Source organism: Bidens hawaiensis, unplaced genomic scaffold (assembly GCF_021521415.1).
Source record: "Bidens hawaiensis isolate Kalapana, Puna unplaced genomic scaffold, B.hawaiensis_p1.1 tig00025375_1, whole genome shotgun sequence".
NCBI classification, from domain to species: Eukaryota; Viridiplantae; Streptophyta; class Magnoliopsida; order Asterales; family Asteraceae; genus Bidens; species Bidens hawaiensis.
In genome coordinates, this window is record NW_027494049.1 from 65,144 (window position 1) to 131,305 (window position 66,162).

At 37.2% G+C, this 66,162-nt stretch overlaps 6 protein-coding genes across 6 annotated transcripts; 2 read left to right on the plus strand and 4 right to left on the minus strand.

The window, feature by feature from the left end:
* Window positions 1-4,042: 4,042 nt before the first annotated feature.
* LOC143571412 (receptor-like protein EIX2) lies at window positions 4,043-6,988 on the plus strand. The gene is made up of 3 exons (XM_077056841.1): window positions 4,043-4,052; window positions 4,172-4,394; window positions 4,801-6,988. Exons 1-3 carry the CDS (start codon window positions 4,043-4,045, stop codon window positions 6,986-6,988), a joined length of 2,421 nt encoding a protein of 806 aa, XP_076912956.1.
* A 267-nt stretch (window positions 6,989-7,255) lies between these two features.
* On the minus strand, window positions 7,256-12,438 carry LOC143571403 (protein LPA3-like). The gene is made up of 12 exons (XM_077056834.1): window positions 12,125-12,438; window positions 11,265-11,295; window positions 11,093-11,185; window positions 10,577-10,639; window positions 10,056-10,167; window positions 9,826-9,911; window positions 9,235-9,293; window positions 9,032-9,134; window positions 8,890-8,950; window positions 8,565-8,647; window positions 7,903-7,983; window positions 7,256-7,505 (listed from the first exon to the last, which is right to left on the minus strand). The coding sequence occupies exons 1-12, from the start codon at window positions 12,436-12,438 to the stop codon at window positions 7,446-7,448; spliced, it is 1,146 nt and encodes a 381-aa protein (XP_076912949.1). The 3' UTR covers window positions 7,256-7,445.
* A 627-nt stretch (window positions 12,439-13,065) lies between these two features.
* LOC143571420 (receptor-like protein EIX2) lies at window positions 13,066-17,294 on the minus strand. Its single transcript, XM_077056851.1, has 3 exons — window positions 17,141-17,294; window positions 14,616-15,892; window positions 13,066-14,502 (listed from the first exon to the last, which is right to left on the minus strand). The coding sequence occupies exons 1-3, from the start codon at window positions 17,292-17,294 to the stop codon at window positions 13,066-13,068; spliced, it is 2,868 nt and encodes a 955-aa protein (XP_076912966.1).
* A 75-nt stretch (window positions 17,295-17,369) lies between these two features.
* On the minus strand, window positions 17,370-23,230 carry LOC143571421 (receptor-like protein EIX1). The gene is made up of 3 exons (XM_077056852.1): window positions 23,220-23,230; window positions 19,167-22,091; window positions 17,370-17,496 (listed from the first exon to the last, which is right to left on the minus strand). The coding sequence occupies exons 1-3, from the start codon at window positions 23,228-23,230 to the stop codon at window positions 17,370-17,372; spliced, it is 3,063 nt and encodes a 1,020-aa protein (XP_076912967.1).
* A 25,570-nt stretch (window positions 23,231-48,800) lies between these two features.
* LOC143571415 (uncharacterized) lies at window positions 48,801-56,474 on the plus strand. Its single transcript, XM_077056844.1, has 8 exons — window positions 48,801-48,950; window positions 50,589-51,633; window positions 52,023-52,232; window positions 53,106-53,165; window positions 53,795-53,857; window positions 53,947-54,009; window positions 54,575-54,895; window positions 55,947-56,474. Exons 2-8 carry the CDS (start codon window positions 50,598-50,600, stop codon window positions 56,165-56,167), a joined length of 1,974 nt encoding a protein of 657 aa, XP_076912959.1. The 5' UTR covers window positions 48,801-48,950; window positions 50,589-50,597; the 3' UTR covers window positions 56,168-56,474.
* A 131-nt stretch (window positions 56,475-56,605) lies between these two features.
* LOC143571422 (F-box protein At5g49610-like) lies at window positions 56,606-57,715 on the minus strand. The gene has a single exon (XM_077056853.1). It carries the CDS (start codon window positions 57,713-57,715, stop codon window positions 56,606-56,608), a length of 1,110 nt encoding a protein of 369 aa, XP_076912968.1.
* Between the last annotated feature and the right edge of the window lie 8,447 nt (window positions 57,716-66,162).

The following is a 66,162-nucleotide window of genomic DNA, read 5'->3' on the forward strand; positions in this document are numbered from 1 at the left end:
TAAAGGGCGTCGAAGAGGCTGCGGCTAAAGAAGTGTTGCTTGCCAACCTTAACAAGAGTGAAGCCGAACGCGCCCGTAACGAAGCTCAAGCTGCCCTCCAAGAAGCTCTGGTTGCCAAGGAATGGCTTCTTCGAGAAGCGTTGTCTCAGGTAAGCTTTCATGTCTTTACGCTCTTCTTTGTAAATAGAAAGGGTGTTGACACTTGTATATTTTCTTTTGTAGGTTGTGCATCGGGTCTTCTCAGACACATCTTACGACGATGCTATGAGCGCAGCCCTCAACGCTTCTCACGAGGATGGGGAACGGGCCGGCTTCCTGCTTGGTCTAGGGTTCGTTGAGAAAGGCGTCCCGCCTTCCAACTTCCCTTTGTATAATGTGGATACTGAAGCTATTTACGACCAAGCAGTGAACCAGTATGCTGCCTTCCCGCATCCGGTGGTGGAGAAGGTGAATGAAGTTGCTGCTGCTGATGATGGGCTAGCTATCCTTAAGGCTTTCCTTGAACTGCCACGCTCTACTGACGGCGCTGGTCCAAGTGGAAGTGGCCCTGAAGCCTGATCCTGAAGATCCCTTCCCGCTGCTAGGATAGATTTAGTTTGTATAGATTTACTTTCTTGTAGGCGGGTAGTTACCTGGCCATTCTTGTAACGAATATTTATGAAATATAAATCTGTGCGGCTAAGACCGCTTCTTTCATTGGATTCCTTGCTTTATAAACGTTATATGACTTGCATACTTTGGTTTAAATTAGCAATTTTCCAAGTGTTTAGAATAAGTTAACCTTTGAACGTGGTAGATAGGTGTGAAGTTTTGCTTCCTCTTCCGTGATTGTGCGGGTAGGACCGTCACTTGCACGTAGTAGGATGGCTAAACTTTACCATCTGACCTGCGTGTAGGTTTTCCTCATCTTTTGAGGATAAGTTAACCTTTGAACGTGGTAGATAATAGGTATGAAGTTTTGCTTCCTCTTTCGTGATTGTGCGGGTAGGACCGTCACTTGCACTTAGTAGGATGGCTAAACTTTACCCATATCTGACCTGCGTGTAGGTTTTCCTCATCACGACAAAGTCCACATCTTCTGTGCGGGAGTGTTTCCCATCTGTAAGAGTGACGGGGAAAGATAGGATACCCAGGGGGGTGTTTGTGCTGCCATCAAACCCTTCCATCGAGGCGCAGATCATTTCCAGGCGTTCCTTGTCTTCGTCATCTAGCTTGTCGAAGAACTGCCTGTAAATCACCGTTGACGAGGCGCCGTTGTCAGCAAGAGTGCGAGAAGTGATGTAGTGCCCCAGCTGGCTTTTGATGACGATAGGGCCTTCTTTGCTGGGTCCTCCTGGCACTCGCGGGAAGCGCACCTCAGCTTCCTTCCACGCACATGGTTCTGGCGGTCGCCTTTTTCTTCCTCTGATGTTACCATGAACCATGTTGATGCTGATGTCAACGGGCTTTCGTCCGTTGCCTCGGTACCGGTTGTCGTTCCGTCCTCCCTTCTTGATTGATGCCACCAGGTGTGCCAGTCTTCCATTTTGACGAATGCTTCAACAATATCCTTCAAGGATGTACACTCTTCCGTACCATGACCTTTTGTCCCGTGGAAGTCACAGGATTTGCTTTGATCCGCATTAGGTCGGTGCCGTATCACTGGAGCTTTTGGCCACGGTAGCTTTTCGGTGGCAAATATCTCCGTGACGCTTTTGGTTAGTGGCGTCCACCGGTGTTTTTGGCTTGAAGGGTGTCTGTGATTTCTTCCGCCAACAAGAGGGTGAGAGCTGGATGAGGTGTCAAAGTTTACCCTTGACTGCCAGATACCTAGCTTCCTCTTTTTGTTCTGCCGGGCGATCCTAACATTGTTCTCTCTTGTCCTCTGCGTGTAGAGGTGTGTACTCTGGGGAAGATCCCTTCCCAGTTGCTTTTCCGTCTCGGCAAAGCGCTTTGCCGCCGTCATGATGGCATCCCATGTTGATGGCATGCCATCCTTACCCGTCAATGTGCGGATAAGCTCTGGGTATTCGGCGCCTTGGATGAAAGCGGCGCGAACCAGATCTTCACTTATGTTGCCGAGACTTAGCTTTTTGGAGTTGAAGCGGGTGATGAAGTCTAGTAAAGATTCATCCTCCTCTCTAACGCAGTTGAGGATCGTCCACTGTTCTTCAGTGTATTTCCTCTGTTGGCTGAAGTGCTGGCTGAACTTGTTCTGAAAGTCCGCCCAGTCATATATGTGGTGGACCGGTAAACGATCGAACCATGCCCTGGCCGCTCCGACCAGAGTCATCTGGAACATGTAACACCACGTGGGTTCCGTCCAGTTACTGACGGTAGCCCCCGCAATGAACCTGTTCAAATGGTCGTCTGGGTCGGATAGACCATCATAAGTGCCAATGTTGGACATTTGTTTGGCACTTCTCGGGGCGATTGCTTCCGCAATGTCCCTTGCGAATTTTGACTTTCCTGCATTTGTAGCAGTTGGTCTAAAGGTTTTGGAGAAGTCACGCGGGTTTCTCTCCGCATTTGTTGGTTTAAAAGCTTCCCCAAAATTCCTTTTTGGTTGGAAGTCCGTTTCCTTACGCTTCCCTTTCGCCTTATGGCGAGGGTTTGCGTCGGTATCGGATTCTTCCCTCTCGTCGTCTGAGTACTCGCACTCACTGTTCATATTGAGGTGTTGGCGAGTACTGCCGAATTCGTCAGCCTGTTGAACTGAACGCAAGCGTTCATCCAATTCAGCTTGGAACTCTCTTTGACGTGCTTCGGCCCACGCCTTCACTTGATCTAGTGTTTGGCGAGGGACCCTCGTTCGTTTTTCCAACTGGGCATCAATGAACCCCAGTGGAATATTTACTGCACTTGCCCCGGCTTGGGTAGTCGGGGTAGTGTTCGTAAGATTTGTATAACCGCCGGTGTTCCCCCCAGTTGCTGGGGTTGTGGTTACCGGGGTTTCTTGGTCGGTTACTGGCCTTGGGACCGGAGTAACGTTAACCATTTCTTCAGAAATTTTGAAAAAACTAAATTAGTTCTAGCTTTTATGCACGGATGGCGCCAATGAAGAAACACTAAGTGAACCCACGAGCAGATTATAGATAATCTGGGGGTTAAGTAATGTTTCCCACGGATGAGGTCCAGCAGAGGAGGTTGTTCTTCAGGGGACCTGCAAAACAGACACCGTAAGCTCGTCACTGAGAAGGGGGGGGTTCCTCCTTGTGACCACCCTCCGGCGTGAGAATCAGACTAGATTGCTCTGAATATAAGTGTATATTAAGAGATTGCTAGATAAGATTGAGATATCAGATGATCTCCTTACCATTCCAAGGTGTTGGGGTATTTATAGCCGAAGGTAGGTTTCCAAGCAGGTACAGCCGGCTGAATAGTATTCCTGTTCTACCAACAGTGGACTACGCACAGGCCATGCTGGTTGGTGGATAGGTTACGGCCAACAGTAATAAGGTCGGCTGTATACTGTTCCTTTACTGCCGGCTACGCACTGTTCCACCAACTGTAGGCTGCGCACGTCCCATCGTAAGGGTTGGTGAGTAGGCAGCGGCTAATAGTGACAAACAGTACTAGAGGGTGTTCCTCATCGTATTGTTGTCGGTGAGCTGTCACCCTGTGATTAGTTCATGGGCTGCTCTGGTCAAACTGTCTGTTCCTCCCATACCTTAGTAGGTATAGTACGAAAGACCTTCCAGAAGCATACGGACTGGCTCACTTAGGCGGGAGTATTCCCGCCTTGCTCATTCCTTCATGTGACTACTGAAGTAACGAATGCCTTGTGCGTGTAGCCTTGCTGTTAGTGCGGGTAGCCTTCCCTGATGGCTTGTATCCGCAGCTGCGGGAACAGGCGGGGTACTTCACCATTGGGAGGCTTTCCCTGCGGGTACAGCTGGCGTACTGCGCGTAAGGTTCTTTGAGCATGGTGGGTCCTGCTGGAGCAGTTGGTCATTGCGCAGACGTCCCTGTTCAAGGTGAGTCTTGCGGGTCCAACTGGGCTCTGCTGGGACCTACCTCTTCAGCTTATCTAATCAAAACTCTCATCGTATATTGTGCATCGATGTTGAGAGGCAAGCACTTCTCCGGTTCAAGCTTGGCCTCATTGACGAATCAGATCAACTTGCTTCATGGGTAGTTGAGAACAGAGATTGTTGTACATGGGTTGGGATTTCTTGTGATAATTCTACAGGCCATGTTCATCGGGTTCATCTTCCTGGAGTTGATGGCCATTGTTACTCTCTAAACTATTACAACACCGAAAAGGCATACGAAGAAGCTTCAAAGCAAAGGTTGAAAGGGGACATAAATCCATCCTTGTTGGACCTGAAGCAACTCGAGCATTTAGACTTGAGTTGCAATGATTTTGGAGGTATCCGAGTTCCTAAATTTATTGGTTCTCTTGAAAACTTAAGGTATCTTAACCTTTCAAAGTCCAATTTTGGTGGAATTATACCTCCACAAATAGGAAATCTTTCCTATTTGCACGTCCTGTGTCTCGGAAGTTTTCATCATAGCATGATGAATATACAGTGGTTGTCAGGTCTCGGTATGTTACACCACCTCGATATGAGTGGTGTAGACCTTAGCAAAGCAACGGATTGGCTTCAGGTGATCCTCTTTGGTCCCACTACATCTGTCTAGTTGTGAACTCTCAAATATACATCCATATGTTCCTGGTCTTAATATCACGTCCCTTTCTTTTCTTGATCTTTCGTATAACAATTTCAATAGCTCCGTGCCCAAGTGGATATTCAGTATAACCAGTCTAGTTTTATTGGATTTAACTTGGTGTCAATTTCATGGTCGTGTTTCAAACAGTTTTCATAGCTTCCGTAATTTGACTTCTCTTGAGTTGCTCCATGTAGCCAAGAAATACTTTATGAATTCTTCGTTAATGTTAAAAGAGTTGTCTGGTAGTAAAGTCGTCTCATTGGATATTAGTTCTTGTGGCGTTTCAAGTTTGCTTCTCGATTCCCTTCGCAACTTAACCTCTCTAATTAGCTTTCAGTTATCAGGAAATCAACTAACCAAGAGAATACCTAAATCATTGGGTGATGTTTGTAATTTGAGAAACATTGATTTATCACATAACAATTTTGGTAATATTAGTCTAACTTACCTCCTTGAAAATTTTTTCGAGTGCAAATCACCTGCATTAGAATCATTATTCATGTCCAATACCCATATAGCTGGTACAATTCCTAAGTCCATAGGACACTTATCGTTTCTCAGGACATTAGATCTTAGTGTGAACCGAATTTCTGGTTCCATTCCATTCTCGATTAAACGATTATCTTCATTGGAGGTTTTAGATCTTTCACAAAACCAGCTAAATGACAGTCTTCCCAACATGATTGGACAACTATCATTACTTAAGACGCTAAATCTTTCAAATAATCGATTGGATGGTAGCCTTCCAAATAGCCTCGGTCAACTTTCAAATTTGATTACTGTAGATTTTTCTTATAACTTTTTGACGGGTGTGGTGACAGAATCTCACTTTGTCAAGCTTGTGAGCTTGAAACGTTTACTCGGAACATGCAACAACTTATTCTTAAGACCGCAAGTTTCAAACTGGATTCCCCCTTTCCAAGTGCAAAACTTGATTTTACAATCTTGGGTCTTAGGGCCTGCGTTTCCATTGTGGTTGCAATCGCAAATGGATATAAGGTATTTGGACATAAGCAACACAAGTATCTCATCATCCATGCCCGGGTCATTTTTGAGTTCATTCCCTAACCTAAAATGTTTGAATATCTCAAGTAATCGTATCCAAGGAACATTAAACTTGTTAGGTATCCCTTCAACCCTTGTTGTACTCGACTTAAGCAGTAATGCATTTTTGGGATCATTAGATCATTTCTTGTGTTCCAATGGTGTCTTGAAAATTGAGTTTCTTAACTTGGGAAATAACCATTTGTCGGGTACTATTCCAGAGTGTTGGGAAAAATGGCCGGGTTTGGTAGTCTTAAACATGGAGAATAATAATTTTTCTGGTAATATTCCAAGAACAATAGGTTCTATACCTTCCTTGCAATCATTGAACATGTGTGGGAACAAGATCTCTGGAATATTACAAGCTTCTCTAATGAACTTGACAGGATTAAAGATCCTTCAACTTGGCAAAAATGAAATCAATGGAAGCATTCCGGAATGGATTGGAACAAAACTCACTCTTTTGCGATTACTCAATCTTAGATCGAACAGTTTTGACAACAATATTCCTCATGAGCTATGTTATCTAATAGATGTTCAAATCTTGGATCTTGCTCATAATAATTTGTCCGGAAATATTCCAAGATGCTTCGATAACTTTAGTGCCTTAACCGGCAGAGGAACACTCTCAAGGTTTTATTTTTCATTCCCTTTAGGTCAAGGATCATCTATTGCTGGTGATACATTGGTGATGAAGGGTCGAGAGGACACATATAGCACCATTCTTGGACTAGTAAGGTTGTTGGATCTTTCAAGTAACAATCTCATTGGACACATTCCAAGTGAAATAACGTCCCTCGTAGAGTTAAGATCATTGAATTTGTCAAGAAACCAATTAACAGGAAGGATCCCAAATAAGATTGGTGACATGAAAGAGCTTATATCTTTTGACTTATCACTAAACAAGCTTTCCGGGGAACTTCCCTCGAGCTTGTCAAGGTTAAGTTTCTTGAGTAGCTTCAATGTGTCTTACAACAATTTGGCAGGAAGAATTCCAACAAGTACTCAGCTTCAAAGCTTCAGTGAGTCTAGCTTCTTTGGCAACAAACTTTGTGGGGCTCCGCTAACCGAAACTAACAGTTGTAAACCAGTTGAAACAGAAGCTCATACAACAGGAGAGCAAAAGGTAGACGGCGGAGAAGATTGGGGGTTAATAATAAGCTTAGTGGTTGGATTTGTTAGTGGATTTTGGGTGATTTTATGTCCATTAATTGTGAGAAGATCATGGAGGATTGTTTATTTTGGTTTCATGAGTAAGTTGTGGTATAAGGCTTATGATGTTATGCATTAGTATTAGTATTGTTGCCACATGTTTTCTTGATGAACTTGTAATAGGTTCCTTGCTTTACTTAAAAATCTGAAAACTTTGTAACATATAAACTAGAGTATAATGTTGTTTTGTTTTGTATTAGTGGCTTTCTCAACTTTCTTGCAATTTTTTTTCAATCAAACCAAAACTCAGTAATAATAAAATAAATCTGAAATTAACCGATTTCACATAAATAGATTAACGTTTGCTCCAAAGCTTGCCCATAATTCAAGATATTTAAAAGGACAAAAATTGTAATTTACTCCAAAAATAAGTGTAAGGTGATACATATATTTTTCATTATGACCAATAGGAGACCTAGCAACAAAAATGGAAGTATAAAAACTTTAGAAAATAATAATAATAATTCAAAAGGAAAAATGGGTACTGATTGATATACATGTAAACACAATATGATTTTAGGCCCTGCTTTTATCGCTTAGTTACGCCATGCTGAAGACAACTCCAAATCAACGTCTTCCTCCCACCATGTTGCGGTCTGCAGAAAACACAGATATATACCAAAAAACACTAAAAGAATTAATAATAATTATTGGTAAAAACAAAGTCTTCAAGGAGTCAAATTCATAAAATAAAAAAATAACAACTAAAATTAAAAGAATTAATAATAATTATTGGTAAAAACAAAGTCTTCAAGGAGTCAAATTCGTAAAATAAAAAATTAACGACTAAAATTAAAAGGCTGAATGGGCCAAATTGGTCAAAAGCCGCTCAAAGTGTATACAATATGCATAAATCTTTTTAAATCATTTTATTGAAAGATAGATTACTGCATAAACTGTTTCACCATCAATTATTTATAGTGATGACGATAATGATAATAATGATGGGCAGAAGAGTAATTTAGCCTGGAACTACTATAAATGAGAAATTACCTTATAGCCCCTGCGAAGGAACTCAAGTTGGCTTCCTTGTTCCTCGTTTAATCCAAGAACCCTTAGCAGTTCTTCCTTGGTCTGCTCATACCAAAGAAAATTTATATGAATGTGTTGACTTGGGTTACCTTTTATCCTCAGCGGATCAAATGAGTAAAAACTAAATATAAAATTAGCTTTAAAGGAAGGGGGTCAAACATTCTATAAAACTTCCTAAATTATCTAATACAAAACATTGCTGAAATAAGATAAGTAAAAGTTTAAAGATTGCTTATTTCAAACTATTTATTCTTGATAAATTTAATTACAAGTTTACCCTTATAGGATAAAGAAAATTGTTTTAGCAATCTTAGAACAAATTACACCTTTCGTACTTTGCATATATAGCAAATTTCATTTTCCGTCTTTAACTAAGGAAATAACAGACCTAATAAACATAAAGGATGACTTGTGTTATTTTCTTAGTTTAAGAACGAAAAGTGAAAATTTTTATTTATTTAAGGGCAAAAGTGTACTTTGTTCATAATCTTATTATCTGCTTGTTTATATTAAAATTGAACAAAAAGTGTTTAGGGTCAACCTAACCCACACAAATTGTACCCATTTTGATTGGCTACCCGACCCGCCCGTTTTACCACCTCAGAGTGACAATGCATACTTACTTCATTAAGTGTAAAGCGGGTTTCACTTTCAGCAACACACGCATATGAATTATCTGTTTGCTTAAGCATCACCTGCCATGGTCCTGATAAACAAAAAAACACATATTTATGATGTGGCATATTATTTTTCATTTTATTGTAATTGATTTTAGAAGTAATTATTTTAAAAAGTAATTTCATAAAACATATATTTTTGTGCATATATGGTATCGAATTTTCGATATTCTTTTTTATTTCTCATCAAACGAATGGCATCTTATTCTGGAAATCCTAGCTATTCTTAGCATGTGTGTCATCAAAGTAATCTCTAAATTAATATTCTTACCAGGGTATTGGCGGAAGAGGGCCCCGGTGTAATTCAAAATATATGGTGCTACTGCCACTGTCTTTTGATTTTTAAAGTAAAATGTTCATCAAATTAATGTCAAACATTATAAAACTAAAGATAGTGATTTAAATATATATACCTTGGAATACTCTCTTATTCGAATATAAAAAACCGGCGTAAATTGAGAAAGAAATCGGTAGTGTAAATCTTTGGGTGGAAAACCGAGAAGACCAAGGTCAGCTCTACAAAGTCCAATAGTTCCATTTGTCAGAATTAATTAATAGATAAAGTTAATGACAGAAAATATCAAATTTATCTGAAATTAAATCCCTAACAATATACCGCAACGTCTCGAGTTCCAGATTAAATAGGAGGGCAGGTGTTGATGCACCAAAGTTTTCCTGCACATCAGCATGACCGTTACACAACTTGAACCCGTTTTGGCCCGTTAGTTAACCCTAACACGTTTTGACCCGCTAACTAGAACCCGTTTTGACCCATTACTCAACCAGAACCCGTTTTGACCCGTTACTCAAACCAAACCCGTTTTGACCGGTTACTCAACCTGAACCTGTTTTGACTTGTTAATCAAATTCAACCCGTTTTGACCTGTCACTCAACCTAAACCCGTTTTGACACGTTACTCAACCTGAACTCGATTTACCCATTACTCAACCTGAGAACCTGTTCTGACCCGTTACTCAGCCTGAACCCGTTTTGACCCGTTACTCAACTTGAACCTGTTTTGGCCAGTTACTCAACTTGAACCCGTTTTAACCCGTTACTCAACCTGAACCCGTTTTGACCCATTACCCAAACCTGAACCCGTTTAGGCCTGTTACTCGAACCGAACTTGTTTTTACCCGTGGCTCAACTTGAACCTGTTTTGACCCGTTACTCAACTTATCCATATAAGAGAAAATACACCCTTACCAGATATTTCTCGATGGTAGCAAGTTCACGTGTGCTGCAACAAATGAATACATAAAGTGTTGGCGGTTTGTCAGACTGCCACCTACCTGTGTCATAAACAGGCCACTTATGAAAATAACAATTTAGTCAAAAAATGTTACTATATAATACAATCACAAGCATATATATGAAGTGTATTCCTCTTTCACGCAAAAATGGTTATTTGTTTTTTCATAGCACTTAGTACTAACCTGAGTTTTCATCATCAAAATCAAAATCAAGTGTGTTCCGTACAGATTTAAAAAAAGAAGCAACGGGTCCAGCTGGAATATCATCCAATGAACCAATAGTGATTCCATCAACCTGAAAAAAGGTTATATTGGTACACTGATATCAATTATCTCAGATTACGGTTTACATTACTGTTGTTTCCGCAAAGATTTGTGTATCTAAACACCTTCATATTATTCAATGTCACAACCCACGAAACTTACAAGGAAAGTCCATTATAAAAGAAATTTCAAATTTTGGCACGTTTGAACAAAATTTCAAACCTCAAAACAGTAATTTTGCAGTCCGGTAACAATAACGATTGGAATTTAAAATAAATTCATGTACCAGACATGATTTCATGAAATAAAAAATGAACAATAACAAAAGAGTATTTGGGAAGCAAAAACAACATACATTGTTTCAAGTGCACTAATTGCATACTTTAAAATATTAAATAAATCCTTTAGGAAATTAGTTTTAAATTGATTATTTCAGTTACCAGATCAATGGCTGATTTAAATAGCTCCGAGGCTCTACGTCTTTCGGGCCCGTCAGGAAACACCTACATTAAACAATAAGTTTGAATTGCATACATATTATATCATCAACGGTTGATAATGTGGAGACAATTTTGACCTTTTATATATAAGCGGGTTGAATCGGGTCATGTTTCTTGAAATAACATGCTTTTCGCAATCATATTTAACATACTAATTATATATAAATTAAGATTCACAAATTTTTGACAATATTAATTACTTTTTCACAAGTACATGCATTTTTAGACTACTGTGAGGATTTTTTTTTTCATATTTTTCAACATGTGCAGAGACTTTTATATGCCAAAATTATGTTGAGGGACTTTTTCATGAAAAATGAGATATTATTTTCATTTTTTATGATAACAACCCTAACAAATTTATTCGTTTGGAGCGTTACCTAACGCATCCATATTGCCACGTGTAGTAGATATATGAAACGAAGAAAACTAACTGAAAAATAAAAAATGTCTTACAATGCGAGCTCGTGTTTCCTTAACTTCTTGTAGCTTCCTTACAACAGCCAATGCAAGTTGAACATTGGCATCGGTAAACTCATCTGAAGATCCCTTCACAATTTCATTTAGGGTTTAGAAAGAGCTTCTGGAAGCTTCATTTTACTGAACCAGCAAGAAAGCATGAAGATACCTTATATGAAGAAATGCTTGTAGGCAATGGCCTGTTAATGTCACAATTTAGAAATGTAAGCAACTTTTTTTTATCATACTTACTAGTTATGAGAACATTTAAAATCCAAATTTACCTCTTTACCTATTTCATATACTATTATCAATTGTTTAAACTTACAGTTCCACAATATACACGAGGGGTTTGCATGAAACCGAAATAATCGAATCGAAACAAATACCGACGGTTTAGTTATATGTTTTTTTAGAAACCGAACTGAATTTATAGATTTTTATTTTTTGTTTTAAGAAATTTATAAGAATTTAATAAATATGTCACTTAAATATTTTTTATCCCAAATGTATTACAAGCAATTAGTTATGAATTAGCAAAATGATTTAGGCCCAAATTCTTTATTTTGGGCCAAATTTTTTAAACTCAAATGACAAAACCGAACCCAAACAGATTTCAAAAACTGAAGTTTTGTTTTAGCCCAAAATCGACCAAAGCAAACCGTGCACAACCCGAATTTACACATAATTATTTGTCTCAACATTTGCAGGGCACTAATGGATAGGGGTGAGCTTGGTTCAGTTCGGTAATAGCCTTTCACCGAAACTCGCATGTTCGGCTATTTGAAATCATCACAGAAACTTATAATTCGGTTAATGTCGGTTCGGTTAGTTAATTAATGCATTTTGCTTCAATAATAAATTCGATTGAGTGAAAAGGTTTGGGTTATTGAAACCGAACAATATGGTTGGGTTATGTTGGTTAGTTGAGTTAATAGGGTTCGGTTATATTTTGGGGAAAACACGCACAATTAAACTAATATGTTTCCTTTAAATAATGGGTTAAGATGAGAGAGAAATGCGAATTACGGGAAATCGATTTCGAGACGCGTTTTGCCGTCATCGAGAGCGGAGGCGAGGGAATTGGCGGCATCGGTAACAAGCACTTGGTATGATTTAGGTTTGTAAACTGATACTCCAAGCTTTCTAGCGGTTGCCGGTGAAGATGAAGAAGAAGCTGCTTCGTTGCTATTACTGCTGCATTTGATTGAATTGGAGAAGAGTATGCGAACTGGGAATAGAGAGAAAGTATGAGACAGAGTCAGATGATGATGATGATGATGCTTCTTCTGGTTATGGGAGTGTAGGTAAGATGATGATGAGAGACAGAGTGATGAAGCCATGGATAACGATTCTGGTCCAACACTTGGAAGAGGAGGTGATTGACAGTTGAGATTTTATTATAAACATTTAGATCTAAGTAATTACACTACAATTTTTACTCCTGGGACATTCTATTTTCACTTTTATCTTTTATTAAAAATTAATAACTCGTTTTTAGTTCTTTACGATAACGGTCATTCAAAAACTCGGTTAAATGAAATCATGTGATGGATAGAATGGTAATTTTCACCCATTAATTAAAATACCTCTTTGTTTAAAAACAAAACAAAATAAAAAAAAATTATTTTCGCACCTTAACTAAAATGCCTATTAATTTCTTTTCGGAAAAAAAAACTAAAATACCTATTAATTTTAAAAACAAATTAAATATGAATGCCGAAACTAATATTTTTCATTTTTAATAAAAATAACTAAAATATATGTAACTAGAGTCCCAAAATCTTAAGGTATTGTGTTTGTGCTAGAATAAGTTTATAAAAAAAATTCAAAGTAAAGCCCAAAATCTTCTAGCAACACACCATTAGTATATACAGTCTCAAACACAAACGTGTAATTTTATTTCTATAAAGGTTTTCCACTTTAAACATAAACCTAATTACAACATCTCAACTTTATTTTTCATCAAATCACCTGGGAACAAACTTGGTCCATTTAGTCAACATACGAAAATATGCAATCCCCCACGATGTATTCGCCGTCAATGGACCCACAATGATCCAAAACCCAGTAAAAAATCCAAGAACTATGCTAATGATCAACCCCCAATCTCGTCCATTGTCTTCTTTTTTATCTCCTTTTGTAGTAGTTGTTACCTCGACTCGTACACAACCATTGGTCTCAGTTAGCGGAGCACCACAAAGTTTGTTGCCAAAGAAGCTAGACTCATTGAAGCTCTGAAGCTGAGTACTTGTTGGAATTCTCCCGGTCAAATTGTTGTAGGATACATTGAAGCTACTTAAGAAATGTAACCTTCTCAAGCTAACGGGAAGTTCCCCAAAAAGCTTGTTCGTTGATAAATCAAAAGATTCAAGTGCTTCCATATCTCCAATCTTCTCCGGTATACTTCCCGTCAATTGATTTCTTGATAGATTTAAAAATTTTAACTGCACAAGGGATGTGAGCTCATGTGGAATGTGTCCTACAAGATTGTTACTTGAGAGGTCCAACAACATCACGAGTGGAAGATTATTGATATATGCGTCCTCTCGTCCTTTCATCACCAAAGAATCCTCGGCAATAGATAATCCGTATTCCAGTTCAAAAACAAACTGAAAGATTGAGTTGGTATTTTTGCCGGAAAGGATACTAAAGTTGTTGAAGCATCTTGGAATATTTCCGGATAGTTTGTTATGTGCAAGATCCAAGATTTGAACATTCATAAGATAACACAGTTCTTGGGGAATAATTCTGTCAAAATTGTTGCCTCTAAGGTTGAGTAATATCAAAAGAGTGAGTTTTGTTCCAATCCATGTTGGAATGCTTCCAGCAAGGTCATTTCTACCAAGTTGAAGGATTTTTAATGCGGTTAAGTTCATTAAAGAAGAAGGCAATCTTCCAGAGATCTTGTTCCCACGCATGTTTAGTAATTTTAGAGAAGGTATTGAACCCAATGTTATTGGAATCTTGCCATACAAATTATTATTTTCCAAATTTAACAGTATCAAACTCGACCACTTCTCCCAGCATTCTGGAATGTCACCTGACAAATGATTATTGCCTAAGTTAAGAACTTTTGTGCCCTTCATTCCATTGGAACACAAAAAATGGTGTAATGGTCCTTCAAACTCATTAGAGCTTAAGTCAACTTGCTCAATTGTTGCAGGGACAACCAAAAAACTCAGTGTTCCTTGGATTTGATTGTTCGATATATCTAAATAATATAGATTGGGGAATGATCTCATGAATAACTCTGGCATGGGTGATGAAATTCTTGTGTTGCTTATGTCTAGATGAATTAAATCTTTCTGTGATTGCACCCATAATGGAAACCGAGGCCCTAAAGCCAGGATGTCAAAATCAAGTATTCGAGCTGGAAAAGAGGGATCCATTTTACAACAAGCAGCCTAAAAGTTAAGTTGTTGCCGTAGCCGATTAGATGTTTCAAGCTCACTAGCTTGGAAAAGTGAGTTTCTGTTACAACACCTGTTAGAATATTATCATAAAAACTTAAATAAACCAACTTTGAAAGTTGTCCGAGGCTTTTAGGAAGGCTTCCTTCTATTCGATTATCTGAAAGATCTAACATCCTCAACGATGATAGTTGCCCAATCGATTCAGGAAGACTATTGTTTAGATCATTATTTGAAAGATACAATTCTTCTAACGATGATAATCTCGCAATTGAGTAAGGAATGGGACCAGAAATTCGATTCGACTGAAGATCCAACTTCCTCAGAAAAGATAAACGTTCTATGGAATGAGGAATTATACCTACTATATGGTTCCAAGACAAGGATAATGACTCCAAGCCAGGTGATTTGCAATCGAAAAAACTTTCAAGAAGATCTGTTAAACTAATATTACCCAACTTATTCTCAGACAAATCAATCTCTCTCAAATTACAGAGGTTACCCAGTGATTTAGGTATTCTCTTTGTGAGATGGTTGATTGATAGATCAATGCTATGAAGAGAGGTTAAGTTATGAAGGGAATCGAGAAGTGAACTTGAAATACCACATTCCCTAATATTTAAGGACAATAGATTATTACTAGACAACTCTTCTAATACAGCTGGAGATTTCATGAAACCATTCTTCGCAACATGAAGCGTCTCGAGAGAAGTCAAGTTACGGAAGCTATGCGTACTCCTAGGAAGAGGGTCATGAAAATTACACCCACTTAAATCTAGTGAAATTAAACTAGTTATAGTGAATACCCAATGTGGTAAGGAACTTGAAAAATTGTTATAAGAAAGATCGAGCATGGAAAGGGATGTGAGATTAAGATTGGGAACGTAAGCCTCTGTATTTGAGAGTTCACACATCGACAAATGTAGTCGGATCAAAGAAGGATGTGTGTTGATCACTTGAAGCCAATTTGTTGCTTTGCTAAGATCTACCCCACTCATGTCTAGGTAATTCAACATACCTAGACTTGACAACCACCCAATATTCATCATTCTCGTTGATTCAAATCCTACATGAAAACTTCCAAGACATAGGACCTGCAAATCAGAAAGATTCCCAAGTTGTGGAGGGATAGTTCCACCAAAATTGGAGCATGAAAGGTTAAGATACCTCAGGTTTTCTAGAGAACCAATAAATCTAGGAATTGGGTTTCCTCCAAAGTTATTACAGCTCAAGTCCAGATGCTTGAGGTGCTTCAAGTCCAATAAAGATGAACTTATATCCCCTTTCAACCTCTGCTTCGAGGCTTCTTCGTATTCCTTTTTAGTGACGTGAAAATTTTGATAGCTGCAATGACCCCCAGGAAGATGAATCGTGTGAACATGACCTGTAGAATTATCACAACCAATCCCAGCCCATCCGCAACATTCTCTATCCTCAGCCGTCCAGGAAGCAAGTCGATTTGTTTCATCAGTGAGGCCTTGCTTGAACATGAGTAGTGCTTGTCTCTCATCGTACATACATAATACATTATCAGAGTTTTGATTAGACAAACACAAATTAAAAAAGGCCAAAACAACAAGTAAGCACGAGTGCCAATTACACCGGAAAATAGCAAACGGATAACGAGTATTCATATTGGTTGAGATTATAAGCATAGCAGGAGTCTTGATTTTAGTTCAGTTGATGACATGGGAGGTTGATTTAAAGTTTAAACTCAAATAATTATCTTTCATTGGTAGCTTTCAATATCACAATTATCTGACAGATTCAAAGCAGGCATAGGTTATTTTATATATATGTTTGAATAGGTTAGCTTTGAACTGGTCTTTAACTATATATGCTGTCTTCTTCAATGATACTCAAGTTTAGACAAGTTAGAAAAAACAATATATGTGGACATTTTGGAAAGTTCCTATGTAAGGAAAATATTTTCATTTTAGAAATACAATATTTATAATCAGATTTACTAAACTAATTTTAAATCCCCTATGTTTACTATTCTATCTGTTGCAAAATAACTACGCAGTTGTGTATGTGAGTCATGCATCTTGTAAGCTCCTCGAGATCAGCTCGCTAAAAACATGATTTGAGTCGGGCTTAAATGAGCCCAGGATAAAGCTTCACTTAATCAAACTACAGCATGCTTGCAAGAATCCGACATCTCAATTAAGTATCTAATCATATCAATCATCAACTAGTAAAAAGTACAAAACTTGTGAAAATAACCAATTGAAGTCAAACAATTGGTATTATGCTATTGTAACGCATCAAACTTTTGGCATTTGTTTTTTTCATTTTTAGTGATTGTTACTCGCTTTTTGACGATTATTTTTGAAATTTAAGGCGACTATTTTGTCATTTTTTGACAATCATTACGGCTATGGGATATACAAACTGGAACACATGATCATATATCAGAACACTACTAAAACATGAAACACAGGATCATATATCGGAACACTCAAACACGGACAATGTTTGAAACTTAATTGTTTAGTGCCACACGAAGTAAATAGAAAAAGACATGCACCAAAGCCTAACACATAAACATCATAATTCTTTTCTTATGGAGTGGAAGACATGATAAAATAAAGAGCACCATATTCATGCATGCAACAAGACACCGACTTACGTTCTTGAGATTCTTTAACATATGAGGTTAAATCACCACGCCCAAATACCTGGCCACCAAGTGTCCCGCCAATTGTCATGCCAGTGAAGTTGTTCAAAAACGGTGAACTGTTAACATTTGGTTGCTCGAAGAAGAAATCATGCACTCCGCCCATAAGAAGCAAAAATAAGATCACCTCCAAACACCTCCCACCTATCACCGTTGGTCATGCTACCTTGGTTAAAAGACCTCATATGGTTAGAGACATTCGCGACAAAGATAAAGCACTGACAGAATCCCGGTAGTAAAAACTAAAGGTATCGCATGTTTTGATGCCCGTGTCCATATCATCAACAAAAAGACACTCGGCTCTAAATCTACATGCAAATAATTGCTGTTAAAGGTGACATTTAATTCTACTTATAAGTTATAAGCAATAATATCTATAGTCAGTTTAAAGAAAAAGATGATATTATAAAACAAAAAAAAGAAAACAGCTGTTATCTTACTTTTTAACTCTGTGGAATGTAGGAGAAGTCACCCATTCGAGGTTTTCCTGTCCAATATGGTATTTTCTTGTCTTTGTTACCCCAATGTACATAGAACTAGTGTGGAACCTCTCCCCTAGCTGTCATTGATTATAAACACTAAAATTTTACCATTGGGATCGAGAGAGAAAGTAGGAGACAGAGTAAGATGATGCTTCTGGCCGGTTATGGTTATGAGATAGAGAATGAAGAAGAAGCCATGAATGGAGAGAGTAGAAGTTGAGGTCTGTGTGAGAGATAACGCTGTTGTTCCAATAGTTGAGAGGTGATTGACAGTTGAAATTTGATTATTATTGTCAAACTTCAATTTTTTATTTTTTATATTTTTAATAATAAACGGCTTGCCTATAAATATATAGTGTTTTCTTTTAGAACAACTTTCTTTATGACTTTTAGGTCATCACACCCATTCAATTAAAAAGTCCTATTGTTTCATTTTGGGCAGACTATGATGTCGAGTTTGCAAATAAAAAGTTACAATAACCTTTTTTTTTTATCTGAGTAAACTGTTATCTCTGTTCATAAAATTTGGTCACTTTTGTTATTTTCGTCTTAAAAATTTGTTTGCGATTTCTGTCCTCATTGTTTATAAAAGTTGTCGTTTATGTCCAACACATGCACTAACCCCGTTAGTTTTGTGGTGGTGGTGGTGGTGAGTATGTTGTTACGACCGAAGGCCATGACCCAAGCCCATCGGCAACCGAGCAGCCCGAGCGTAAGCGGTCCACAAGAGTAATTAACAAACCATATCGTTATATTAAAGAATAAAGATATATATGGAAGCTTCGAGAATTATCATCTATTTTAAATTACTTTATAATTTCTAGTTTGAATTTGAGTTTGAGTATGGTTGTTCTTAGTTTATACGTATTGTTTATTTCCTTTGTATATGGTTTGAACTTTCATCAGTAATCAAGAATTATTATTTGGTTTGCTCTTCTTCTTCTATCGTTCATTGGAGATTTTCGGTGTCTTGAATAATCCGTATCATATGCCACGTAAACCTCATTTTTGCCACATAAGCACATTTTTTACACATATGCATGACATGTCATCATCGCAATAACAGAGTTAAGAATTCACTAGTTACGGATTGTTGGGACCTGATATGTTAAAAGATGAGACCGTATTAGCCAAGTTGTTAGTCGGGATTGTTTGTTTGGCAATTGTCCATAGTTGAATTACTTAAATCCATTTTCTAATAAAAGTGAAACTAGTAGTTTAAGTTGGTTTAGGAAATGGTGAAACAAGGTACGTGTTTCAAAAATTCATATGATTCACAACCAAGATAAAGCCCAAAATCTACTCTATAGTCGTTATATTTAAGAATCTAATAGCTCAAGAAAGATAACAGTATATATTGAATACATGATTGAAGTTCCAAAGTAAAAACATTAGGGCTATTATTAAAACAATAAAACAGGATCACAACTTTAATAGTTTATTACTTAGAAAACAAGTGACAACAATGCTTGTGTATAACATCACAAACCATATACCTCAATTTATCCCAGAGACGAAAGTATGCAATCCTCCAAGATCTGATGGCAATCATTGGACCCACAATGATCCAAAATCCCGTAACAAATCCAACTACTATGCTAATAATCAACACCCAATCTTTTTCATTGTCTTCTTTATGTTCTTGTGTTGTATTAGTTAGTCCTTCAACTGATACACACCCATTAGCTAGTGGAGCTCCGCAAAGTTTGTTGCCAAAAAAGCTGGACTCATTAAAGCTCTGAATCTGAGTACTTGTTGGAATTCTTCCTATCAAGTTGTTGTATGACACATTAAAGCTACTCAAGGAAATCAGCCTTGCCAAGCTCATGGGTAGTTCACCGGAAAGTTTGTTTAGTGATAAATCAAGAGATTCAAGTGCTTTCATGTCTCCAATATTTTGTGGGATATATCCAGTCAATTGATTTCTTGATAGATTCAAAAACTGTAACTTTTGCAGGGTCGTAAGCTCACTGGGGATGTCACCATAAAATTTGTTGCTCGATAGGTCCAACAATCTTACCAGTCCAAGAATGATGCTATATGTGTCCTCTCGTCCCTTCGTCACCAATGAATCATCAACAATAAATGATCCATAGCCAAAAGAGAAAGAAAATTGAAGCAATGAGTTAGTTTCTATGCCAGATAGGACATTAAAGTTACTGAAGCATCTTGGAATGTTTCCCGATAGGTTATTATGAGCAAGATCCAATATGTGAACATGTGAAAGGTAACAAAGCTCGTGTGGAACATTTCCATCAAAATTGTTGGATCTAAGGTTAAGAATTCTCAAAAAAGTGAGTTTTGTTCCAATCCATGCCGGAATGCTTCCACGAAGTTCGTTTCCACCAAGTTGAAGGATCTCTAAGTATGTTAAGTTCATTAAGGAGGGAGGTAATATACCTGAGATCTTGTTCCTGTGCATGTTGAGTAAATTTAAGGAAGAAGGTACAGATCCCAATGTTCTTGGAATCTCACCGGACAAATCATTGTTCTCCAAGTTTAAGACTACCAAACTCAGCCACTTCTCCCAACACTCTGGAATGGCACCCGACAAATGATTATTTCCCAGATTAAGAACCATCATGCCCGTCACACCATTGGAACACAACAAATGATGAAGTAATCCCCAAAATTCATTAGAGCTTAAGTTGATTACCTCAAGTGTTGTTGGGATATCCAACAATGTTAATGATCCTTGGATTTGATTTAATGACATGTCTAAATAATAAAGACTGGGAAACGATCTCACAAATGACTCGGGCATGGGTGAAAAAATGCTTGTGTTGCTTATGTCCAAAAACATTAAATCCTTCTGTCGCTGCAACCACAATGGAAATTGAGGCCCTAAAACCCAAGAGCTTATGTACAATCTTTGCAGTTTGAAAGGGGGTATCCAATTTGCATCTAGTAGTTTCAAGGTTAAGCTGTTGTGTGATCCATCTAAATAATTCAAGCTCGCTAGTTTGGCAAAGTGAGATTCGGTCACAACACCCGTGAGGAAATTGTATGAAAAATCTAGATCAATCAACTTTGAAAGTTGACCGATGCTATTTGGAAGGCTTCCCTCCAACTGGTTATGTGAAAGATCTAGTGTCTTCAACAATGATAGCCGTCCAATCCAGTAAGGAAAGCTGCCATTTAATTGATTATTTGAAAGAAACAACCCTTCCAACAATGATAGTTGTCCAATAGAGTTTGTTATGGGACCGGAAATTTGATTTAGACTAAGATCCAATGACCTTAGACTATATAACTTTCTAATGGAATGAGGAATGATACCAACAATATAGTTCTCATACAAAGATAATGACTCCAAGGCATGTGATTCACACTCGAAAAAGATTTCAAGAAGGTATGCTAAACTAATATTACGAAAACTATTAAGTGAAAAATCAATCTCTCTCACATTACAAAGGTTACACAATGATTCGGGTATTCCCCTCGTGAGTTGATTTCGATCAAGATCAAGGCTAAGAAGAGATGTTAAGTTGTGAAGGGAATCAAGAACTGAACTTGACACACCACAATGACTAATATCTAACAAGGCAAGATTACTACTAGACAAATCTTTTAATATTGACGAAGAGTTCATGAACTCATTCCCACTAACACGAAGCAACTCAAGAGACGTCAAATTATGAAAGCTATAAATATTGCTAGGGATAATTCCATGAAAATGACACCCCCCTAAATCCAGTGAAACTAGACCAGGTATGCTGAACATCCACCCTGGCACAGAACTAGTGAAATTATTAAAAGAAAGATCAAGTAAGGAAAGAGATGTGAGATTGACGCTAGGAACATAGGGATATATATTTGAAAGTTCACAAGCAGAAAAATATAGCTCGACCAAAGAAGGAAGGGTGTTCATTACATGATGCCAATCAGTGGCTTTGCTAAGGTCCATGCCACTCATATCTAGGTGATGCAACACGCGAAGATTTGATAACCATTGCATATTTATCATGCTTGTTGATTCAGAGGCATATCGAAAATTTCCAAGACAGAGGACGTGCAACTTAGAAAGATTCCCCATTTGTGAAGGGATAATTCCACTAAATTTGGAATTCAAAAGGTTAAGATACCTCATGTTTTCCAGAGAACCAATGAAATTAGGAACTTGGATCCCTCCAAAATCATTGCAGCTCAAGTCCAGATGCCTGAGTTGCTTAAGGTCCAACAAAGATGGACTTATATCCCCTGTCAACGTCTGCTCTGAATCTTTTTCGTATTCTTCAAAAGTGTTGTAATCACCAGCACATAGACCGTAAGGTCCACGAAGATGAATCTGATGAACATGACCAGTAGAATTATCACACTCAATCCCGGCCCACGTGCAACACTCCCTGTCCTCTTCAACCCATGATGAGAGTCGATTTGACGAATCAATGAGGCCATGCTTGAAGCGGAGAAGTGCTTGTCTCTCAACGTCCACGCATAATACATCAAGAGATTTTGATCAGACAAGCACAGATGAAACAACGCCAAAACAACAAGTAACCACAATGGACAAGAAGAAAAATAAGAAACGGAAAAACATGTACTCATATTGATTGATTATCGACGAGTAACAACAGTCTATCGAGTTAAGTTTAGAAATTGTGATGAAGTTCTATTTAAACTACAAAAATTATGTTCCGGCAGTAACTTTATATTTCCTCAACAAATGGATTTAATTATGATACAAATAGGTCATCTTTGACGGATTCAAATCAAGCATTTGTTATTTTCATTTTCAATAGGTCAGTTTTTAGTTTTCTTCAGTTTGTTTCTGTGCAGGTTTATCTATTTAAAGAATACAGGTCTTCTTCTTCAATAAATAGAGTGTAAAAATAAATATCAAGTCAATACCAAGTCAAGTAAACGAACGTAACAATAAAACTAGAACATTTTGATAGTTTATTTCATGTGTTCCAAAATAGTTATGCACTCACAATACATATAAGTTATCAAGCATATAATATTTTAGTGATTTAGTTAGCTAAAGTAACGTCTGGAAAGATTTAATTCCATATATATAATTTTCTTTCACCTGTTTTGGGATGACATATATGTTAAAACGATAAGGCATCATCGACTTTCATGGGTGGATAGGGTTGATCTCGTGGGGAGGCTTTGGAGGAGATCAAGATAACTAAAAGTATTTTAATTATGTTATGGTTTATCCATTATCTATGTTTATCTTTTAAGTTTGTTTTTCAAATTAGTAGTAGTATTTGAATTGAATTGAGAGTCTTGTAAGGGTCTATATAAACCCAGTCAGAATGTTTGTTTTCGGTGTGTTCTATTTTCGGTTTTAGTTATCAAAAAGAGTCGCTATTGAATTTGAGCAGAGATCGGTTGTTGTGTTTGGTTTTCAGTATTTGGTTTCACTTGTTCCACGTTTAACAAGTGGTATCAGAGCCAATCACCGAAGACGTTTGTTCGCATCTGTTTCTTTGATCGAGGTCCAGCCCGTGGGATTAGTTCCACGATTGATTGCTTGTTTAAGTGATTGATTTGGCTGTAGGTTAAAAGAATCATTCGGTGAAAAGAAGAACGAGACAAACCTGAGAATCATGTCGGAATTCCAAGTTGTAGGAGGTGTGAAGAAATTGAACAATTCGAACTATAACACGTGGAAGACGTGTATGCAGTCTTACCTTCAAGGGCAAGATTTGTGGGATATTGTCAATGGAGAAAGCACCGTGGAACCAAGGAATGATGTGAACGGGGCCATTGGAAAGTGGCGAGTAAAATCTGGTAAAGCCATGTTTTATCTGAAAACAACTATTGAAGAAGAACTTTTAGAACACATCCAAGGTTTCGAGACGCCAAAACCTGCATGGGATGCGCTAGCTGCCTTGTTTTCCAAGAAAAATGACTCAAGGCTTCAACTGTTGGAGAATGAGTTGTTGGCGATCAGTCAAAAAGATCTGACGGTACCCCAGTACTTTCACAAAGTAAAAACATTGTGTCGTGAGATTGGCGAGTTGGATCAACAAGCGAGAATTGGGGATGCTAGAATGAAGCGGATTATTATCCACGGGTTGAAACCCGAGTTCAGAAGTTTTGTTGCAGCCGTGCAAGGATGGGCGAATCAGCCCTCTCTTGTTGAGTTTGAAAATTTGTTGGCAGACCAAGAAGCTTTGACGAAGCAAATGGCATGTGCAACGGTTGGGTCATCGAAAGATGTTGACCAAGCCCTATACGCCGGGAAGGGAAGAAACGGGTTTCGAGCAGGAAAGTTCCAAATACGGAAGCATGAAGGGAAACAGAAACCGTGGGTTAAGAAAGATAAAGAGAAAGAAGAAAGAACCGGAGATAAGAATAAAAATGTGGAAAATAAGAAGTTTTCTTTCCGGTGTTACAAATGTGGACACCTAAGGGTCACATAGCGAAGAGATGCCCGTAAAATAACAAGGAAGAAGGGAATAATGCTGCTGTTGAACAAGATGACGAGTGGGATGCAAAGGCGTACTTCACTAAAATTTCCGATGCTCATGCATATTCGGCAACGGTTCAGCATAAGTCTAACAACCTTGATGATTGGATAGTTGATTCTGGGTGTTCAAATCATATAACGGGAGAGAAAAATATGTTGTCTAATCCCATAGTATATGGTGGTAGCAAGGTTGTCGTTATTGCTGATAATTCTAGGCACTTGATCGCACATATCGGGAATGTAAAGTTTCTAGCCGGGTCAAGCAAAAACGAGATAATCCTAAAGGATGTGTATCACGTACCCGGGTTGAAGAAAAACTTGTTGTCGGTAACTCAACTCACCGATGCGGGTCATTACGTGTTGTTTGGGCCTCATGATGTTAGAGTGTTTGTTCACTTTGAAACATCAAGTAAACCGGTTCTGCAGGGAAAGAGGAAGGAGACGATGTATGTATTGTCAGCAGAATCAACGTATGTTGAAAAGACTCGCAGCAACGAAAACGTTGATTTATGGCATCGACGCCTTGGGCATGTTGGTTTCGATAAGCTTGGAATTATGATGAAAAAGGAGACTGAAAGAGATCTATTGGTTCGTGATGTGCACCCGGATCAAGTATGTGCTGGTTGTTAATTTGGCAAAGCGAAACAGCAGCCGTTTGAATCATCGGATTCCAAGACCAGTGCTTCGCTCGATCTCATTCATACGGATGTCTTCGGAGCAGTAAAGCAACCATCACTAAGCGGTAAACGTTTTATGATCACATTCATTGATGACTACTCACGTTTTGTGTGGGTATATTTTATGCACCAAAAGTCAGAAGCCTTCGAGAAGTTCAAAGATTTTAAGCTTGAGGTCGAACGTTTAACGGGGAGAGATATAAAGGTTCTAATATCTGACAATGGTGGCGAGTACATGTCACATGAGTTTTCAATTTTTTTTAAAAACAAACAAAATCGGGAGGCAACTTACGTGTTCAAATACGCCTCAACAGAACGGTATATCGGAGAGAAAGAACCGACATTTAGCTGAAGTTTCAGGAAGTATGTTGCACGATAAGAATGTACCAGGAAGTTATTGGGCTGAGTCAATGATGACGGCAACTTACGTAGTTAATCGGCTGCCGCAACAAGGGCTCGAGTATACATCTCCGTATGAAAGATTGTTTGGGAAGAAACCAAGTGTTAGGCACCTGAAGGTTTTTGGGTGCATGTGTTATGTGTTTATTCCTAGCCACCTTCGTCACAAGTTAGAAAAGAAAGCTGTTCGGTGTATTTTTGTGGGGTATGATGCCCAACGAAAAGGATGGCGTTGTTGTGACCCGGTAACAAGAAAATTCTATGTCTCTAGTAACGTAGTGTTTGATGAGATGTCGGCTTGGTGGACATCCAGTAAAGAAGCCCTACCTGATACCGATTTTTTGAAAGAAGAGTTGAATCATGTAAAGCTAAAGTTCAATAATGATTCTGATGGAGAAAACGAGTCATGTTCGATTCCAGAAACGAATGAGGAATCTGGCCAAGTCCAGTCAAAACCGGTACCGGCAAGAAGATCGAATCGAGAAAAGAGACCTAATCCACGATATGCTAATGTTGTCTGGGTTGAAGAACGAATCACTGAACCAGATTCGTTTACTGAAGCGAGTAAAAAGGAAGAATGGGTTGAAGCTATGAGAGTCGAGATGGAAGCTCTTAAAGCTAACCAAACCTGGGATTTAGTTCCGTTACCGGAGGGTGCTAAACCAATTTCATGTAAATGGGTTTATAAAGTGAAACGTAAACCGGATGGCACGGTGGATCGGTATAAGGCCCGGCTGGTAGCCCGGGGTTTTTCTCAGCAGCTCGGTTTGGATTATGAAGAAACGTTCAGCCCGGTTGCTAAGTTAACAACCGTGCGAACTGTGATAGCTCTAGCCGTAAGTAAAGGATGGAATATGTGGCAAATGGACATCAACAACGCGTTCTAGTATGGGAGTTTGGATCACACTATACACATGGTACAACCGTCTGGATTTGTGAGCTCTAGCAATCCGAATTATGTGTGTAGATTAAAGAAAGCGTTATATGGTTTAAAGCAGTCGCCACGCGCATGGTTTGGGAAAATGGCGGAATTTCTTGAACATAATGGGTTTTCCATTACAACCTCAGATTCAAGTTTGTTTGTCAAAACGATGGGAACTAAAGTAGTTGTGGTGTTGGTTTATGTTGATGATTTATTTATCACAGGAGACGTTCAAGATGAGATTGACCAACTAAAGGAGAACTTAAACACTAGGTTTAAGTTGAAGGATCTGGGTCGGCTACAACATTTTGTTGGACTAGAACTCGAGTATAAAGAAGCTTCAGTAATCCTACATCAAAGGAGGTATGTGATAAATTTGTTACAAAAGTTTGGATTAAATTGTTGTAAACCGGCGGCAACTCCGTTCGATGTGAATGCTAAGTTGTATCCAGAAGACGGAACCGAGCTAGAAGATCCTACCGAGTATCGGCAGATGGTGGGAAGTTTAATTTATCTTACTCTAACAAGGCCTGATATCGCGTTTGCGGTTGGTGTTCTAAGCCGTTTCATGCAAACTCCAAGAAGGCCTCACATGTATGCCATGCAACGAGTCTTGAAGTATGTTAAGTCGACATATAGATGTGGCGTCGAGTTTAAGAGGGAGTCATGTGTTAAGATTAGAGGCTTTTGTGATGCCGATTATGCCGGCGACCCAGGAAGTAGGAGGTCCACTTCGGGATATGTGTTTTTGCTCGGTTCAAGTGTTATATCGTGGTGTAGTAAGAGACAGCCGACTGTGTCTCTTTCAACTACAGAAGCTGAGTATCGTGCTTCAGCGGTAGCAGCTCAAGAGTTGGTTTGGCTTGTTCGGTTGTTAAAGGAATTGGGACAGAATGTTGAGCGTGGTGTGGACTTATTTTGTGATAATAAGTCAGCAATTCAGTTAGCTGAGAATCTAGTGTTTCACGCTCGTACTAAGCATGTGGAGATACACTATCATTTTGTTCGTGAAAAAGTGTTGAAGGGAGAGATTTACTTGCAGTATGTAGAGACAAGTAAACAAGTAGCTGATATGTTCACGAAAGGATTACCGAGTACTAAGTTAAAAGAGTTCTGTGCCAATATGGGAATGAGTATGGTCGATGTTGAGAGGGAGTGTTAAAACGATAAGGCATCATCGACTTTCATGGGTGGATAGGTTTGATCTCGTGGGGAGGCTTTGGAGGAGATCAAGATAACTAAAAGTATTTTAATTATGTTATGGTTTATCCATTATCTATGTTTATCTTTTAAGTTTGTTTTTCAAATTAGTAGTAGTATTTGAATTGAATTGGGAGTCTTGTAAGGGTCTATATAAACCCGGTCAGAATGTTTGTTTTCGGTGTGTTCTATTTTCGGTTTTAGTAATCAAAAAGAGTCGCTCTTGAGTTTGAGCAGAGATCGGTTGTTGTGTTTGGTTTTCAGTATTTGGTTTCACTTGTTCCACGTTTAACAATATACTTAAGACTAGATCTACTTTTGATTATCTCTATATGAGAAGCATATTATTTCACATAAGTAATATCAGTAACGTTATTTGGAATGAACTCGCTTAACTAGCATCTAAGTATGTATTTTGGGTCTACTCGTTTAAATCGCTATATCCTTTCTAAAGTTGTATTATGTCTTGTTTTATTTTGTTTTTGATATCATATCTAGGGGTGTACACGGACCGGACAGTCATAGACAAGACATTTCTCGTGTTCGTCCGTTAAGCTTTTAACGGAAAAACGGACGGTTCACGAACACTCTACCAAACGAAAAATTCATGTTCGTGTCCGTCCATTAAGAAATTGAGTTTGTCCGTGTCCATTCGTGTCCATCTGTTAATATTGTAAGCGGACATTAACGGACACTAATGGACAAACAGACACTAATATACTCTAATGGACAAACAAACTCATGAACATTAATAGACAAATAAACATATGAAGATTAATGGACAATGAACACTAATACTTCCATTAATGACGAACGAACATACACAAACATATCCGTACGAACGTTATCGGACGGGCGTAATCGAACGGGCGTTACCGGACGTTCAAGGACACTATTGAACGGATCTTGCACTTGTTCGTGTTCGTCCATTAAGCTTATCGAACGAAATTTTTTTGTCTATGTCCAGCTCATTTATCAAACGGACAAATATAAACAAATTTCTTACCAAACAAACGACTAGACGTCCGGTTCGCTTACAGCCCTAATCATATCCGCATATCTTTCATGTATAATACAATAAATATATAAAATTATGTAAATAAGTGTTGACTTTTGATACCCATTAAGACCACTCACACCCCTTTCATCATTTGTTTATATAATTTAACTACAAATACAATTTTCTTTAAATTTTGCCTATACCTAATAGCATCTCATCCTCGATACTACTTTTATTTAAATCTTACAAACATTTATTTACTATAGTTTCTTTACCTTTATACACACCCACACAATTATAGAGAATGATGAATAACTACCCTCTGTATATAGAATTAATATTACTCTTTTTAGAGCATGAAGAACGAGATGTTGAAGCTAAACAATTGAAAAACTATACTTTCCTTCATAATTTCAAAATTATATATATAGATAAAATAGCAAAGTTTGGTGTCATAAAATTTTTTAAAGCTATTATTTTGCCATTTTATATGATTGCTTTCATTCATCACTCAATCTATCTATTTAGTTCAATGGTTTTGTTTAACTTTTTTAAGTTTTTTGATCATGTTTGCTCAAGTTCAAGTCTCTAAAGTAGCAAATTAATTTTTTTAGTTATCGTCAACGTGTGTTGTAAATTGTAATAGGTTTTATTTTTTTTTTTTTCATGTACGTTTTATTTCTTTTTTTGGTTTAAATGTATATATGATAATCTAACAAAATTATTTTTTAGGTTTGGTTCTCGTATATGTAATGAACCTAATATATACCAATGAAATTTGCGTCGACTCCCCGCCGTAACGCCTTAGTTTTTGTTTTAAATATGTTATCTTGACGGAACTATTTTTTGGGTTTAGTTCCGAACCGTAACAAATATATCCGATACTGATCAAATTCACATCGACTCGCCGCTGCAACGACTATGTTTTACTGACCGACTAAACGTTGTTTTAAATATGTTTTTTGTTGTATTATATGTCATAAGAGTCACTATTATTCTGAGTGTTTACTAATTTGTGTTTAATACATGTATCGATACGAGCCTTCTAATAACAATCGAATTCATTCCCGCCGTCACAACGTGACGAGTTGCCACCTAATTAAAGATTAATATATAGTGTGATACGTGAATACTTATAAAGATAAAAATAAAAGATAATCCAAATCAACTAATGAGTACAAATTGCCACCTATAATTGCTACACATAGTTGCTTAGGGTGAGTTTTTTAAATAATAATATTATTATTATTAAAAGAAAAAAACAAACAACTTTAACAAGAATAACATTTGCGTATGCAAAGAAAAAAAAATAATTTCATTAGTCTTTTTTTTAAATCAAATCAGATCAATCAATCATGACTCAAACAATGGGTTGATTTGGGTGTACACCAGGGCAATTTGAGTCTATTTATATCAGGGGTGTGTGGTGCGGTTTAATACGGTTTTTGGTTAAAACCAAATCGAAAATCAAAATTTCGGGTTTAGAGTTTTTGAAATCGTTTGGTTTCGGTTTTTTCAGTTTCAGTTTTTCGGTTTTTTTTTGTTTGGTTTTGGTTCGGTTTCGGGTTTTTCGGTTTTTGCCATTGAGCTTGAAAATTTTAGGGTGAAAAAAAAGTTGACAAAAAATAATTAATTTAGGTATAAATAATTTTGTTAATTGTAAAATAATAGACTATTATACATTTGATAAAAGGTTTTTGAGTTACATATTTATTAAATTCTTATAAATTACTAAATATAAAATATATAAAAACAAAATTTTAGGAATTCGGTTAGGTCTTTTCGCTTTTTTTTACATGCAAAACCAAAACCGAACAGTTAGTGCAGTTTTTACAAAAACACTATGGCACTTTAGCTGGAGTAATTTCATGCAATCTTGTATTTGCTCTAAAACAGCATTTTCGTTATATTCTCTCGATATTCCATTGTTATATTATATTCGATCACCAACTCTTTGATGTTCTAAATATCACCAACTCTTTGTGGATGAAATTTGGATGGTATGTATATGTTACTTGATGTTCTAAATATCAGTGGATTAAATAATTGTGTCAATTGTAGAGATAAATTTTTATATGGATAAGTTAGTATGATGCTATGTGTACTAGATGTGTACAAACCGGTTTAAAACTCAAAACCGTTTTGGGTTGAAACCCGTTTGATTGGTCATTAAAAGTCAACCTGGTTTATAATCGGTTTCGGTTTGGGTTGAAACCAGTTTATTGACATGTTATGATGGTTTCGGTTCGGGTTTTGATCGGATTCGGTTCGGTTAACCGGTTTGAAACTAGTTTTGGTGGAAAAAATTACAAACCGGTTCTGAATCTAAGGTTTCAATCGGTTCCAAACCAGTGCTACACAATTAGATTCAAACCGGTTTGATTTAAGTTTGTTTTTCAGGTCGGTTCAGTTAACCGGTTCTTTGTGTACACATAAAACTTTTTAATAAGTTAGGTAGATAAACCAGTTGTGATTTGTACAATTAAGTTTATAGCTAACTAGATTTTCATCCGGCGCGTTGTGCCGAGGCAATTGGTAAAACTTTAACGTTGAAACATGGGTGCTGGTAAAACCCGAGCGTTGATAAAGCCTGAGCGTTACGTCGGTAAGTTGACGCGAATTCAGTTAGTATAATTTACGTTCTTTACGGCATAGATATCATTGGTTTCGGCTACATCTTACCCTACTCAGACCCTACCATAGCTTTGCTATTGGTGGGATATACTGAGTACGATGATGATGATGATGATGATGATGATATCATTGGTAAAACCTTAGCATCCAAAAATATATATTCGTCAAATAACATATAAAGTTTTGTTAGTTAAAACGACGTTTATATGGTCGATAAACCCGGGCGGTGACAAAACTCAAGTGTTGGGGTCCCGGGCATTGAGGCGATAACTGGACACGAATACTGTCGGTTTCGGCTAAGTTTATTAAGGTACCGAAACTAAAAAAAGGAAAAAGAAATATAAAAACTGGGTGGACCAACGGGGTGAGGTCGATCGGCAAACTCAGGCATTGATAAAACCGAGCGTTGTCGGTCCCGGACGTACGACGTTGAATTTATGCATATTCAGTCGGTTTTTCATCACGTTTGTTATGATATCGGAATTAAACAAACAAAAGAGAACAAAATTGTCATTCGCTTAGCTTATGTTCGTTATGATAACGAAACAAAAAAAAACAAAATGCTATGACAAGTAAGGTACCGCCAAATGGCCTAATGACAACTTATCGACACCAAACTTTACGTTTATATATATTAGATATTTAGATAATAGATAATTAGATAATGTTAATATTTTTGGTATTATTTTTGCGTTCATAACTTCAAATAGCATAAATTTTGTACGGGCGCTAATTTGCAAATAATTTTTTCGTCATGTTCACACTTGAAAACTATTATTTTTTAATTTAATTTTTAAATTTAAAAAGTGGTCAAGTAGACAACTAGGTATGAAATTAGAGATGCTTGACTCAAGAACAGAACCAGTCAACGGATGGTAAGCATTTGTCCTTTTAGACTTTAATTTAACTGTAAACATTAAACTTCATATAAATTAAACTACATATATGTCTTTAAATAAAACTTCATAATAACCTTTGTACTAGGTGAAACGCGGTCGGTTGTTGATTGACTCATTGCTTACCCAAAACTGTATCATTTACTTATTTGTTATTATTGTTAAAAATGCTGTATTGCTTACAAAAATCTACGACTTATATAAAAAATGAATTACGAGTTGCATGCATATTTAGCAATACCAATCTACTAGAGAGATCCGATAGATCTATATTTTCATATGTAGTTATTTCTTTATTTTAAAGTACTTGCTTAAAAAAGAAAAGAATTATTCAACTTGACATGTTTGTTGAACGGTTGTAATTAATGGTTTATATCAAGGCATCCGTAATGGTTTCATTAAAAGTGAAAAACGTTAGTGTTATTGACTTATTTCACTGTCATATAGGCTGTTTTACTTGGAAAACCCCTACTAACCACGAAAGTTTGTAATCGTTTTACAATAAAAATAAATAAATTAAATAGAATAATAGTACGTGTGATGTGTATGGGTTTGATAGGCTAAGATGTTAAATTAAATAAAAGTAAAAACAATATTGACCTTCTTTGGCCCTAAACCCGTTTTTGCCCCCACAAGCATGCCCAAAATGGCCGTGCATAATGATGTGCGGGGCGGTTTTATTATTGGCAAATTATTTATCACACAGTTAACAGCTAAAGTGTAATTTTGGTAGCCTTTTTTTTCACTTGTCCCGACACCTGAAATTTTTAGGATTATAAAAACGGCCCTGATACATATTTGCTTATTAAATATTAACATTAGAATTCTGAAAGACATTGATGAACGTGATTCATATATATACTCATAAAAAAATATGATTAATATTATTAAGAATATTCCTACTCTTAGATGATCAAGTTTTGGTATAACCAACATTAATATGCATTTTTTTGGGAGAAAATTACTATTTGTGTCTATGTGGTTTCAGAGAGGAGACACAATGAGTCTTCAAAAGATAATTTGAACTGGTTGGGTCCTTGTGGTTTAAAAAATAAACCATTTGAGTCCTTGTTAAATATGGAATTACTAGTTTACCCTTTTTTATGATCCATATGGGTCCCTGTGGTTAAGTGATTGCTTAGTTTTAATTCCTCTTTAAAATTACCTCTAAATTACATAATTTTTTTAGCAAAAATAAGAAAACGAAACTTTTTTAAACGAAAATAAACCAACTGAACTAATTTTTTTTAACAAAAATTGACGAACCATACTTTTTTAACAAAAATATGAACCGAACTATGTTTTTACAAAAATAAACGAATCGAACTACTTTTTAATATAAATAAACGAACCATACTACTTTTTTAACAAAAATAAACGATCGAACTACCTTTTTAGCGAAAATAAATGAACTATTCTTTTACTAAACTAAATGAACATAACTACTTATAAAATACGCAATCAAATCGCACTCCACCTTAGCACAAGCTACGACGATATTTTCGTTAAAAGATAAGTTTGGTTTGTTTATTTTTATTAAAAAGAAGTTTGGTTAAAAGATAAGCTTGGTTTGTTTATTTTGTTAAAAAAACAAGTTTGATTCGTTTATTTTTGTTAAACAGATTGTTTGATTCGTTTATTTTTATTAAAAAAAGTTTCGTTTTCTTATTTTTGTTAAAAAATTATGTAATTTAGAGATAATTTTTAAAGAGGGACTAAAACTGAGCAATTACTTAACCACATGGACTCATATGGATTATAAAAAAGGGTAAACTAGTAATTCCACATTTGACAAGGACTTAAATGGTTAATTTTTGAAACCACAGAAACCCAACCAATCCAAATTTTCTTTCGGGGACTAATTGTGTCTCCTCCTTGAAACCACAGGGACACAAACAATAATTTTCTCTTTTTTGGGATTCATTTTCTTCACAGAATCATATGGTTTGAATATTAAAAAATTGATAAACTAATACATTGATTTACTGAAAAAAGTTAAAAACAAAAATAAAAACAATTTACAGGTATGCGTGAGATAAACGGCCAAACGGGTGCATATATTTTGGGTAACCAGGCCAGTTCTAACCTAATACACTACCCATCTTGGCGTTTTATACCGTGAAAATTTTTAAGCTAATTAATCTCATACCCAGTCTAGCTTATACTCAAATATCCATCTCATTATGTAGTCAAATGTTTTAAGTTTAATGTTTACCCTTAGAGTTCGGGTTTCATTATCATTCACTGCCTCATTAGTCATAGTGTATTTTAGCTTTGATGTTATAAGTTTCATATTTATTTATATATTTTTCTATTAGTAGTAAGTGTATTTTAATCAGTGTATTTTAATCATTTTTAATAGAATAGTTAACGCGAGTTATTTCTAAAATTGTAACATGATAACACCATGTAAACTTTCTCTTTAAATAATAGGGTATAGTTTTGATGGATACGACACTAAAACGACAACTTACATAATAAAAGTTTTTTTAAAAAAAAATTTGACCACCTAACTATTTTGTACGTTTTCCATCATATGAAAATGATAAGATTTCAATACATTATGTTGAATAAATTTAGTCAAACACCGCGGTGTTAGAAATTAAGTAGTTATTGATTTTGTCAACTACATAAATTGCAAAATCTTGACTGTCTTCTTATTGATGATTGTATATATAAATACCTATAGATACACTCTTCAATATTCATTATTCCCACTTTCTAGTGTTAATAAATAATAAGCTAACCGGCTTATTTATCACAATGGTGACCATGAAGTTTGCTTTGGTTTCCTTAACCCTAATTGTTCTTCTTGAAGCATATAATGCTAGACATTTACATGGTATGAATAAATAACCAACTATTTATATGTTCTTTTTCACAATTTCATATTTTTGTTACTTTTTTCTAGATATTTTGTTATTAATATATGGTTTTGTTTGCAGACGCGTCTATAAAAAAAAGCTTTGATGGACGGTCTCTATTTTATGGGGTTGTAATTCAAATGGTAACGGGAGATAAACTCCGGTTGCCACAGGCTTCTCATCTTTCATCAATAGTAAATGATCACCAGACTGCTTATGGTCGTGTTAACAAGCCACCACTATCACCAATTGTAGCACCGTCAAAGGGCCAATCAACTTATGGTCGAGTTAACTCATCACCACCTCCTCCAAATGTAGCACCGTCAAAGGGCCACGAAACTTACACCCGAGTTAACTCATCACCACCGCCGCCATTTGTAGCTCCATCAAAGGGCCAAGCAACTTACGGCCAGGAAACTTACAACCGAGTTAACTCACCACCGCCACCACCAATAAAAGCACCTCCAAAGATCCAACCGTTTTACGGCCGAGATGACCCAAGAAGCCCACCGAGTCCGGACCCAAATGATTCACAACGACAAGGCATGTATAACCGAGTTAACCCGAGTGCAACATCCGCTACTAAACTAGCTGATCCAACACACCCATTGCTAAGTGATGGTGCTATATTATCCGTATCAAAGGAAGATCAATGGCACATGCTGCCATCTTACGTCACTAGAGTATTTAAATACTGGGGCTGACTTGGAATTTAAGTTATTTAACTGCTTACTATATGTTATTATTGTTGCCTTGTTGATCAAATGGTTTAGTCATATTAACAGAATAACGTGTGTTCGATCGTCATGTGAAAATAGATATTAATTTTAATTCCAATATTAAAAGACTTCATAGAGAGCTAGCAGCCTATCATCACTCACTGACTAGTTATATGTCAAAATTAATTATCATAGAAAGTTTAATGTTTAAACAGGATAACAAGTGTGCCATGCAACTTAATGTTAGAACTTTAAATCAAAAACATCAAATTTCTCCTATGGGTCATTTATCGTTAAGCCTTTTTCTTTATTTTATATTATCTTAACAAAGCTAGCCAATTTTTAGTTGTCTTATGAACTAATTAAAGTATTTAATAATGCGAAACCTTACCCGGTAGAGATGCAAAAACCTTAAAGCCAAAACCGAAATCATGTTACTGCGTTTGGAATCGTATAATCGTAAGGCATTAAGATCCAAATCGTATAATCTAAAGGCCTTCATATAAAAAAAATGTTAAAAAATTAAAATAAGTAATTAGAAGTTAGAACCACGTATTGTATCAACAATTTAAAAATGTTTACGTACATGCATTTCAGAAATTTTATATATGAAACAAATAGGTTCGAGAGACCACGTTTAAGCAACTTGTTTGAAACCCGGATTCGTTTTAAACCTAGCTTGATTTTTTTCAAGATTTATGGCTGAGAACAATTAATGGTATTATTATAAGTTGATTTAAAATTTTGGTTTTAATTATTTATGATGGCCATGGGTAAAATGTTTAGGTTCATAAAATGGTTTAACAAATCTACTAATTAAAGTCTCTTAATTTTTTTTCTCCTATCTCACATATATACTTCACAGTTTTACAAAATTCGGAACCAATTACACAATCTATGGATTTTTTTAAGCAACCGAAAAGAAAACCAACGAGGGAGGTAACAAAAGATAGATCCATCAGACTAAATTACTTAAATTGTGTTATTGTTTACATATTTGTAGCTTCAGCCTCTAGTATGTATTAATTTTGCATATAGAACTGATAATCGTATTGAACTATATATATTAAAGTACTAACTTACATATACGTAAGCTAGTGTGCGCTTCGTATTATTCGTATAATAACATAGTTACATATATATAAGCGCGCATATATAAATAGGCGTGTTCTTTGTGTTTAGTGTGACAATAGTCTTTTTCGTGTTCTTTGATGCAAAAGAGATCATACATAAATGAAGTGATAGTAGTTAATTAAGAAATACAGGAGAGAGAAAGAAAATAATATTTGGGGTTTGGGGTGGTGGGGGGGGGGGGGGGGGGGTGTTTGTCTATTCTTTTTGGCATTATTACCAGGACATTATAGTCAATTTCACACCTATGAGATAATATTTTATTATATTGATATGGTCTACTACCAAGCCTTTGACTTCAAGAACCGCATGCCATGCATGAGGTCTTACTCGTTTAGTTGATGGAGTATATATTTGTTTCCTTTATAATAAAAGTAGTTACGTATTAAAGAGGTTACAAAGTAGAATAAACTTTATGTTGTATTTTGTTAATTTAGCAACTTAACGATGAAAATAGAGGTGCTATAACGGGGTATAAATGAACCTAATGCTTACCAAAAAAACATGAACACCATTCAACTGAAAAATAGGTGATCTATATGTACTCTCAAGTTCGATGGTCCCAACAAAATGTAACTTGAATTGAAGAGCATCAAAATATGTTGGAAGTTTTGAGTGAAAGTGTGTTAATAAAGTCTTAATAAAAAAGTGGTGAAATAGGGGTAACTAGAACATGAAACGGTGGGAGTGAGTCCCCAAATGACACCTTCCTGAAAATATGAAAAACATAATCATCTACTCGATTAATTCGTATCCAAAGAGATGTCTCATACTCATACTGAATATCTTGTTTCGTATCAGGGTTCGTTTCATTAATTTGTGTTGAATATGTCAATAATTTTTGTGTTATACGTAACTTTTTTGCGTTCAAAGGTCAGACATGGCAAATTTTTATATCGATAGTAAATTCAAAGAATTTATTCATCCGGTTCACACTTAAAATTCAAAAAGCAATATTTTTATTAATTATTCAGTCTTTAAAAAGTTATCAAGTAGACAACTAGGAATAAAATTTGCCATGCTGGACAAAAGAAGATAGCTAGTCAACGGATTGTAGTAGTATGAACTATGAATCGTTTGTCGTTTTAGACTTTAGAAGATTGTTTAAAAACTAATTAAAACATTGAATTTTTATGTAAAACAAAATACACATACGTCTTAAAATAAAAATAAACACACGCAGTCAACGGATGGCAACTGTTAATCTGTTATGAATCATTTGTTATTAGGGAGCAGACAAGCCAAGCTGCCAGTGACGGCCCAAGGTTTTCAGAGGCCTCAAGCTAACTATCAAGTTGGAGGCCTTATTCAAACGTTTTCATATAAACCCTCCTCCTTTATCCGGGCTTGAGACCGGCAATAATAAACCAAAACGTTTATAGTTGGCGGAGTTAATTTTTCTTTTGTTTTACTTATATCGTGTCAGTACAAAACAACGTTTACATAAAAATTCTTTTTCTAGCCTTATTAGATGCAAATTGTTTAACAAAATAATCATAACAATATCTGCTAAAAAGTTCTTCTCAATCGACAAAAGAGCTAAACCGCTTAACTTTTCATGTGACATTGTAGATCTTAAATATCTTTTTATCGACTTTAATTTGGAAAACTACATTCTACGGAAGCAACGGTTACAAAATAGTTAACACAATTCTATAGGCAATATAAGCATTCGAAAAAGAATCAAGGTTTTCAATATAATATAATATATTAATAAGTGTGTCGGATTCTAAATCAGTCAGGGCACATTCGAAATATACAATTGGGCAAACATTCAATTAGGCAGATTATAAATTGGCAAACTATTGTACAGATAAGAACATAAAATGATAAGAATAAACTAACCTCAAATTGGCAAATTATAATAGCAATATATTAAATTCACTTGAAGTCTTGAAGCAAAAATCAAAATCAGCAGACAGGCTTTAGCACACACCTGAACCAAGAATTGAAATAAAAATTCGCAAATGTTAAGTGCCAATTTAATCACGAATTAAAAATCAAATCGAAGAATATGTGAATGCAACTACTTGAGTATAAATAGAGACTCACCATATATAAAGATGAACATGATTGAAAATCAGAAATAGACAATATTCAATGGAATATTGATTATTTCATTGATTCCTTTTTTCCATTCCATAAATCTCGTGAAATAGGGAGCATGGTACCAAATTAGTCTCATCAATTCCTCCAATCTTTCAGGTTTCCATACTTCATCAACGGCAAAAATAAGAAAAACCTAATATATTTATGATTTTTTATAAAAAATTGGGGGCCTCTAAATTTTTGGGGCCTAAAGCCCTAGCTTGGCCCAACCAAGCTATTGGGCCGGCCCTGCAAGCTGCTCGCGAGCTACTCAAGACCGGTTCATTAAAAAGCTCGATTAAGCCGAGCTGAAACGAGCCCGAGCTTCACTTATCGAGCTCGAGCTGGCTCGCGAGCCTAAACAAGCCTTTCATTCATATAATTCTTAAAATATATATTTAATAATTATTAATTGTTATATATAATGTGATGAAGAAACTTCATAGAAGTTGAAATATGAAGAAATAGATATGCCTAGCTATTTTAGTCTATGGGTAAAGTATCTAATTGATAGAGTAAGCACCGTAAAGATCAATTAGCGAGGTTTTGGCCGATACAATAAGAACTGCTTACTTTATGTCATGATGTGAGACAAACGTTAGTAATCAACTTATGTAATAGAGTTGAAATCCACTAAGGTATTTAACAGCGGTGTAGGATCAGATCCCAAAGATAGTAAGTCTTTCCTTTCGAAAGTCTTTTTCAAAAATTCTATATAATCTAAATTTCTATATGATATGAAACTGAGATAGTTACCTTTAAGAAAATTCTAATGATAGGCGAAAGAAGAATAAAACATAGACATTTCGCCTATCATTAGAATTTTCTGAAAGATAACTATCTCAGTTTCATATCATATAGAAATTTAGATTATATAGAATTTTTGAAAAAGACTTTCGAAAGAAAAGACTTACTATCTTTGGGATCTGATCCTACACCGCTACTAAATACCTTAGTGGATCAACTCTATTACATAAGTTGATTACTAAAGTTTGTCTCACATCATGACATAAAGTAAGCAGTTCTTATTGTATCGGCCAAAACCTCGCTAATTGATCTTTACGGTGCTTACTCTATCAATTAGATACTTTACCCATAAACTAAAATAGCTAGGCATATATATTTCTTCATATTTCATAATAAATAAAAATAACTAAATAATATATACTATTTTATACGTAAAATTATAATTGAAAAAATATATAAAATTATTATAATTATATAAAAATTAATTAATAAATATAGTAAATGAGCCGAGCTCGAGCTTGAAAATCTATTCACGAGTCGAGCTCGAGCTTTGAAATAGAGCTCGAAACGAACCGAGCTCAGGCTCGGCTCGTTTGCACCCCTATTTGTCATTTAAGAGACTTTCAATCGATGTTGTGAAGATTTCGATTGGAATTATGGCCAATGCCCCACACAAGAACTGCCGTTGGCTCATAAAGGCGGAGAGTGAACGCGGCACATAAAGATGGAGGTTCTTAGGGTGTGCGTATTTCGTTATTTATTTATAACAGCAAGAGTATTTTACCATTTTAAACTTTTAATAAAAGAATTAACAAAATATTAACACTATTTGCTGTCAAAAACAAAATGTGTTATAATTGAATATTGAAAAATAAAAACTAAATACGTAATTTCCAAAGGAGAAAACATAAGTTAATTATCTTAAGTCTTAACGTACCACAAATTAACGTCCATGTAAAGTTTTCTTTGTATAATGAGATGGTCTAGTTTTGATGGACGAGAGGGTAAGATGACAATTTACGTGGTAAAAAGATTTACAGATATATCCAACTATCTGTTTTGTACGTTACCTATTATATGAAATAATAAAGTTTTCAGATTTAATACATCAAGTTGAATTTTTTAGTTCGTTTATACTAAACCATAGAAGGATCACTGGTTGCATTTGGTCAAACGCGTGGTAGAAGGTCCTTATTGGTTTAGTCAACTACATAAATTAAAAAATAATGACTATATTCTTTATTGAAAGATTGTATATATAAATACCTATAGATACACTCTTGAATATTCATTCATTATCACTTTCTTCTTTGCATAAGCTTACAAGCGGACCTCAATGGCGACCATGAAGTTTGCTTTGGTCTCCTTAACTCTTTTTGTTCTTCTTGAAGCTTATAATGCCAGACATTTGCGTGGTATAATTAAACAACCAAATTCATAGTTTCATTATTTTCTTTCTAGCTTTGTGATTAATAATTTGTTTTGTTTTGTAGACGTGTCTATGAAAGGAAGCTTTGAAGAACGGCCCTTGTTTCACTGGGCCGTAATTCAAATGGTAACAGGAGAACAAGAACATGAGCTGTTACCACAATCTTCTCTATTGTCATCTTCATATGACCATACTGCTTATGGCCGAGTTAACTCATCACCACCACCACCAAAAGTAGCACCGTCAAAGGGCCAAGAAACTTATGGCTATGTTAACTCATCACCACCACCACCACCGCCAAAGGTAGCACCGTCAAAAGGCCAAGCAACTTATGTCCAAGTTAACACATCACCACCACCACCGCCCAAGGGTGCACCGTCAAAAGGCTAAGAAACTTTGGGCCGTGTTAAGTCATCACCACCATCGCCCAAGGGTGCACCATCAAAAGGCCAAGAAACTTTGGGCCGTGTTAACTCGTCACCACCACCACCAATAGAAGCACCGCCACGTAAACCAAGCTCAAAACAAGATGATTCAATGGAACAAGCCAAATTTGGCCGAGATGACCCAACAAAGCCAACAAGTCCGGACCCAAATGATTCACAAGGACATGGCATGTATGGTCGAGTTAACCCGAGTCCACCGGCGGCTCCTACAAAACCAGCTGATCCAACACACCCATTGCTAAGTGCATGTACCGGATTATCCACATCAAATGAAGATAGGTGGGACCGGCTGCTATCATACGTCACTAGAGTATTTAAATACGATGTGAAATAATATATATTCCATATCGTATTTAAATTATATATATAGTTGCTTACTGTTTAAAATGTGTTATTAATTAATGTTGGTCAAACAGTTATAGGTCATGTGAGTAATTAAATATTGAGTCTGACGGAAGTATGTTTAAACATGAATATTTATCGTAATATAGAATTACGTGTGTTCGTCATGTGAGAATAGAAATAAGTTTTAATTCCAATATATTAAAAGACTTCGTTGAGAGCATCACTCACAGACTAGTTATAAGTCAAAATTCATAACTAGTTTATAATTTAATTTTTAAATAGGATAAGGAATTAAGTGTGCAATGCCCAGCTTAATTATATACTATGATCTTAAAGCCATAACTGGAATATATGCAAGGTTCTGACTTCACTTTGCATTTGGACATCCAAAATATTTGAGCCGCCTCTAAGGTGTGTACAGCTAGCTTGGTCGGGACTATCGTCATTTTTGCAACCAACTAACCAAGTGGTTAAAGAGGTCAGCACCCCCATAGCAAGGATTCCACGGGGGTTGGGAGCTTCGCCCAAACAAGATCCAAGAGGTAGGAGTCCTTGGTGGGTAAGCGAGTGGCATTTATAGTAGAATTTTTCTAGTTACATGGTTGAAAACTAATTAGAAACTGCATAGTAATATGTCGGTGCCCGACATTGAAAGTAAGCGAACATATAAAAGAAAATCAAGTTGAATGAAATTTAAAAAAAGTTTTAACGTATTATATAAAGTATAATGGTTAAATATAAACATATAAAAAATTAAATTAAATTGTGGAACCAAAAAGTAATATAATTATAATTATAATTATAATTACATAAGTTGCTATATCTTGACTATATTCTTATTGGATGACTAGCATATATATTAGCCATAGATACACTATTCGACATTCATTCATTCACATTTCCTTTTGGCGTAATCTTACAAGTTCTCAACAATGAAGACCATGAAGTTTGCTTTAATCTCCTTAGCTCTCTTTCTTCTTCTTGAAGCTTATAACACTAGACATTTACATGGTATAACTAAATAAACCTATTTTTTCCTTCTAGTTTTTTTATTTCTTTTTTAGATTCTAGCTTTTGTGATTAACGACTTTGTTTGCAGACGTGTCTAGAAAAGGAAGCTTTGATGGACAACCACGGTTTCAAGCGGCGCCAACACTATTTCAAACGATGACACTGGTGGAGTCTCCACCAGTGTCATCGTCATATGATTAGAGGTGGTCAAAAAAACCGGTTCGGGAACCGGTTTGCCGGTTTAAACCGGAAACCGGTTTTTACAAAAACCGGTTTTTTAAAAACCGGTTTGACCGGTTTACAAACCGGCGGTTTGTACTTCGGTTTCAACTTTCAGATCCAAAACCGGTTTTCAAACCGGTTTATAAAAAAACCGGTTTTTTTTTAATAACCGGTTTATAAAAAAACCGGTTTTTTACCGTTGGAAAAAAACCGGTTAACCGGTTTCTTTATAACCGGTTAACCGGTTAAAAACCGGTTTATACCGTTGGATAACGGCTATATGGACGTTTTTTTTATTTTTTGACCGTTTTTTTTATTTTTTTTTACCATTTTACCCCCACAAACATCTATATATAGTTTAGGTTGGGTATTGGTTAGATCACACTCGATTATACAACTCCAAACGCTCTAAACGTTTATTTCATACGCGATTATTTTGTTATCTCACGCTCAATTATACCACATTACCACTCCATACGCTCTTATTTCGTAGTCGATTATCATGGCCTCCCAAAGTGCTGCTTCATCCGTCAACATGGGTGCCTCGAACACGGGAGAAACGGTCGTTCGGGTCATCCCCACGAAACGAAACCAAGATGTTTGGCAACATTTCGACCTATGCGAAATGTCTAACGGTAGCCAAAAAGCTCGATGCAAACATTGTTTGAAGTTTTATGGCAAAGATGCAAACTCCACTTTAAAAGCGCAAGTACAAAGGCCCTTTTGCAAGGCTTGAAGGACGAATCGGGAAGTAGTTCGCAGCCGGAGATGACGAATCAAGGAACGGTGTTTACGTACGACCTTGAAGCGGTACGTCAAAAGTTTTCAAACTTTGTGATTCAACAAACACTTCCTTTCAACCACTTCGACAACCCTCAATTCACGGAGATGATGCAAAAGTATGTTCAACCACGCTACCAACACGTAAGTCGTTCGACCATTAGAAGAGATTGTCTTAAAGCATGGAAAAACGCTAAATCCGAACTAATTTCATACTTTTCAAACTTACAAACTGGTGTAAACTTAACAACGGATGTGTGGTCGGTACCTAATGGTTCGCCCGACTCATACATTTGTGTGACGGCTCATTGGGTTGACCCCGAGTCGTGGCAAATGATGAAACGAACCGTTGCGTTTCAATTGTTTGATTACCCGCACACGGGTAGAAATATTTTTAAACTCTTGGATAAAGTCATTCGACAATACAAGATTGAACATAAAATCTTTTCAATTTCGTTTGATAACGCGTCCAACAATACGGCCGCGGTTGGCCATTTAAAATTAAAGTATAAACCTATTTGTGATGGAGCGTTTTTTCATAGCCGATGCATTGCACATATTATCAACTTGGCCGTGCAAGATGGGTTAAACGTGATCGAAACGCAAAGAAACAATTTTAAAAGAATGTTACGAGATGTTTTTAGCAACAATAAAACATTTTCAAGATACAAAAAATTTTGTGTAGAAGCTAATTGTCAATGGTTGGGGCCAAATTGGGATTGTCCAACAAGATGGAACTCGACTTGTGATATGTTTGAGAAAGCCATCCAACAAAAAGAATCATTAATTGCGTTTCATCAAATTTTGTCAAGTAGGGGTAAATGTGCACCTTACGATCCTAGAAACTGGTTATTGATTGAGATCGTTACGGAGGTCTTTCAAATTTTTAAATCTTGCACAACTAGTTTATCCGGGGTTTACTATCCAACAAGCCCCATTGCTTTACCAAAAATTGCTGTCATGTGCACAAAGTTGAGTGAACTTCATTGTAGGGGTGCACCTTATTTTGATATGGGTGTAAAAATGAAAGAAAAATTTAGAAAATATTTTCAAGAACTACCCGCTGTTTTGACATGTTCTGCTGCGTTAAACCCTTGCATCAATGTTGGTGGTGTTGAAGCTTTAATAGAAAAAATTTGTGACGAGCTAGAGTTAAACGACGATCAAAACCCCTATTATAACCAAACTTTAAAGAATGCTTTCAACACCACATTGTCAAACATGTATGATGTTTACCTTACAAAATACGGGTCGTCTTCCCAAATTCATGACTCGTTAAGAGCTGTTGCCCAATCCCAATCCCAAACCGACCTTGAAATGGGGATGTACTACATGATTTGGGAAGACGCCGGTAAACGTCAAAAGGTAAACACCCCAAGCAGTGAACTTGGAAGGTATGGTGGTACCAACTTTGTGAAACACATGACTCCGGATGAATTTAGAAGTCTTGATTTGCTGGCTTGGTGGAGAGGTAAGGAGGATGAGTTTCCGATCCTCGCCGCCATGGCCAAAGATTTACTAACGGTCCAAGCTTCCACGGTAGCTTCGGAGTCTGCTTTTTCTGTTTCTGGCGGGGTTATATCGATTAGGAGGACTCGACTCACTCCACCAGCTGTAGAGATGTCGATTTGCTACAAGGATTACTTGGACTCTTTAGATAGGGCACAACATCAACGCTCACTCGAGGGGGAAATGGAGTATGAGGCGGGCTTGTATGAAGACGAGGTCAATCAAGGACACACTCAACCAATGACCGATGAAGAAGCCGCGTACGACGATTACCTAAGGAATAGCTCGGGATCGGGTAGCGAAGAAAATTAGTTAAAGAAACAGCAAACATGGAGGCAAATAATGAGTAAGAAACAGCAAGTTGTTAATGTAATCGTGTCTAAGCATTCTTTAATGTTTGTATTTTTGAGTTACGAATATGCGATAACGATTTAATGTTTGTATTTTTAATGTAAAAGCTATAAATGAAAGTTATGTGTTTTTAATCTTCCAAGCAAAGAACCCTAACAACGAAAGCAAAGAATGGAGTCAGTCCGTTTTGCCTTGTAGTTACCGGTTTGCCTTGTAGTTACCGGTTTGTTTATACTGTGAAAAAATAATTGTTAATTTAAAAAAAAAAAAAAAAAAAAAAAAACCCGGTTAACCTAAAAACCGGTTTTTAAAAAACCGGTTAATAAAAAAACCGGTTTATTAACCGGTTCTAACCGGTTTCTAAACCGGTCCTAACCGGTTAGACCGGTTAGGGTTTTCAGATACAAAAACCGGTTATTAACCGAACCGGTTTTTTTCCGGGACAAAAAAAACCGGTCCGGTTAATAACCGAACCGGATTTTTAAAAAAAACCGATTTGTGCACCTCTACATATGATCCCCATATTACTTATGGCCGAACTAAGAGGTCACCACCACCTCCAAAAGAAGGACCGTCACATGGCGAAGCGTTTTATGATGGAGTTAAACCAAACTTATTTCAAATGGTGACCGGAGATCAAGAAGAGCTCGTGTTACTACAGTCTCTTCAATTGTCATCGTCATATGATCCCCATATTACTTACGGCCGAACTAAGAGGTCACCACCTCCTCCAAAAAATGGACCATTACATGGCGAAGCGTTTTATGATGGAGTTAAACCGAGCTCAAATCAAGTAGTTTAGTGGAACAAAGCAATATTTGTCGAGATGACCCTAGTAGAAAGATATTTGACAAAGCACTTGTCACTTGTTAGTCATTTCAATATTGAAATAAATTGTCTTCCAATATTAAAAGTTATTATTTTTTTATTTGACATATGGCTTAGCACAAAAGTTTATCTAACCCTCGTGTTGAGATAAAATTTCTTTTAGGAAAGTGATTCATCAACATAAGAGTCCCACAAGATGAGGGATAAACCTAGAGTTTTCTTCTTTATCAAATTTAATAAGATGGTCCAACACATGTTATATAAAAAATATTTTTAAACCGACAATTCTAACGAATTATAGTGGAAGGGTGAGCGGACCGGACCCCTTAGTTTGATCCCTTTGGTTATGCGGATTCGATGACGTGAGGGTTTACTGTATGAAGGTGCTTAACAAAATTGAAGGCGCATAGTAGGCCTTTTTATTCCAAACTCAACCCCCTCAAATCACTTTGAAAAACAATAAACATGATAACAATTGTGCAATACAATTCAAAACAGTATAAATTACTACATTAGGTTATAAACGTACTAGAATCCCTCCTCTAAGGTGTAGAAACATCAATATGATACATTTAGGTTAGGTATGCTAACGAATTCAAGAAATGAGTAACACGTAGTGACTAGGTATAAATTAACAAATTAAACAGTTAATTAATCCAACTCAAGTAAACGACACATGGTCTTACATGTTTAGCTCGAGATTGGAAGAAATGGATGAAATAGATCGAAGAATGGGTGGTTAGAACCATTAGATAAAGTTTTTGAAAAGTTAAAGGTTATTTGACAAAAAATAGAATTCATTAATGAAAATTATTTCTTTAGCAACGAATTTATTTTTTTACACCTAAATCCTATCTAACCTTACACTTTCAAGGATTTGAGCCTACACTATTTATTTGTGAGGTACAAATATCAAACAACTAGTATATATAATGTTCTCTAAAATCTAAAATCTAGTATATACCAAAACAAAGCCTACAAATAGATTAATATGTTCATCTATTTATTGAATGAGCTATATTCGTTTTAACCTATATGATAGACATGTTATATTTGCTTTTTTTCTTTTCTAATGACGACATTATAATAAAACAAAGAAAGACACTGGCAAGGAGCTAGGCACACCCCACAACATACAAAACAAGGTGAATGAGCACCGAAAACCAAAGTTACACCAAGCGACCCAATATATGTTACACCTTTATCCCTATTGTTCACCTATAGAAGAATATCGGTTTGATATCTTCCAATAGTTTGTGGGATGTGACACCTATCTCGTTGAACACTTTTTCGTTCTGCGTGTTCCAAATACACAAACATGTTGTAATTAAAATTGCTTGAAAATTTTTACTTTAGAAAGGGAATTTGTTTGTAAAATTCCAAGAAGTCTTGACACAAGAAAGCAAAGATTGGAAGGAATTTTGCAACATACACCAATTTCTACCAAACTTCGTGTGCCGACCTATGCAATGTTAGTAGGTGATCCACTGTTTCCGTAGTGTCCTCACATAATGGACACAAGGTTGAGGTTAAAGAAATACCCCTCTTTGAAAGAACCACTCAAGCATGTAATCTTTCTATCAATCTCTCTTTATAACCGGAAATGTTCACCTACGAAGGAATCAAGTTATTCCAATTGAACATAGGTCTAGACCCAAGAATCAGTAGCAAACGGACAGACAACTGAATTCGATCAAGGAGGAGCTTTAAATGATTAAGCTCAAGGACTTCCTTAGTAGTTGAAGGCGCATATCTCCAATTCGATACCTCATTTCATTCCTATCCCACACGTATTTACTTTCCATAACATCCATTTGTGCATCTCTAATTCGAAAAACCATGGGAATTGAATTGATTATAGGAAACTCATAGGAATATACGATCCCTAGCTTATTTAAAAATGGGAAGGAGCTTGATTGACACTTGAGTATATCGTCTATGCATCCGGTGCTCTCCTCGTCCACCTGAGCATACATTTTTAAAACATTTTTGTAATATAATTGTTACCATAGTAACAATTACAAAGTTAATTTTCTTAATCCAGGTGTGTACTTACGAATAAGTACGAAACAACTGTAAACCGAAAACTTTGTGTTTACATAAACCGCTCTATTGTTCCCCATGTTGACCTATCTTCTTTCTTCTTTGATTACTTTTCTCGCATACATATGAGATCACTAATGCCTAACCGTATTCGGGTCATTCCAAACTTTATCAAAATCAAAAGGGTGCTAATCGTATTCCAAACTACCTATTTACCCAAACATGTTTTTCTCATTGAATCATTCAAATCACACTCGAGTAAGTATAACCCAAAATCACTAGCCGATTGTGTTTACCAAATCACCAACGACAATGTAGCCGATTTACTCGACGCGTGCCCCGATACACATGTACCTTCACCCGGGGGAAAACTCATACTTTCTCAATAACACCCCTTTTGTTGTAGCAAATTACCATCCTGCCATCATCGTAATATTTCATTTCAAAGGCTAAAACCCTGCCGCCTGTCACGAACGAGAAGCAGTGACACGTCAACAGAGGCCCCGAATAGTTTCCACGTGCCAGGTGACGTCACCTAACTGTGGTCCCCTCACCGAACCCTTTAAAACTCTTCGTTCTCTCTTTCTCTCTCTCTCTCACCGTCACTGGGCACTCGTAAGTTTGAACACTTTTAATCGTATCTTCATTTCTTAACTTAATCTTAATTATTATTATTATTATTTCAAATTTCACCTTCATTTTGCACCGATCGTTGATTATATATGTTATTAGTCGTTCTGTTAGTAACCGCTCATCATCTATATCTATAGCTGTAAGTTATCTGATTATTATTACTATTATTATGATTCCGATTGCGATTATTGTGCGATGATTAGGTTTCGTAGCTCTTAAGCTACCTGCGCCACTAATTTCATCACATTCGTACCTCTGGTTTCAGTAATCGTAGGATTTAGGTTTTGATTAGTTTTCAAATGGTGGATTATGCGTGTGTTGATATTTATTAGTCAAGTGCTGTGTTATTTGGTTCAGTTTTGGGCTTAATTTGACCTAATCTGGCCAAATAGTATTGTTGATACGTAGAGATTATGTTGTGCTCATTTTTAGATTAGTGTTGACAGAATTGTTCGTTGATTGGAAGTAGCAGATTAAATGTTGATGAAGATGACATTGATAAACGGTCGATTGTTAGGTTTCGTAGCTCTTAACCTATCTGCGCCAGTAATTTGATCACATTCATGACTGTTATGTGACTTGGTTGGTGTTTTAAGGGTTTATACTGTAAGCATTTTGGGCTTTTAGTTCCAATAGTCATAGGTTTACAGTTCTGATTAGTTTTTGTATCGTGATTTTGTTGAGAATTGTGAATTGTGTGTGTCTCTATTAGTGAATTGTTTTGTTATTTGGTTGAGATTTTGGGGTTAATTTGACCTAATTTGGGGTTTTATGGTTTCGGAGATTAATAATTTGACCAATAGTATTGTTGATGTGTAGAGATTATGTTGTTCCCCTTTTTTAGATTAGTATTGACAGAATCATTTGATGATGGGAAGTAACAGATTAAATGTTGTTGAAGATTATTTCGATTTCGTAGCTCTTAAGCTACATTCCAGTAATTTGATCACATTCATGACTGCCGTGTGACTTGGTTGGTGTTTTAGGGCTCATACTTTAAGCATTTTAGGATTTAGGTATTGATTAGCTCTCGTAACGCGTTTTTGTTTTGAATGATCAATGATGGATTGTGTGTGTGCTTATTGCTTGGAAATTGATCTCTATTAGTGAAGTGTTTTGTAATTTGGTTGAGATTTTGGGGTTAATTTGACCTAATTGAGGATTTAGTTGTTTTTGGAGGTAAATAGTTTGACCAATCGTTTTTGTAGAGATTATTTTGTGCTCAAGTTGAATCATTTGATGATGCGAAGTAGCAGAATAATGTTGATGATATTTATATTGATAAACAGTCAATTGTTAGGTTTCGTAGCTCTTAAGCTATCCGCGCAAGTAGTTTGATCACATTCATGACTGTTATGTGACCTGGTTGGTGTTAAAGGGGCATACTTTAAGCATTTTGGGCTTTTAGTTCCAATAATCCTAGGATTTCAATTCTGATGAGTTCTCGTGGACTTTGTTTAGAATGATGGATTAGTGAAGCGTTTTGTTATTTGGTTGAGTTTTGGGGCTAATTTGACCTAATTAGGGGTTTATTGGTTTTGGAGATCAATAATTTGACAAATAGCTTTGTTCATGTGTAGAGATTATGTTGTGCTAACTTATATAGATTATTGTTGACAGAATCATTCGATGATGGGAAGTAGAAGAACAAATGTTGATGAAGATGATTTTGATTCCTTCTTAGATATGCCCCTTTCTATTGCTGGTTGGGAAGAGATTCATCAGCCTGTTGCACAAGGGGTCCCTGAACCTATTGGAAACCCTAGGGGTTATTCAATGAATCCTAATAGCTTACAAAATCCTCAATTTATTCGGAATTCTAATACCGCTAACACAAGTCTCCAAGAATTTCCATTATTGTCAGACTGTAACACGGGACGAGGCCAACAGTATATGAATCAAGGGCATAATGAGTCAAGTTTTGAATGTTTTAGCAGACCACAGGTGAATATAGATCTTGCTGCTTCATCTTTTTTGTTTAGCCCTAGAGACACTGCACCGGTTCATACTAGAAACAATGTTGGTTTTAATACCAATCATAGTGGGGTTCAAGGGGAATTTGAGGGTAGTTTTTTGAGTCTTGGACTTGGAGACACTTCAAAAACTGTACCTAGCTCTCAACTAGACAGCAGAGAGATTTCTTGTAAGCGAACAGAAGCAACTTTAAATGAGTTAAAGATAGCTCGTGCTCGGAAAGCTACCAGTCAAACTTTTGATGGTGGATTTATGGGTTCTCAGAGTAACAATAGTGGCTTTTCTAACCAATTTTGTCATGTCAGTCGCATGAGCTTAACCAACAATGATGGTGGCTTTATGGGTTCTAGCCCTCATCATCTTTTACCAATGCAGCAAAATGATAGGCAGATTGGAAGAGTTGACAAGCTAACAGAAGCAGCTTCAACTGAGTTAAAGGCGGTTCATGTTCGAAAAGCTCCATGTCAAACTTTAGACGCTGACTTTATGGATTTTCAAAGAAACAATAGTGGTTTCAGTAACCATAGTACGTCAAATAGCATGCTGGGTTCGAGCCGGAATCATGTTTCACAAATGCAACAAAGTGATAGCGGGAATATAAGGTTTGGTGATTTGGATAGTTATAAACGTGAACAGCTACAACATTTTCGTTCTAAAACTGTCAACAGCCCAAATTATGCAGGTAAGCAAGGTAATTGTTTGATTTTGAATATTAGTATGATATTAAGCAAGGTATATTTAAGTACTATTGAGCAAGGTAGTCAAACTTTTCAAAAAGTTTGTCACATTCATAGTTGTGAAAAAATGCCCTTGAACCTACCAGAATTTATGTTTTGACAATCTATTTATTGATCTTTTAGTATAATTAAGAGCATTTTTGTCATTTTATAAGTCTGGACTGTATATGGGACAAAAGCTTTAATTTTTCATCAATTTACAGTTTTCTGGCAAGCATTTTGCTGAAATGGGCATAAATGAAACCAAATTGCTACTTGTGCTGTATGTATACAATATTGCAACAAATAAACTGTGTTCTTTTAATTGAAGCTATAATTTTTTTACTATATTCTTTTTTTGCAGAACAAGTTATAACACAAAATGGTTCACCTTCTCAAGTTCTTGGAGGTAATCTGTTTTCTCAGAGGACAACCCCTCGGGTATCATGGGTAGGCAGTGGTCCAGCTGGCACCGATGCACCCTTTCCCAAAAGGCTTGGAGTTGAATCCAGTGCAAGAAATAGCCCTCAAAGTTCTCAGGGACAATTATCTAGCTTGCAGACAACTAATACAGGTATCTTGATACCTGCCATTTTCATTTTATTGTAGTAGATATATAATTACTTCTAGGCTAGAAACCCGTGTATTACACGGATTGCATAAAGGAAATATTAAATACTTAGTAATGAAGATTTAGGTAATGTAAAATGATACTTTGAGATAAGATGTTATTGAAATTACGTACAACTAAATACTTTTAATTAATAAAGCAATAACATTTAAAATGAAAAGAGATACCGATTTGTTGAGAAGAAAGTGGGTCAGTAGATGTAAATCAATTCTCTTTTTGAACCCAATATGTTTCAAATTGAAATCAACTTTTGTAATTTTGCAAGTTGCACATCTATATACTACAGGGGGTGGAAAGTGAAATAAAATATGCAGGAAAAAGTAGTTTGGGCTCACGCAGGGACGGCCATAAGGCGTGGCGGGGTGGTCAACGGCCACAGGCCCGACACCTCGCTAGGCCCGAATTGTTTTTTTTTTTAAAATGTATATTTAGTGTTTAAACTCAATTACATAACCACTAGCTTGGTTTAGTGGCAAAGGGTATTACTCCCAACCCAAAGGTTTTGGGTTCTACCCTCATTCGAGGCATGTTTAATCCTATTTTTATACAATTTTTTTTACAAAACTTAATTATAACCAAATAAGTCCATATACATATTAAATTGTTTTAACTCAACAAAATACTTCTTTTACTTGAGGCCCAAAAGAAATTTCGCCTTCGGCCCAAATTTTTTTTTGCTTTCTCGGAGCCGGCCATGGACTCACGGAATTGTGACAATTGGCAGCGGATAGTTATTTATTAGTTATAGATTTAAGTTTTCTTCCAACTGTAGGGTGACTTATGTAATAATTAGCTGTATATCTTATGTGTATCCAGGTCAGATACGTCAATTTTCGGATAAAGGATACACCCGCATGCCACATCACAGACCTGTTGGTATGATTACTTTTAGCTTGTAAATGAACAAAACAAACACAGATGAAGCATGTTTGTATGCATTCATTAACTTTGAGCGAAAAAACGATTGAGCATGGACAGGTTTTCTTGTTTGTGTTTGTTATTTAGGAAGATGGATATGCTCGTGTTCGTTTATGTATTGAACAGTATAAACGAATGGTTTATGAACCTAAAAGAACGAACATAACTGAAAATAGATGAACGAACATAACAAAGCTAAAACCAATTGAAATTAAACTGAATATCTGCATAAAAGTTAATAAAACTTGACTAAATTGTTATAGGGTATATCTTTATTTCATAAACTAGAGAAAATTATAATGGGCCTCAAGAAATAAGTGAATATATAAACGAACATTCACAAACGTAAAAAAACGGACAGGGCATGTGTTCATGTTTGTTCATTTAACTAATTGAACAAAAAGAGTTTGTACATGTTTGTTCAATTAGTAAATAAACGAACATAAATGAACTTCCACTCAGGTGGAATTGATGCTGCTCCTGTGGAATTGATTGGGGTTATTTTGTACAACAAGATTGGGGTTATTCTTCTCAATAAGATTGGGGTTGTTTTATTGTTTACTTGAGATATGTTTCATGCAAATCAGGTGGAGTTGATGGTGCTCCTGTTAGTTACCCGGTGAATTATCAAGAGCCATATTTTACATACGGTAATAAAATACACGTGTTTGAGGTTAATACAATTCAATTCTGTGTTGGCAATGTTGCATATTTGATGCTTGTTTTATATGTTTTTTAGGCCAATCTAAAAATGCAATGATTCAACTTCCTAAAGGTCACCAAGAAGCACCTTCCACCAATGGTATGCCACACTCTTTACACTTTTGTACAACAAAACTTGAAAGATGCAACAAGATCCTGTAGCATCTTATGTAGGGGTGTAAATGAGCCCGTCTAAGCTCAAGCTTGTCTCTTTTAACGTACGAGAGCTCAAGATCGACTTATTTAGAACAATATTTCTAGAAAAAGCTTGAGTTTGGCCTGTGAATAGTTTTTTAAGCTCGATTTTGGGCTCGGGCATGGCTCGTGTATTATGCATTTAGTTATTTTTATAATTTATTTATATGTATCTATAATTATAGTTTTTACATATAACGTAATTATATTGTTTGTTTATAATTATAGTTTTTCTAGTAATCCCGTTTAGGGTTTAGGCTTGCGAGCCTAGTCGAGCTTGATAAGTGAAGCTCGGGCCCAGGCTCATATATTAACCGAGTTTTATTTGTATCACATAAACCTTTTCTAAATCACTTTTGTAAAGTAGTTAGGTTTTAATTGAAAATTATCTCTTTTGTAATTAGACACCCTAATCACGTGTAAAAGTTATATTCTTATTTAAAATAAAATATCTTTTGTTAAAAATGCAGCTTCAGGTATTGATAGTCAACCCCAAAAGTTTGACTTCCATGGTAGGCCACATCATAAGAGAACTGCAGTTGCACCCCAATTGGCTCCTCATTGGGTTCAACGCCAGAAGATAAATCATCCAAGCGTTCATCACTCTATGCCAAAACCATATATACCTGTAACTACAGCCGGTGTTCATTCTTCTATACCACCCGGGTCACAGACTCAACCTGCGGGTTCCGTTGCTGCCCGTGTTCCTTCTGTTGTACCATGTGCATCAAATGTTAAACCTCGTGTTCCTGTTGCAAGTGCTCCTGCTGTTTCTCATATTAAATGGAAAGGTATATCATCTCACCTTCTATACAAGGGTACTTTTGTCATTTCCTACTCTTTTTTGCATTGGATCTTTGCATATTGATATGTTGATACAATTAGGGGTGTCGCCAAGTCGAGCCCAGGCTTGTTTAGGCTTAAGTTTGGTTTGTTCAACTTAAGAAAGCTTGGCTTGGAGCTCGTTTCGTTTAGAACTTTATTTCTAAAGCTCGAGCTCGGCTCATTTATTATTTATTAATTATTTAATTATATTTTTCTACATATTTTATAACTATTTTGATATATACTTTCAGTTAAGATCTTTATGTTTATATATAATATGATATATATTATTTAATTATTTTTTTTTATCATATTTTATATATAATAATTATTATTATATAAATAATTATATAATAAAAGGCTTGTTTACGCTCACGAGCCAGATTGAGCTCTATGCCTCTATATGTGAAGCTTGGGCTTGGGCTTGGGCTTGAGCTTGTTTATTAAATGAGCCTCAATAAAAGCTTGAGCTCTGGTTCAAGATCATTTAAGCTCGGCTCAGTATGAGTTTTAGAGAGCCGATCTCGAGTAGCTCATGTGCTGCTCGGCTCGGCTTGTTCACACCTCTTGATACAATGGTATTATTGACCACAAGACGTTTTTGCGAGATTTGGTATAAACAAAAAAATACACATGAGATAGGTAATAAAGTAGCTTCAATATATGGGTAGTTTAATGTAATTAATATGATCACAAAACCAATGATGTAATGATAATAATCTAAATCTCATAATCATGGGGCTCATCGTGATCATGTTACAATATGCTGGTCTTAAGAGCTCTTGTATAACTCTCTTACAACCTTTGTTTTGCACATATTTACAGTTAATAATTATTAACACATCAAATATAATAACAAATAACAGTATTGCTATAAACTAAATAGTGACATACTAGATCTTATAAGTAAAAACAAACATAAATACATTACGGGTGACTGTTGACTCGTTTGACCTGTTTTATTCATAGCTAGACCTTTTGATTAATGCAACATGTAATGACTTAAATTACATGCAGATCCTGGTGCAACTTCTAAACTGAGTGGACACAAGTGCTTTCTATGCAAGAGGAACCTTGCTTTAACATCAGAAGGCTCGGTGTTCCAACCCGCGGTTCCACCACCTGTTGCAGTTCTTCCATGCGGGCATACATTTCATGATCAATGCTTACAAAACATTACTCCTGATGACCAAGCTAAAGATCCACCTTGTATTCCTTGCGCGATTGGTGAAAGTTAAGTTATATATTCTTAGCTAATTATTATATGGGTTAATTATGGTCATATATATTTATTTAAGGGAGAGGTTTTTTTTGGGTAGATGTGTATGTATATACATACAGGAGAAGTGATGATTATTATTATTAAGCTAGATGGGCTGTAAATGCTTAACATGATCATAGTCTTTTGATTGTTGTAATGCTATAACTATGCTATTTTGGGATGCTTGTGGGTTTTGATATTACTTAGTTGCAAATCATCATGGGTATAAATCATAAATTGGAGTCTGTTTTAACTGCTTTGTCAACATTAATTATTGATTTGAAAGCTATGGAATGAATGAATAATCGATTATATAGATATTAAATAGACAATCTGGACTAGAAACAAACAAGAAATAAAAAGTTTGTACTCTTCAACACCAACTAATTAACTACCTCTTAGCACCTTGATATGATCAGTTTAATTTAAACCTTGTGTTGATATCACGGACTTTGCTTTGGAACATTCGGATATGTGCTAGCTCGCACATATGATCACCCGGATGATCAATTAGTCGCAAATCACCAGTTTTGAGGGTGTAAACAAACAGCCTTTTCCCTCGGTCAGAGGTAAATGCTATGTCCCTTGCTTTGTTCCAGTAGCCCGAAAACGCCACATTAGTAAGCGGAGGTGTTATATTTTGATGATCAAACCAACAGTGCAACACCCAGGAAGAGTCCTGCTTCAATATCCCCAACTCGATACGCTCAATGCCGACATATGCAAATCCAACTTCATCGTTTAGATCTACCAACTGAATCCGATAGCCAAATCTTGGTGTGGGAGGGCGCTCTGTTAACCCGAATTCCTCCGTCTTCATGTCAAACCACACTAATTTTCTTCCGTCTTCATGCCAATCAAAAGGACGGATCAACCAATGCAAACGTCCATGACCATATACACCTTCACCGCTTATCGGATAAGCAGGGATTTGGGCAATCTCTCGCCACGAGTTCGTCCCCTGGTGATGAACTAGGGTGCATAGATGTTTTCGTACCACATCAATGTCTTGTGACTCGAATCGTTTCTTAAGAATAACAAACACCGTCTTAAAAGTGTTGGTGGACTCATCAAAACCGATCCCTGCTGCCTCGCGTGGAATGTACGAGTCCACTGATCTATATGTAATGTTGATATGAGTAGGTGGCAAATCGTGACGTTTTTTACTAAGAGGGTTGATGACTGCAAACAGAAAGTAGCCACGAGAGCGGAATTCGTTATAACAGACTAGGATTAGCCCATTGCATGAACCTAGAACAACCTTTTGATAATATCCAGCTTGAATATAACAGAAATCGAAAACGGGCTCTTTTTGCACACCTTGCAAAAAACTGATTTTGCATTGTATGTTGGAAAATAGTTCCAACATCATTGGTGTGAGTTCTTCTTTGATGTGAATGGTATGGAAGTAAGGATCATTGATGCATTTAAGCCATAATTTGCGTACACACCGGAAGCGAGCCAAAGATTTGACCGGCAATCTTGACAGTATTTCCAACGTAATTTCTGGAGGAAACACAGCCATTGTTGTATTATAATTCTGTAGGGATTAGTGAATATATCGATTGATGGTGACAATTTATAGATGAATTAAACTTAGCTCCCAAGTCTAAACATAACCCAACAGATATTTATTGATCCGGTTAATTTAAAGCAACCTATAATCTCCAAGAACACAATAGAGAAAAGAAAAACCTAATAAAATTCAATAATTATTATTAAAAAGTCCAACGGTATTTGTAAGGAACAAGAATTGAAGAAAAAAGAGGAAACATAAATAAACTAGGAAACAAATTCATAATTTAAAATAAATAACTTGCATCTTAAGAAATTAGATTCTTGATAATTATTAAAAAAGATCTAGCGATCTCTTTAACTTTTAATCTTCATAACGAACGGGCTTTTTGATTTCACGGTTGTAACGGGTCATGTTGTTTCTCATATTAAATGGAAAGATATATCATCTCAAGCTTCTATACTTGTCATAATTCCATTTCACGTTTACTTTTTTGCATTAAATCTTTGCCCATTGATATGTTGATACAATTAGGGGTGTCGCCGAGCCGAGCCCGGACTTGTTTAGGCTCTTTTAACTTAAGAGGGCTTTGGCTGGAGGTTGGTTCGTTTAGAGCTTTATTATTTCAGCTCGAGCTTGGCTAGTATTATTTATTAAAGCATTTTGTATAAATAAAAACCCCGTTTAGGCTGGCGAGCCAGATCGTGCTCTGTATGTGAAGCTTGGGCTTGAGCTCGTTTATTAATTGAGACTCAATAAAAGCTAAATAAGCATGACTCGTTTACATCCCTTGATACAATGGCACTATATCGATTATGAGGCATGTTTTTGCGAGATTTTGTATAAATGAATTTCGAACACGCTAGAGGGCCAATACAGTAGCTTTAATATACGGGTGGTTTTACTTTTAGTGCTCAATTAATATGATGACAAAAACAATATTGTTATGATAATAACAATCTAAATCTTTCAATCATGGGGCTCATCACGATCATGTTAGAATATGCTGTCTTAAGAGCTCTCCTGTGACTTTTGACTCATTTGACCTGTTTTATTCATATAGGATAAGCGATGATCAATATTAAGCTAGATGGTCATAGTTTTTTGATTGTTGTAATGCTATAACTATGCTATTTTGAGACGTTTGTGGCTTTTGATATCTTAGACCATGTGTAGTCAAAACTCTCCACTCAGAGGCATTGTGCGACACGTAGTATTCCAGTCAGTAATGAAAAGTTATAATTTTTCACAATTTGATCATGTTAAATGTACTATTATCAAAAGACTATTTATTATTTTTATAAATGTGTATTGGCCGCAAGACGCTGATATCAAGTTATCTTTGTGGAACAATGTTTAGCAATGCAATGGTTTTGTAACTCGAGGTTGTGAGCTCATTGATGGAGTCGCGTGATCTTGAGATCTCGTGGGCTGGAATGAACTTTGTTGCTGCCTTGTTCGGTTCCACAAGCTTTGATAACAAACCAAGGCGTTTGACGTTTGACAAACCAAGGGCTCTAATACAGAATGATGCAGGAACGGAAGCAATCAAATGACTCAATACCTCGATGATTAGAATCAAAATCTTGCAGAACCGAAAAGTTCAAAGAAACCTAAGCGATGTACTTAATAATACTTAAAACTCAAAAAAAAAAAGAATCATTATTCCATTCCATACTTGAGTGTGTAAAAGGTTCAAAAACTAACAGTAAATCATGGGTATTGTAGAAACATGAAATTAATCTGACCTGATCCATGACGATGTTTCCCGGTCTTCGAGATGAACGAACCACGACTCGATCTTCTTCTCCGGTAGCTTGAGATCTAACCAAATCTCGGATCGTCTTCTCCGCTCAGATCTGCAATGGCTTTTGGGGGTGTGGAGGTGACTGCTAAGAAATCTCGAGGATCTCTTGTTTACAGACACAAAAATGGCTATGGTGGTGGCTCTTATTGAGAACAACAACGACCCTTAATAAGGAGGTGGAGACCTCCTTATATAGGGAGTCTCATGGCCACCATCATGGTACCCTAATGGGCCTAGCCCAGTTAGGGTTACCTCCACAAAACCCCCTCAGCCCAATAATATTGTATTAGTCCATATAATAAAATAAGCCAAACATAATAAATTAAGGTCGTAAGCCGGGTTTAGTACCATACCCCTACAAGCCCCCCAAGTCCAGTGTTGCTCCTAGGCGTGCAAGCGTTTAGGTGGAGCGCTGGACTTCATAAGGTGTGTTAGGATATGAGGCGGTTTTTTCCCTTTTCTTCGGCCTTGTCTTTATTGTCTTTGAGTTTTGAGAGGTTTTCTCCATGATGGTGACATGTTGTGATCCTTATGATAATGATGGTGCACTGACATGAATAAGATATAGCACGCATCATAACAATAGTGGCGCGGGGCCTGATAAAAGATAGAGTGCGCATCTCGATAATAATGTAATGCAACTTGCGCGCGAGGCAGCTTACGAGCTATAAAAATAATGAAGCTTGCGCGCGAGGCGACTTACGAGCTATAAAATAATGAAGCATGCGCGAGTTGCGGCTTATGAGCTATAATATGATGATAATGACTGGCCCACAAGGGCCTCTTCTACGCAGGATGACTATCCCGGCTTGTCTTCAAAATAATAATGGAGGCACAAACGGCCAGATAATAATAATAATGTCATAGGTGCTTGTGCGACTCGTAGCCGAACCTGCAAAAACATATCGACTAAAAGTGGATGTATTACAAGGTTCCCATCCTCGGGCAAATTATGAGGTGTGCCCAACCTACGTTGGCGTGTGGCCATTTGGGATATTATTAGGCTCCCGACCTTTATGGTTGGCGCGTGGCCATGTGGGATATTATTAGGCTCCCGACCCTTATGTTTGGCGCGTGGCCATGTGGGATATTATTAGGCTCCCGACCTTTAAGTTTGGCGCGTAGCCGTATGGGTTTATAAGGATTCCCAACCTATAATTAGGACGTCTTCCATCCTTAGGCGAATTATGAGGTGAGCCCAACCTAGTATTTGGTGCATAGCTGTGTGGGTTTGTAAGGATTCCCAAACCTATGTATTCGGCGCGTAGCCGTGTGTTCTGCATTAATATAAGCACAATTTTTTGTGCCATTTCATGCAAATCTTATATACTCATACTTTTCGTTTTGTTTTATTTTGATTGTTAAACCAAAATCAATATAGGCAAAAAGTTTGAGGTTTTGTAAAAACTTGTGAAGTAATTCACTTACTTGAGGAATTTGTAACCAAGCACACTATTGTTAGCGTTCTGGGATTTGGCCGCGAGGATTCCACGCTTCTGGCGCGAATGTTACACGCCTCTGACGCGAGCATCTTTTCTGATTGAGGGAGGTTTCCTTGTTATACTTGTCGTAACCCGAGGGGGGTAGAATGTCAATATCTAAAATCCTTATTTTGTTATCATAATAAATATTACTCAAGAGTTGAGGGGGCTGTTTTGAAAATTTGGAAATTAATTCCTCCATCAAGACTTTGTTGTCATGTGACATGTGATGATACTGACAATGCTTATGTTGCACCACTGACATGCTATAATATTATTTATTTAGCTAACTGTTTCATGTTCGAAGACCCACAAATTTGTAAGGGATGCCGTGTCGGAGCAGAATAAGACCTCCGCCCCAGTTTGTCGATTTTAAAAGGTTGCGTTGCGAAGATGTATGCGTTCTTTAGTGATCGGTGTTGGTCTAACGGAGTGTTGATCTGCGGTGCGCGCATGCATGGAGGCGGAGTGGTGATCCAAGGTCGCGTATGCATGGCGGCGGAGTGGTGACTCGCGGGCGCGCATGCATGGCGGTGAAGTCTTCTGCGCAAAACCAAAGGCACGACCGACATGGTGGTTTCCGCGGGCGCTCATGCATGGCGGCAGAGTCTTCTACACAAAATCAAAGGCATGGAGTCGTCTTCCGACCCGCATGGTGGGTTTTTGCGGACGCGCATGCATGGCGGTGGAGTCTTCTGCGCCAAACCAAAGGCACGACCGACATGGTGGTTTCCGCGGGCGCTCATGCATGGCGGCGGAGTGATGACTCGCGGGCATGCATGCATGGCGGCGGAGTGATGACTCGCGGGCGCGCATTGTAACATCCTAAAAATTTTAATGATGAATAAAGAAAGTTATGTTTAGTGATTTCGCGTAATTAATTAGTATCGGGTAGGGAGCGGGTCTTGGACGTGGATTAATTGAGATGGGTTAAATAAGAATGGGATTTCAGGGATATAAATACCCCCAAAATCCCAAAAATATCTTCATTTACATCTATTTCTTCACACACTCAAAACACACACATTCTAACCGATCAAGATTCGAAGCCGAGACCCGAGATTTTGTTGATAGATCTGAGTTGGTAAGGTAAGAACAAATCCAACAAAGCTAATATTACTGAAAATGGTTAGGATTGGATGGGTTAACCGGACCCGAAACCCAAACTGCCCAAATCGGACCCCTAAAACGTCGATTTTAGGCCGATTTGATGGTTGGGATTTGTAGGCGCCGATCATACGATTCCGTGGGTACCAAAATCGAGTTATTTGGCTAAGAAACGAAGGATTTATGGGCAAACAGATCTGCAGCGCGATAACTTCGCCTGCAAGATTAAGTTCGCCTGATGAACTTCGCCTTCAAGCGTAACTTCGCCTTCAAGCGTAACTTCGCCTAAGGATAACTTCGCCTACGGCCAAGTTCGCCTAAGGATAACTTCGCCTGAAGCCAAGTTCGCCTAAGGATAACTTCGCCTGAAGCCAAGTTCGCCTAAGGTTTAACTTCGCCTGAAGCCAAGTTCGCCTAAGGTTTAACTTCGCCTGAAGCCAAGTTCGCCCGAGGTTTAACTTCGCCTAAAGTGAAGTTCGTTTAGAAAATAAATTAAAAAAAAAACCTAATGGAAAATGTGTTAAGACAGTTAATGGAAATAAAATTTTTCTAAGCTGACCTGGCAGCTCGACCCCAGCCAGGGGCTCTGCCCCTTGGACCCTGCTAGGGGCTGCCGCCCCTAGACCCCGCTGCCAGGGGCGCTGCCCCCGGATCCCCGTTCGTTGTAGGTAGTAATTAAGACTAGAAAGATGTTATAAGTAGTGATAGTTAAATTGATATGTATACTTGTTATACAGTCAGCCGTGCACAACTGAAGAAAGGGATTACGATCAACGGAGAACGTAACCGTGTTCAGGTGAGTTTCTAGCCCCATTTATGTGTTACGTTTTCGGGGCTGTGTGCATACTCAATATGTTTGTTAATACACTTATCCTAAGAGATAAGTGTATGCCTTATGTGGATAATGTGAAATGTATGAATGATTGCTTGATGGTACGTGAACGATCTTCGGATATTGCACGTACTGTCAGGTTGTAACGCTATGTATAAGGTAAGTATGTTATGTATGTTTATGTGTATGAACATGATAGAGATAATAGAAGAAAGAAATGATAATGTATGGTTGTATAGTTACGAAAAGGGTACCGAGCCCTAATAATACTCGAGGTATGATGTATGGTTGTATGGTAACGAAGAGGGAATCGAACCCTACTAATATTCGAGAACTAGGGAACCGAACCCTACTAATATTCGAGGAAGAAGGGTACCGAGCCCTAATAATACTCGAGGAAAGAGGGTACCGAGCCCTAATAATACTCGAGGAAAGAGGGTACCGAGCCCTAATAATACTCGAGGAAAGAGGGTACCGAGCCCTAATAATACTCGAGGAATGTAGGGCGTAATGCTCTTTATAACATAAGATATGAAAGTAAGATAATACAAAAGAAAGTAAGAAAGTATGAAAGTAAGAAAGTAAGAAAGTATGAATGTAAGAAAGTATGAAAGTATAAAAGTATGAATGAAAGAATATAATGTTATGTGAATGGTATGATTATGTGATTATCTAGAACTCACTCAGCGTAGCTGACTTTTAGTATGCACGCAGGTGAGTAGGATGAGGCAGCTCGCTTGAGGAGACACATGGCACTGAACAAGAATCTGGCATCTGAAGACTTATGATGTTTTAATTTAATGCTTTAATGTTGAAAGACAAAGGATGTTTTGAGACAAGTTATGAATTATGTAAAGTTTTATGAAAGTTTTATTTTCCGCGTAAATGTTTTACTTAACTCTGATATTTAGAACTGTGTTTATGAGTAAATCCAACACGAAAGTAGGGCTACCGGTAACGGGGCCTTACACGCATGCACGGCGTCGGGAGTCTTGTTCGCTGGAGCGCACGTGATGACGGAGTACTGATTTGCGATGGCGCACGTGCGGCCATCACATTTTTCCGCGATAGCGATGGCGCAGTATATGATGTCTCTTCCATCGCGATAATGTAGTGGTGGTATACCACGATAGTCCCCCAGTTCATTGCTGCTAAATAATGTTAGGAGCATTGAACTTGTAATAATAAACTTGTTAATAAAGTTTTAATCACATGGGCGGATGAGGGGCTGTTATGAATTTAATTTGAAATAACTCCTTCCTCTTTTAAATCTTTTTGTCTCTGCACGTTCCTGCCACCATTTTGAACATTTGGGATGGTTGCATGGAGTTTGTAATTGCCGGAGTTAGCGTTGAACTTCAAGAAGGTCGCATGCATTCCACGACGGCGGAGTTTTACCCACCGGATCAAGTTGGTGGAATGTGATACGCGACTGCGCGCAAGCATCATGGCGATGCGCGTGTAGAGTGGCAGAAGGGTTGATCTGCGACTGCGGTGGCAGAACGTTGATCCGCAGTGGCGCGCATGCGACGTGGCTTGTATTCCACCCTGCTATAGTGGCGCTGTTGCGTTACAATGGCGCTGTTGGTATGCTAGTATGTGATCCGCGGTGGCGGGTGTTAATCCGCCGTGCCTGTTTTTGTCCGCCTACGCGCATGAGAAAGCGGTTGACACGCCGTGAACGGATTACTAATAACCAACATGGTGGTCTTCGTGATGGCGGCCTTCATGTCTTCCCACTTGAACAGTGATGCGGATGCAAGAAACCAAATTTTTAGAGGCGCCCATCCATAATGACGCGGTGTTGTTCCGCGACGGCGATGGCGCAGTGTTCTTTTGTGACGTGATTGCGTGGTGGTGATCCGCAAGTATGATGGCGGTGTGTTGTTTAGCGATGCGCATGCACGGTGGCGAGGTGTTGGATCGCGGTGGTGCGGTGCTCGGCGCCAGCGCGCATGCGTGATGGCGCGCTGCTTTATAGCGGTGGAACTCATGCATGGTGGCATGCACCATGGCGGCCAGATGGTTATCCGCGGTGGCGTGTACGCGTGGTGGCGCAATGACATTACGCGGTGGCGAGGTTCACTTGTCGTGGCGCGTATGAATGTTGACGGAATGTTAATCCGCGACGGTGCGCATGCATGGTGGCGATGTATTGAACCACGTTGGCGCATGCGTGGTGGCGGTGTATCGAACCGCGTTGGCGCATGCGTGGTGGCGGTGTATCGAACCGCGGTGGCGCATGCGTGGTGGCGGTGTATCGAACCGCGGTGGCGCATGCGTGGTGGCGGTGTATCGAACCGCGGTGGCGCATGCGTGTGCTTGTTGAATATGAGGTATGCTTACACATTGAAACTTGAACAAGGTTGTAAGGAAATTATCTTTACTTAATCCTTAACAGTTGTCATATTTCAAGTTATTTTGCGATATTCTGAATATGCTGACACGTGCCTTGGCATTTCATTATTCCTCTTTTGCGCGACGTTATCGTGCATTTATTATAGGGAATTATGAGTTTTTTAGCCTTTACGTGTCAGTATGTGTTACTCTGCCTATATCCATTATAATCTCATGCGCGGCCCCGACCTGAGACCTTAACAACTATGCTTTGGCATGTGCTTTGCCTTAGTTGTGCTTAGGTATTTTTATGGTCCAGCTGCGCAATACGTAGGATGGATGCTATGAGTAATTTGAGCTAAAGCTCATATTATTGGGCTAAGGCCCTGACGTTTTAGAGTTAAAACTCGTCAACGCGTCTGAGCTTGAAGCTCGCGCATGTATGCTTTACTTCGTTTTATTTTTAGTTTGATGTCAATACAATGTTGTCATATTGCTCAAAATTAATAAAGGGAAGTGTGAAACATGTATGCAAAAGGTAATAGAACGCATATTAGTTTGGTGAGGTGAGTCCATATTCTTGGTAGAGGTCTATTAGGCTCTCTGCCGCTTTCTTTCTTGTCAGCTTCTCCGCGATTAAGAATGTCTTTTTGGGGTTGGTCGCGCATGCATGGCGACGAAACCTTCCACGGGCGGTGGAGTGTTGATCCGCGGCTGCACGCATGCATGGTGGTGCATCAGCCGCGGCGCGCGGATGCATGGTGACGAAACCTTCCACGGGCGGTGGAGTGTTGATTCGCAGCTGCACGCATGCATGGTAGCGGAATCCTGATCCTCGGCAGTGCGCTTGCATAGCGGCGGAGTGGTGACTCGCGGGCGCGCATGCATCGCG

What these genes read in the sequence shown, in the direction of transcription:
- LOC143571412 (XM_077056841.1), top strand. An exon ending in GGTTCTCTTGAAAACTTAAG is followed by an intron (nt 4,395 to 4,800) that starts GTATCTTAACCT and finishes TGTTTCAAACAG; the next exon opens with TTTTCATAGCTTCCGTAATT.
- LOC143571415 (XM_077056844.1), top strand. Translation starts at nt 50,598, where the DNA reads ATGATGGGAAGTAGAAGAACAAATGTTGATGAAGATGATTTTGATTCC. An exon ending in AAATTATGCAGGTAAGCAAG is followed by an intron (nt 51,634 to 52,022) that starts GTAATTGTTTGA and finishes CTTTTTTTGCAG; the next exon opens with AACAAGTTATAACACAAAAT. An exon ending in GCCACATCACAGACCTGTTG is followed by an intron (nt 53,166 to 53,794) that starts GTATGATTACTT and finishes CATGCAAATCAG; the next exon opens with GTGGAGTTGATGGTGCTCCT.
- LOC143571422 (XM_077056853.1), bottom strand. Translation starts at nt 57,715, where the DNA reads ATGGCTGTGTTTCCTCCAGAAATTACGTTGGAAATACTGTCAAGATTG.
- LOC143571421 (XM_077056852.1), bottom strand. An exon ending in CGTCTCTGGGATAAATTGAG is followed by an intron (nt 17,497 to 19,166) that starts GTATATGGTTTG and finishes ATTTGCATGTAG; the next exon opens with ATTTAGAGCCGAGTGTCTTT.
- LOC143571403 (XM_077056834.1), bottom strand. Translation starts at nt 12,438, where the DNA reads ATGGCTTCATCACTCTGTCTCTCATCATCATCTTACCTACACTCCCAT. An exon ending in GAATAAGAGAGTATTCCAAG is followed by an intron (nt 8,951 to 9,031) that starts GTATATATATTT and finishes AAAAATCAAAAG; the next exon opens with ACAGTGGCAGTAGCACCATA. An exon ending in CCCGCTTTACACTTAATGAA is followed by an intron (nt 7,984 to 8,564) that starts GTAAGTATGCAT and finishes TGGTATGAGCAG; the next exon opens with ACCAAGGAAGAACTGCTAAG.
- LOC143571420 (XM_077056851.1), bottom strand. Translation starts at nt 17,294, where the DNA reads ATGGGCGGAGTGCATGATTTCTTCTTCGAGCAACCAAATGTTAACAGT. An exon ending in TGTTAAAGAATCTCAAGAAC is followed by an intron (nt 15,893 to 17,140) that starts GTAAGTCGGTGT and finishes ATAATTCTACAG; the next exon opens with GTCATGTTCACACGATTCAT. An exon ending in TCGGACAACTTTCAAAGTTG is followed by an intron (nt 14,503 to 14,615) that starts GTTTATTTAAGT and finishes CTTAACTTTTAG; the next exon opens with GCTGCTTGTTGTAAAATGGA.